Below are 72089 nucleotides of genomic sequence, written 5' to 3'. Positions count from 1 at the left end.
GCTTCTGATATTTGTAATGAGGAGTGACCGTCCAACCGCACGACGTCTGTATACGGTTTCATCTTGGTTTCGCCGCGTTCATCGAACATCTGCCAAGTCGTGCAGCTTCCAAAATGCTCGCACCCATCCTCCGGGCCATCACAATCTGTCCTCGGTCAAACTCAGATAGATCGCGCGTCTTCGCCATTCTACGCACGGACGGCACGCTCACTGAAACTACATGTATCGTGCTTGTGTCTGACTATAAGTCACTCCTCTCCAAGTGACTCTGCTATCGCCTGGGCAGGTTCACACCGATAGAACTTAGGCGTTCATAATGTTCTGGCCTATGACTGCAAATAGACGGTGTGAACAAGGGAGATGAACTGCAAGGCAATATTGTAGAAATGAAGTGGACGTAGACGAAGATGAGATGGGAGGTAAGATACTGCGAGGAGGTTTTGACATAGCTCTGAAGATCTAAGTCAAAACAAGGCCACTGGAGTAAACGATACTGAACTCCTTATACCCTTGAGAGAGCCGTCTGGTGAACAAGATGTATGAGACAGGCTAAATACCCTTAGACATCAAGAGGAATGTAATAACTCCAGTACCAAAGAAAGCAGTTACTGACAAGCGTGAAAATTACCAAAATGTTATTTAATAAATCATGGTTGCAAAGTCTATCATGAATTCTTTGCAGAAGAATGGAAAAACTATTTGGATTCCGGTTAAATTCAGGGACACGCCAGACAATACTGACCACACTGATTATCTTACAAAATATTTTTACACTTAGAGGAAGCTTTTGACGAAGTTCATTGGAATACTCTCTTAGAAATTTCAAAGGAAACAGGGGTACAACACAGGGAGCGAAAGGCTGTTTACAATTGGTACAGAGGCCACACTTCAGTTGTAAGAGGTGAGGGGCTTGAAAGGTAAGTTGTGGGGGCAATGGCTGAGGAGGATGGGGGACAGGATTGTAGCTTATCCCCTAAGTTATTCAATCTGTACATTGAACAAGCAGTAAAAGAAGAAAGTTGAAGATTAGATGGGTAGATCACGTGACTATTGAGGATGTACTGAAAAGAATTGTGGAGACAAGAAATTTCTGGTAGAACTTGACCAAAAGAAGGTACAAATTCTGAAGCATCAAGGGATCATCAGTTTAGTATTGGAGGGGAGTTTGGGGGTAAATATCACGGAGGGAGACCAAGATATCCATACAATAAGCAAATTTTGAAGGATGTGGGTTGTAGTTATTGGTGATGAAAGGAGTGGCACAGGATACTGTAGCATGGAGAGCTGCATCAAACCAGTCCTTAGACTGAAAACCGCAACAGCAACACATGTCAGGAGCCGAAAGGAAATAAATATTGAAGTTTTTCGTACAGTCAGTGAAAAATTGGACGCAGTGATCGTAAAACTGTGAAAGTATTAAAGAAGAATGTAGAATCAGTGTTGGATAGGGGTATTACCCTGCGGATAATGACGGCTGCGTTTAATATTTCGCTATCTTGGATTATTCTGGAGACAGAATGGAGAATTATGAACTTGCAGGAGCGGAAAGATCTAGTGCGTAGACTTACCGGATGCGAAAAATATATCTTGGAAGATTTGCATCAGTCTTGTATTATAATCAGTTTACCATAGCACCTTGGACGGTATACGGTATGCGAGTTTTGTAGATAGCATCTAACATTTCTCAATTTCTTTGATACTCCGGAAGTGAATCAAGCAATCAATGTCATCCTTCGGGGCATGTGTGTGTCATGGTACCTCAGGGGTATGGAATTTGTTGCCACCGGTACGATAAAATCTGTAATCATTCTTGAAAAAAGTGTTTCGTTTAAATTAGTATGCGAAAATTCATGAAAAGGACTGAGCAGTGAACTGAATGTTTAAGTCTATACTGTGACTGATTTGCTAGTAAGTATTGGCTGTACTGAGGGTACAATCCACGTAACATATATCTGAGAGGACAATGAATGCGAAATACGTGCATCTCTATCTGGAAAGAACGCCTGAAACTTTAATTAACTGCAATTAAAATTACTGTGCAGCCTTTGTGGATTAGATGTTACATGATTTGCTTAAGTCATTATCACTAATATCGTTAGTTTACGCACATGAGCAAAGTAAGTCTCCTTTTTCCCACAGCAAGAATTGTTTGGGTCCTCCAACAGTTATACGTTTCACTAGTCCGGAATAGCTGTCCATACACTTTATGTGTACCTAAACTTGATTACAATCCATTAACGGTTGTTCGCTTCTAATCACACACGGCTACTTGTGTTATCTAGCGCACACAGCGCGATTCTGCTGAGGGGACTATCGATTTTCCATAGCCTTTGCTGGATACAGCGGTTTGCATTGCATTTATTTGCCAACCATTACCGATTTTCTCTCCGCCGCACCTGACTGAAGTACATAGGGTGTTCCACTAGAAACGGTAAATATTTTGGGAAGTGGTACTCAATACGGACTTATTCGAACAAAACATTCAGTATAATAAGCGTACATTTATTGTTGCTTCCAGAGATACGGCTGATTACAGAAAAAAAGCTTTCATTTTGTATTTTGGTACTAAAGCTGCAATGGGTTTATTTCTCAATTGTAATTTTTGTTTTGCAGCTACAGACATGAAATTTTGCTTCAGTTTGCATGATTTGTTTCTTTTTATGTTGTGACTGTGAATGCGGTCTGTAGGCTAATTCTACTGTACACGGTTAAGTGTGCCGCATCTAATTCCAAATACTGAGTATACCTATACGACAATTGTGTATAAGTTTTGAAATGGAAACGCTGTTGCTGTTTTATGGGATTACTGTGGACTATTTCCTAACTTAAGAGTACTAGATTCATTATTGTTTCAGTAAACTGAGGAAACACCTTTCGTCACAGCACTAATTATCATAGTTTCTATGAAGCAGAAAACACTATTCAGCTGGCACAACGTTGTCCTTCAAGAAACACCCGCGGAATTTCTTCGCTTCTTGATACTTCACATACAAGAATATGGTGGACGTTACTGGTGCATGACCTCTGTCCTTATCATTGGAAAAATTTCTGCGATGTGGCACTGTCTTAGAAACAGCGTATAATCAGATTCTATTATGTATATTAAAGTTTGCGTCTCTTTTCATTGTAGCATGCGATGTCTCACGTTTATAAGGCATGGCAAATAGAGAGAGAACTGGTTATTTCTGGTAAAGATTTTTTATTTCCCCACATGTTATGGCTACCGTGTTGGTCAAAGATGTGATCTTGACTGAAGGTCAATAAGACGTGACGGCTGAAGTGAGCAGAAACTGTGACCAGAGGAGAGGTGGTTTATCTTAACCTGTGTCTTACTAGAAACTGGAATAAATGAAAGTTTTGCTCAGACAGAGGTCAAGAAGAGGCAACCTTAGACCTGTTATGCTGCTGCCTCCTTGCTACAGCTGAGTGGTATTGAGTGGATTAGAAATAACACCCAACCAGTTGTAAAATACAGTTTTAAAACTGTCTTCAGAGGTTAATCTACTTAGTAACAAATGTTACCACTTTGCGTTTGGAACAATGTCTATCGTCACAAGAAGCAAAATTGAAGGAAATGTTTCGCTGAAGCATACTCATGTAGAATCATATTATCTACATCCGATGTGGGAATAGTCGTTTCTGTCTAGTACGTGTGCGTGTCATCCGCTTATCGCCATTTAAAGCACGTGATTTAAAAGTATTACAACTCTACTGCAGAGCTTTGTCTTAAGACTTTTTAAAGTATTACAAGTCTGACGGTGGATCCAACAACGCGTAGACGACAGATTAGGTACGTTTATAACATCACATATAAAACGTGGCATCGAACCCTAAACAGCACAAGTATGCCACTTACATGCGCCCACTGACTGAAGAGTAGAGGTACAAGTTGTAGGTTGCTTCCGGTAGGTGACGATCGTGTCCACCCTGTTAAAGCATAGCTGTAAAGAGGTAGAAAGAAATATAAAACAACAAGAAACTAAATTTCTTGGATCTTACAATCACAAATAACAACCACCAACATGAATTCTCCATCTACAGAAAACCCACATCCACTAGCACTGTTATCCACAGATCATACAACCATCCGATAGTGCATAAATATGCCAGTTTTACACACATGCTCCACAGAATAAATAGAGCACCTCTTAAACAAGAAAACTATACACAGGAACTAAATATAATCAAACAAATTGCTGTCGAAAACGACTACAAAACAGACATCATAAACAAACTCAACAAAAAGGTAGAACAGAAACATGCAGTTCACACAGACAACACAGCAGACCACACCACATCAGAAAAAAGAGAGAGTTGGTACACAGCAACATACAATAACACAACAGTGCATAGAACAGGAAAGCATGGTATCCCAGTAACATTCAGAACAAACAATAGAGTTCAGAAAAGACTAAGACCAGTAAGAAAAACCTCAGACAAATTCAGCAACGCTGGAATATATCCAACTCACTTGCAACTCCTGTCAGGCCCAATACATAGGACAAACTAGCAGAAATTTCCGAACGAGGTACACAGAGCACATGAGAGCTCTAAAAAGTGACAGCACACATTCTACTTTTGCAGGACATCTAATGAACAACAGCCATAACCCCACTAATATCGAAAACGATCTACACATTCTGAGAAACAGCAACAGTCTATACCGACAACTAACAATAGAAGAAAATTACTACTTGAAAAAGGCTATAGTCGAAGGGAAAAAGGAATAATTGAAAACACTACACTTTGCAACAACACACTCTTTACCGCTCTGAGAGAACTGACCAAGGACACAGAACAGAAAGCACACACACGCAAAACAACTCCTTCCCCATCACACACAGAGACATAAATAATGAACAGAAGTCGTCGTAATTCTCGCTACAATTTTCATAGCCTTTCTCGCCACATGCGATACACCTCTCGCGACACACGCGACCAGGAAGATGGCGTAACATTCTGGATCCGAAACGAAGTGCGAAAGATTTGTTTTTCTGTGTATAAAAGCAGCCAGATACCATCCAACGAACGTGAGTACAAGTATAGCTAAGTAACAGCTCAGTACACACCAAATAACTGGTTTCCACAACACTACCACAACCCCAAGTATATATTGCTGACATACGAAGTTCATCTTTTAGTATTTTGTTTACTAACAACTGCTCACATGGTTGCAGATGACATGATATTCGCTAAGTAAAAAACGGCAGCAGAAAAAAAAGAGCACAGAAAACATGTCGCAAACAGCACCAATAATTGCTTGAAATATGCGTAAATAAGGTAGTATGAAAATATCCATAGAAAACTATATTTCAAAATACGAATAGTAAAAATATAATAATGTTTTACTGTGTTTGTATAACCATGCTATATTCTGCATGTTTTGGATTTAAAAACCCCACTGATGATGGTGATATTTGTCGCCGAAACTAGTTTGGAATAATAAAGAAATAAGCAAATAACAAGGTGTTTTGCATGAAAGCGGACACAGTTTCTGGTATTACTGTTGTTGGATCCATTGTCAAGCGTGAAATATTTTAAAAAGTTTCAAGAAAAGCAGCAGAGCGCAACGAATTTTAAATCAAGTATTTTAAATGGCGATTAAGTGGATGACACACGCTCGTACTAGGTAGAGTCAACGTATCCCACAACGGATACAGATAAAGCGATTCTACGCAATTACGCTTCACGAAAATTATTTGTAAGCATTTCCTTCAATTTCGTCTATTGTAACGATACCATATCTGTTCTACACGCAATTTGGTAGTATTTGTTAACAGGCACAATACTTTGGAAGAATACTGTCGAAACCACAGTCGAGGATTAATAAACCTGTATTTTGCATCTGATTGCCTGTTATTTCGAATCCACTGAAGCTCTTGCATGCACAGTTGCTGACGCGTAACCACGTCAAAAATTTTGAGTGGTATTCGCTACGCCACTACATCCTTTTCCTCCTTAGTTTGTGGTTAATGAAGCTTAATGTGGGATTTTTACGAGGGAGGGATTTTCTCTCATATTGTGTAGAGATTTATAGTTGCTTGAATCAATCTTTGTACGCTTTAATGTAATTAGCTGCGGAACGTGAAACCTTTGTGTCCCTCACATGTGTAGAATATGTCCGATCGTATGCAAATAATTTGTTTTATATCATTACTTGTATGTTACATACAATGTCTTCTGTGATGCGTTGCGCTTTTGAATATATTCTGTAAGGGAAAGCAGTCTATGTGAGTTTCGTATCAAGCATGGGATATTTCTTGTTTCCAAATGCTTTTGTCCTTGCGTGTACTATATCCAAGGTGTGTCGAACATCTATACACGAACCTAATCGTAATTTGAGTATAACTGTGGCTAATAAGAATAATACGCTAGTATTTTCCCTTTCTTTAGTCTCGTTAATCTCTATCGAAAAGAATACAGTACATCCTGCAGTTGTTCGTAAATTGCCGCCCCAATTTTGTTTAATAAAACGGAAATTTTCGGTCAATATTAAGACATTATTTAGGCGGAAAATTATACAAGAAATAGATTGATTGATCAAAATCGTAGACACCACGCGGTCAGGACCAAAATAGTCCACCGCAAAATTGTTACAGGACATACTACTGCGTTCCCTTCCTTTCAGCTGTTTTGTTCCGATGTAAAGCAAGCTACGGATTGCAGGTAGATGGCGTATTGTCCTGTAATTAACTCGAAAGAACTGATAGAATGTTTCGGTATGGCAGGGTACAGAAGAGCAGAACGAATAGTATGGTTCCACTTCTTGGAATCAGAATTATTAATCGGTGTGCGCTTTCGGTTACACAACAGTAAACTAATTTTATTGCGATTTATGATTTTGTCTTCTGTCCATTTTTAGTGGAACCTTTTCGTGGATAAAGTTGCTTTTTGTAGCCATTAATTTAACAATATTTGTCAGATGTGATATTCAGTTGTAGTTAGATGGAATATTATTAGGTGGATCTGAATGTACAGTTTAATCAATTACAGATAATGACTCAGTATCAGACGCACGCTTTGAACTTTAATTTTTTTTTGTGGTTGTAGGGCGCACAAGTACAGTGGTCATTAGCGCCCGGACTAAACTATGAATGCACTGTGAGGCACGAGGGTAAAACAGCAACTAAAATGGGCAACACCATAAAAGCACATTGACAGGCAAGGGATTAAAAGAAAACAGCATAATCAAATGTCCTTCGACAGGTTTGTCAATTGGATAAAACGAAGAACGCGCCAGCTGCTCCTGGGTCATCCACTAAAATTTCATCCAGAGTACATGGCAGGCCAAGATCAATGCGCAGAGTATTAAAATTCGGACAAGACGTTAAAATGTGTCGTACCGTCAGCTCTTGCCCACATGGGCAGAACGGCGCCATCGCAACCGCCAGCAGATGGCGGTGGCTAAACCGGCAATGTCCAATCCGTAACCGGTCAAAAATGACCTCCTCCCGTGTGAAGAGGTCGTCCAAGACGTGGGGAGAGGTTTCAAGCCCGAAGCTCAGTAATTGTAGACCAATCGGCATGCCGCAGCGATAAAATGCGCTGACAAATGACGCTGCTAAAATCAGATGAAGGCACACAAGAAGAAGCTCTCCGAGGCTGGAGGACCGCAGCCTTGGCCGCGGCATCTGCAGCTTCGTACCCAGGGATACCGACATGGCCAGAACTTGAATATTTAACCTACACGTATGTAGAGGACTGAACATTTTCGAGATGCAGATGAAGTTAGCTTATTCTCTCTTTTATTTTTATTTTTTAGATAAATATTCCAATTAACAGTGATGCAGCCACTTCCACTCACCACGGTATTATACCACTTATAACTGACATCGGTTGTCCGATGAAAATCCATGTGCGTTTGTGGAGACACATCCTCAGAAAAACTTCCTTATAAATGTGTCGTCTTGTGTGATAGACAATCAGTTGATTGGGCCTGTCGATTGGGCCTGTTGTGTTACCGAATCGTCTTGGAGGACCAGCATATCCAGACTTTCTTGAATACGAGTTTCCAGCGATATTGCAAGAGAGTTTGATTTCAAATATGGGTATATGCTTCCAGCATGACTGGGCCTCTGTACATTCTAGTCGTCAAGCGACGTATCATCTGAAGCTAAAATCCCTGAAAGGTGTATTGGCAGAAATGATCACGCTTCTTGTCCACCATGGTCCACGGACCTTGCCCTTTTATATGCCTGTGATGATGGTTGTAAGACAAAGTCGGCAAAGAAGTAATCACGAGAGACGAAATGGTTGTTCAGATTGAGAACAGTGCTTCCCTATAAAACAACGCCAAGAAGACCTCAAGGAGCTACGTGCGGTGTCGTAAAGAAAATTCGGAATTCCATTGACCTTTGAGACGGAATTTATGAAAATCGACTTCTAATTTGATTTTGCCTGACTCTTCCTGTATTTGTTTGTGTTACGTCCGAACTGCTGTATTTCTGTAAGCAATGAAAGCTGAACACCTTTTAAATGAAATTTTTGTACAAAAAATACCATCATTTGCTAATATGTCAATCATTTCTCGTGGAACAGCCTGTATACAGAATTCAGAGAACGAGCGAGTTGGACCAAAACACACCACCGTAACTCTTTACTAAATCATTCAAGTTCAGAGCCTTCTGAGAGCATGCAGATACTCTATTTATCAGATCACACAGTTCCCTGATACTTTTTTGGAAGTTATTGAGACGAAGATATATATGGTCCACACCCTCGGGTATTAAAAATAGTGTTGTACTCCTCTTAGTGTGTTGCAGTCTGCAGTCTTTTTTTGTAAAGACAACGAGCAAGTCGACAATTTCTTAAAGTCTGGCTAACCTGATGTTGGCCAATAATTCCATGTATATGTCTACAGGATGTCGATAATATTCATTTAACTTCTTACGTCTTATAAAAGGTAGTATTACACTTTTACCGCAAAATATCGTCGATATAAGTTACGTCGTGGCTTATTTCTACACTGACATTTTCTTTTCTGTTCAACACATAACTAAGAATGGCTTCATGCTTATATGACGTGAAGAGGACAATGCCTTTCGTGCATTGCATTCTCCACAGTGACGTTGATCGCATCTTCCTGTATAAGCAGTTTTCCTGGCACAGCTTTCTTGTTGCTGTTTTCGAATATTGGCTCATATTTTGTTAGATCATATCTCACCTGTCCTGCAGAGAAGTTGCTGAGGTCGGTTGCTTGCTTCCAGCTGCATTTGAGTTCTAATAGACGAAAAACGCTATGTTAACATGCAGTGGTTCTCCTCAGACAGCTCAGTGAAGGGGTTTCTTTTTCTCTTGAACATGTCGGCTTTTTTAGAATTTCGATGATATGCAATTATTTTCCGCTCTTCATTTGGCGTAAACCTTTACTAACCATAATCATTTCTCTGTTCTCCGTCTGCAGCAATATTTTTTAGGTTGTTACTGGATTAGGAATTCTTTTTTTGTACAGTGGCAAGTCTCATTTCTAGCTGCACACGGACGTATTTCGGTTGGTAATTTGATTTCCAGCAGTTCTGTACTGGTGATTGTACTCTCCACAAAGTGAGCATTTCATCTCTCCTTCTTTTCAACTCCTTCCAAATAATCCTAAATTCTGATATTTTAAATGTTTAGATATTGGTAGGTAGATTGCTTGCAAACCTAAGTACGCTCTATTACCACCAAGCAGGATTCTGTGGCACATTTCTGTAACTGCTGAAAATCGCCTTGAATGACGAAAAATAGTAGAGTGGCGTATATTCGAAGGAGCAGACATTCGAAGAGAATTATATATTAGTAATGAGTCAAAACAAAGTAACTACCACTACGTATAATCCTACATCGTGGATTTATTGCAAAAATTGCCGATCTTTGCAATATCTCACCCCAAATAATACATTATACAAGGTACATATTTGTGATGGTGTGCCCACAGTTCTGTTTTGGATGTCGGCATTTCATGTAAGCCGAGGACATTAATATCATCAGTCAGCTGCACACTGGAGATCCCTTTTCAGATCTTCCGCATTTTTAATCATGAAACGTCACGTGGGCTAGCTTTACTAGTTTCAGGATGTTCATATTCTCGCTAAAGCAAATACCTTTCCCGAGAAACGTTGGTGATTCGAGCTATTGTCTGATCCGTATGCAGATGCAGCTCGCATCTTCGTATTGGATGTATCTGAGCTGCGTATAGCTACCATCGCCCCCTCTTCCATTTCATTTATGCGGGACAGCGAATTTTATGACGGAACGGAAACGTGACGTTCCGTATCAAAGAATGCAGAATGACGGGCAGACATACGGAATCAATATGTGCTACGTGGGAGTGGTTTTCTGTCTAACATCGTCACAGAATTTTGTCACGTCTAATGATAACCAGCTAGAGAAAGGCTTTTTTATTTCATTTTATAATGGAATAACAAGATTGTTTACCACAGTATATTGCATTTAACTGGCGCAATAACTCTTTCCTGGAACCCAGCAGCAACATCGCTATCCATCACAAACATTGTCATGTCCCGAAATGATGTACGACTAATAAAATCACACATTCTATTAATGAATTATTATTCATTAATCGTTGACGTACTCAGTCGCTCGTTCATTAATATTGTACTGTAGATACAATCTTTAGGAGCAATACTTCGAGATGTGTAACGATTTAAAGTGTTTAGTACACAGATACAAAGCTATGATGAATATCAGTAGATATACATCAACCAAATTTAACACTAAGTACTCAGAGCTTACATGCACTGACAGAAAAATATCCCATCTCCAAAAAGTAACTAATGAAGAGTAATGAAATGTCTGGAGTAAATACAATATTTGTCTTGGTAATATATTTAGGTGATTAAAATTCCAAGATCACAGGTTAATGAAAGTGCGAGATACGTTCATTGAAAATGTGAAATGCTGGTGCATAAATAATAGGCGTAACCGCCAGAATGTTGAATGCAAGCATGCAAACGTGCATCCATTGTGTTACACAGTTTGTGGGATTCCATGCCTGTTGCACTTGGTCGGTCAGTACAGGGAAGGTTAATGCTGTTTATGGAAGACGATGGAGTTGCCATCCCATGATCTCCCACATGTGCTCGATTGTTGACCGAGCAGGCCAGGGCGACATGTCGATACTCTGTAGCAGATGTTGAGTTTCAACAGCGGAATGTGTACGAGCGTTATCCTGCCCTAAAACTTCCCATAGAATGCGGTTCATGAATGGCAGCACAACAGATCCAGTCACCAGACTGACGTACAGTTCTGCATCAGGGTGCGTTGGATAACCACGAGAGCCCTTGTACTCTTTTTTTCGACTCAGTACCGCATAGAGGGCTACTCTACAAGTTATACACACAAGGATTCCCCAGGAGCATAGTTAAGAAGATCAAAAGCTATTTCACCAATAGGAGTTTTTCTGTCAAAGTAGAAACCGCAACCTCCACCAAAAGGCGTATTCCACCTGGGGTGCCACAGGGATCAGTCCTGGGGCCCATTTTGTACAGTCTGTACACTGCGGACACACCAACGGCCCCCCCTGCTGCACACAGCACAGTACTCACATGACATTCTACACACGAAGTTCGTTTAAAAACCTGGTCATCCGTAGGCTACAGAGGGGTTTAGATAACACAGAATCTTGGGCCCGTCGCTGGCGCATTACCATCAATTCTGAAAAGACACAGACTATGCTGATCACGCAGGGGCTCTCAAGGCGCGGACCTCCTCAACGCCCTCCACCTCCCCCCTCCCTTCTCACTCCATCGTCACCTACACGGTACCCAACTTCCCTGGCGCAGAACCGCCAAGTACCTTGGCATAACCTTGGACTCTCGACTTACGTGGACTTACGTGGAAACCCCACATAGACGAGGTCCACAGGAAAGTCAGTGCCTGAATGTCCATACTATACCCAATCCTCAACTCAACCAGTTCCCTTCCCTGCTCTGTGGGTGTGAAGGTATATCAGGCCCTGATACGGGCAGTAATGGAGTATGCATGCCCTGTCTAGGGATATGGGGCGAAGCAGCACCTGGACTAACTCCAGAGACTGCAGAACCGCGCCCTAAGGAGGGCACGGCGTCAACCACTCGGATTCCCTATTGACGATCTGTACTCCGCAGCTGAAATCCCACTCCTAAAAGAACGCTTCCAAGATCTGGCAAGGACCTTCTACGAGGTCTCTTCAGGGTCAGCAAACGTCCTCATCCATTCCCTAGGTCGGTATGACATGTCCCGCCCAATGACGATCTTCGACGACTAAGTCGAAGATAAAATCCCTATATCCAATTCTTGATCCTCCTCCCTCTCTCATAATATCAAACATCTCGCCAACCCCAGGCAGGTAAAGACACACGCAGAACAATCATCACATCACACATCGTCATCATAAACTAAAGGCTATGCCTTGTCGATTTAGCCACGTCCCTCTCTCCATTGTCATCCTCTTCAATTCTTCATACGATTTAATCTCCATATCTTCTTTGATGTTATTAAAATACGTTGCTCTTTGCCTGCCTCTTGGTTTTTTTTTCATAAAACTTTTTCTTCGAATACATTCTTTACGAACTGGTTGTGTCTCATTATGTGCTCTATCAATTTTGATGTTCTTCTTCCTATATAATTTAGCAGCGTTCTGTTCTCATTCACTCATTCATTATTTTTTCTATCTACCCAGCTTGTTTTCGTCATTCTTCTCCATAAGGAGACACTACAGTACCATTTTCCTAGGTGAAACAGTTTTTGAAAAAGGCGGTTACTACTTTGACATTTTCCATGTCGTCCTCAGCTTCAGTTCCAATATGGTCACAGAGTGTTTGGATAGACTGCTTCGATCTGTTTACTAATTTAACTTAAGACCAAAACATCTTACGATTTTCTCACAAGTCAGTTAATAGAATGTGACCTTCAGATCCGTTGAACGCTTCACTTGTGGCTGTACCTACGCTAACGTTTATTTCATTTAGTTATTTGAGATTTTGGCTACGTTTAAATTTACAATGAAATTCTACTTACTTACGTAGCAGTTTACTAACATGGCACTTGAACCACTCTGACTCTTTTCCATCATCCATAAGGTTGCCGGACACTTACCTGACTGAACTGTATTGTATAATGCTCTTGAACATTGTCCATTGATAATTAACTTCGTTTGTGCTGGAGATGAAATTTTCCTGCAGACCACTGCCCGTTATTTGTTTCATGTCGCTCTTGCTCAGCAAAAGTATCTACCTGCCTTTCTTCTTAATCCTATTTACAGCCATATGATTCCACGATCAACGCTGACTCAAAAAGTTCGGGTCTGTTTGTCATTACCAGGTCTAAGATGTTATCTTCACGAGTAGGTGTTCTGATTAACTACTCGTGATAATTTTCGGATAAAGCACTTAGAACAATTTCTCATGATACTCTGTCCCTAATCTACGTTCTAAGCACTTACGTTTCTGAATCTATAGCTGGCAGCTTAAAATCTCCAGCTACAACTGTTACTTAACCAGGTAATAAAGGGAAAACATTCCCTAGGATTCCTCTCGACTTCCACTGCTGCTGCTGAGGTACGGTGTCTATGAAAGCATCCGATGGCCATGTCTGATTTATGTTTAACACTTGTCAGCACCAATATTATTTCACTTTCGGAATCTGTTCTAATCTCACTAGATTTTATCGTATTTTTTACGGCCGTAAAAACGCCTCCACCACCAACATTCAACCTATCTTTGCGACATACATTCTAAATTGTAATTTAAAATTTCATTGTTATTGATATCTGTCGTCAGCCAGCTTTCTATCCCTAGTACTTTGTCGCCATTGTTAGCGATCCATGACGAATGATACCCTGTCTGGACTCTACTCGTGTGGCAAGCAGTAAAGAACTTATTTAAAAATGTGTTTATTCCTAAGGGACCAAATAGCTGATGTCATCGGTCCCTAGATTTAAACTCTACTTGAACTAACTTGAACTAATTTATGCTACGAACAATACAGACACCCATGGCTGAGGGAGGACTCGAACCTCCGGCGGGAGGGGCCGCGCAATCCCTGCATAGCGCCTCGAACCACGCGGCTACTCCGCGCGGTGGACTTACTTAGTTTTAGTCTTTATTCTCTGGTGACATAAATCTGCAACTTTCATAACTTCTGGTAAATCACAGCAAAATTTATGTAATGATACCTGTTTTTCCGTCATAGCTACTTCACCTACATAAAAAGTACAATGTACCACTATTACTCACTTTTAGAGCTCCGTGCGTCAGTCTGTAAAAACGGCACCCATATAGGGTAACTTTCTCGTCCGTATGTCTGTTTGTCTGTCAGACTGTTACAGCCCTTTATCTCAGGAAGGAATAGACCCATTAAGTTCAAATTTGTCACATACTAAGGTATACAGTCTCTTGTCAGTGTAAAACGCTTAAGGATCTAAGTCGACTCTATCAAAAGAGACGACCATTTATGTCACATATTCAGATACTCGAAAACTCACTTATCAAAACCTATACGGTACTTCCCATTGACCTAGAATCATGAAATTTGGCAGGAAGTAAGGTTTCACAGAACAAGCAAAGGAAAAAAAAATCAGATAATTGTTAAATTGTAATTATGTAACGTGAAAACATCTGCCGGTAATTTTCCCGTCTGTGTGTTTGTCTGTCCGTCTGTTAAGATCATTCTTGTCTGGAACAGACTTATAAGCAAACTCAATCAAAAGATACGGCCACTTATGTCACACATTTTGATACCCGAAAATCCACTCATCAAAACCTTGGGATGCTTCTCGTTGACCTAAAATTATGAAACTTCGGAAGAAGCAAGGTATCACAGTAAAAGTACAAGGAAATACTAAATTGTTTATTTGTAATTAAAACACGCGACAAAAATATATCTTTTTTCATTTGCTCTCCGACTTCAAACTTTAAACCAAAGTTTTGTATTTGTTGTCAGATTTGACTCGAAATTAAAACATTCTCTAAAGTCTTTGAATCCCTGGGACCGATATCTTGCTAGTATCAATGTCGATTACGAGCACAAATCGTTAAAATATTCGATTCCCGGAATGAACAAACTGACTAAATACATACTTAAATTCGTACGCAATCGTCAGTGCACGCGTCCTCCTCGCACCTGGCCAATTTCGTCGAAGTGCAATGGTGGAGTAATGGAATCAGTGAAATTATACTTATAGTTGATATCGCATATAATCTGCACAAAATCAGCTGTATTTTTAAAACACAGTGTAGGTTATATTGTCAAGTTGTCGAAAGAAGAATGTTTTTACACCGCTATTATTGCTGTTTATAGCCTGAAGTGTTACACGGGGTGTTCAAAAAATCTCTCCGCAGTGCCGCATGATTATTAGCCGCGCGTGCCGTATGCCGCAGTGAATATACCGAAATGAAACTCAGCGAAGTACAAGTCATTAATTTATTGAATAGTCATTTTTAAAACAAATTTTCACATTAAATGTTGAAAGTGTCCCCGCTGTTGCTGAACACACAATTCAATTCGTCTAATCAAGTTTCCAAACACAAGCTGTAACACTTCTTCTGTAACAGAAGCAGTGAAAGTGGATATTGCTGTTTTCAATTCATAGATGGATTTTCGACGGTTTTTATAGACAGTTGCTTTCACTACACCCCATAAGAAAGTCAAGTGGTGTTAGGTCAGGCGATCGTGGAGGCAGAAGTCCCTGTGTAATTATGCGATCACCAGAAACATCAGCAAGCAGTGACACTGAAACGCGAGCTGTATGGGCGGTTGCACCATTTTGTTGAAAATAACAGTTCAGTATTTCACTTAACACAAGTTCTCCTATGAATGAGTTTAGAATATCACTGCAGTATCGTTGTGCGTTTATTGTTTCGTTGAAAAACCCAGGCAGGCGAACAATTGTACACCACACGCTGCTAACAATCATACCACATTGCGGAGAGACTTTTTGAACACCCCATAGATGTAATTAAGTTGACCGTACGAAATGTTATCAGTAGTCCTCTTGAAACAGTACATTGATCATGCTGTGTACGGGCCATTCCGTTGTTGGAGGCATTACAGAATGGTATAAAGAGCCGTCCGGTCGTGTTTGGACGATACTTTTTTTAACTAAAAGGACAGTTCAACGTGTCTACAAGGATTGGTGGACTCGCAGCCATTTAAACGGCGCAAGCAGAGTAGTCGTAAAAAGAGCCTAACCGACAGGGACCCGAGACGACTGCCACGTCTCATCATTGGTCAATGCCATTCGGCTTGTATCCTGTCAGGAACTGCCATTGTCAGTGAATAAAGTATCATCTCAACCAGTTTCGTGGTGAACATAGCGAACTGAAATATAATCAATGATCCTTTACAGTTACATACCTAGGATGACACAACAGATATTGAATTTAATTAATGAAAGGAGAAAATTTAACAATATACCAAATGCAGCAGACGATAGGGAATATAAAGGTCGAAAAAGTAATAATGACAATAATTAGGAATGGCTAGAGGGCAAATGTAAGGAATGGAAGCATATTTCATTAGGGGAAAGGTAGATACCACCTACGGGAAAAGAGAAGCAGCTGTATGAATACCAAGACCACAGATGAAAAACCAGTCCCAAGCAAAGAAGGGAAAGCTGAAAGGTAGGAGTACACAGGGGTCCATACAACGGAGGTCAACATAGAAATGGAAATGAACATAGATGATGTGATGATAGATATGATCCTCCGAGAAGAATTTTGCACAGATGTGAAAGACCTAAGTCGAAACAAGGGTACGAGGGCAGACGACATTTAGTCAGGACTACTGACAAATCAGCTCAGACTTCAAGAAAAATGTAGTAATTCCAGTCACAAGGAAAGCAGTTAATGACAGGCGTGAAAATTACAGAACTATCAGTTTTATAAGTTGTGGTTGCGAAATAAGAACGCGAATCGCTTACGGAAGAATGGAATAACAGGTACAAGTAGGCCTCGGGGAAGATCAGTTTGGATTTCGGAGAAATGTAGGAACACTTGAGGCTATACTGACGCTACTACTTGATCTAGAAGGCAGACTAAGGAAAGGCAAACCTCCGTTTGCAGTGTTAGACTGTCATTTGACATTCTTGGCCTAAAGAAATGTCTCATTTCCTCCTCAAACTAGATTATGTTAAAACCTAGAAAACATGTCTGTCGCAGTCCGACTACCTTTTTGTGAAAAACGAACTCCTCAAAATCACAAGACTGAAGTGTTAATACATACACGTTACCATGCTGAAGCCAAACAGGTAAAAAATTAAACAAGAATTGTAAATCCATTACATCGAGTCATTGTCCATCTTTTTTCTTTTCTTAATGATGAAATTTTACGGGTATTTTTAATATCGCGTAGTTTCTCTTAGTGTAGTTTCTGATGTAAAATTTGTACAGAGCTGTTTTACAATATTTGTGATTAAAATTCAAACACTTGGACATTCTATTGGAAAATAGAATTTATAGAAGTATTTTAAACTTGTGCTAACCGATTGTCGCTAGTTGGCCAGTTTCAGCCTTTCGTCATTGCATTCTTCAGTAGTATGTGGCTCTCCCTGTCCATGTTGCTACATCGCAGTAACCTGTGGACCGCAATTTTTGCTACCACACTGTGTGAAAACATGGTGTCAATGGTCATTCTGAATTTATTATAAGCTTTCAATTTTCTGTGCCTCGTTAACACCACTGTGAGTTTAGCAGAGATCGATAATTTAATCAATAGTCTCTGGTGCTTTGTCGGAAAATTTTATTTTGATGCGCTGCATTTTGTAGATCGTTGCCATTATTTCCGCCATGCTTACAGAACAACATTCTGTCACCTTCGTTTTACGAATGCTCTGTTTTGCCAGTCCATTTCCATATCGGCTTATTTGCGCTTTTATCCATGAAGAGTCTATAATACAGTTCATATTTTGGAGCATGATAATCATATTTCTTGTTTCTGCAGTTACACTGTTGTGAGTGCTTGGAACCCTCAGAGTGCTACAACCGGTCTTAAATATTGCCATTCTGTATAATCCATCTGTTTGTTTAGTTTTCCTACAGCCTTTAAATGGCAAGGCACTGTGCATGATTGTTTCAGCAGATTTCTCCCAGCTTATATTCCACCAGATAGGACAGCTTGTTGGTAATGAAAATTGATTTGGGTGATCTTACTCCTCACTGTTTCCTTCCTGTCACTGAATAGTGCCCCTTGTTATTGCAGTCGGTAAGAACGACATATCAACCGTATGAGGCCAGTATTGATAATGAACAGCAGTTTGTAACGTTTCTTTAGTAATTCAAGTTTTAGCTGCATAGTACTCATTCACATATTTCTCTGTTCTTAATAGTTACCAGTGTTAAGCAGGACAGAATACGCAATGCCTGCTACCGTTCAGCAGGCACTGGCAATCTTTACACTAATAGATCTTTGCACACATCTGTACTCATTGCAGTTTCATTGTCTTGTCAGAGCTTAAATCTGCATTCGAGACGTGAATGATACGATAGGCAATACTTCTCCTTCGTAGATGGTTCTTAACGCCTCGAAGCAAAGTTCTAGTTCCATCTGTCTGATTTTGATAACATAATAAGAGCTCATCGTCAATAATTATTGAGTCGGTCAACGTGCGGCAGTTGTTTGTTTTCAAGAAAATGCTAAGTCTTGTTGGGTCTATTAATTTGTCTTGTTATTAAGAGGGCTTACGATTTCTGTTCACTCAAATGAATTTTGTTAGTCGTGGCCAATTTGTAATGTTTTGGCATTTCAATGTTAGAAACGCTCTCATCTGCCGAGATGCTGCTTCCTTCCGTCAGTATTGCCAAACAATAAGCAAGGGCGATAGTTCGTGACTGTGTCGATCAATGTTCAGAAGTTATTTTGGTTTTTGTAAGATGGAGAATAAACATCCGATTAACATGAAGACATCACCCGAGGAAGAATTCGTCGTATTTGATTAAAAAAACCAGATTGTTTATATCAAAAATGGTTCAAATGGCTCTGAGCACTATGGCACTTAACATCTGCGGTCATCAGCCCCCTAGAACTTAGAACAACTTAAACCTAACTAATCTAAGGACATCACACACATCCATGTCCGAGGAAGGATTCGAACTTGCGACCGTAGCTGTCGCGTAGTTCCAGTGCCTGGAACCGCTCGGCCACTTCGGCCGGCTTGTTTCTACCACCAGAAAATTTCACTTCACTCAGTTTCCACACGTAACGATATCCTCTAATACATGAAGGTGGTGTGACGTATGATAGTACTGTACAGTGCTTCAGATCCACGTTATAAAGTTATGGAAGTAGAACAGGAAAATTCTATATTTTTGTTTCAGTTAGCTGCGGAAGCGGCGATATAAGCAAAACAAAACTTTTATCCATCACTTAATCAGTTGTCGCTGACACATAATATTACGAATACCACACTGCAAAACGAAGAGAAATAACATCCCATCGTATATGCCAATATGTTGGGAGAAAATGTGAAGGGCTTATTTCATTAGTGGTCCATTACCTCGACTTATCTGTCTGTAATGCTTCTGACATTAATGGTCCAAACAAACAGAAAGAAAGATTCATCTCTAGCAAGAAGCCATATGCTTGAATATTTTTAGTAACTCAACTGCAAATTTTTCAGCGCTCATTTAACTTTAGGACTCTGTATCTCAGTCGGCTGGTCCCTGTGGAGGTTCGAGTCCTCCCTCGGGCATGGGTGTGTGTGTCCGTCCTTAGGATAATTTAGGTTAAGTAGTGTGTAAGCTTAGGGACTGATGACCTTAGCAGTTAAGTCCAATAAGATTTCACACACATCTTTTTTTTAATCTCTTAATGAACAAAAATGGACTTGTACCACTAATGAAATTAGCGCTTCATGTATGGATGAAGAAGACTTAACAGTATTGTGAGTCAAGTAATAACACAAGGTTACGTCATTCTTCATGTAATTAAATTGGTATTTAGTGAGACACACTCGAATTTCGATTGCCGTGAAATCACCTAATCGTCTGAGTCAATAGACAGGCGTCAACTTTCTTCTCCATAAACCCGACACTGTTCCGTATAGACATGTATGTCAAGAAAAGTGTGCATATTGATTTTCTCGCCTATTCTGCCCTCACCTCGTACGCTTGATCAGAGGACTTTGGCACGCGTCTCATGCATATGCAATGTGTGACGAATGCTGAACTGCATCTGACCGGGCGGGAGATGGGATTTTGTTGCTCGCCATGCGTTCTGCGTGCCGCATTGCATTGTCTGACCGCATCAACACGACAGTTGAAGAGAAACAGCCCACTCATTAGGATCTCCGCAGAAGCCCACGCGTTCCATCACGGGCGTTAATGCAGCACATCCTACTTAGTACACAGAGCCAAATGCATGCGGTAACAGTTCGCTCCCGTTTATCACGGTTCAGTTCCCATGGTTCGATCTCCCCGGAGCTAAATTGCGCCGTACAGAGGCAAGCCGCACTCGGGTAACAGAGAGGATAAATGCCAATGACACGGATATTGTGTAATGTGAGCCTTAGCTCTGGAAACCACAATGAATTGATTTCCCTAAATTAGGAAACCTCAAAGAACCAATAATAGCGAGAAAAAAAGTCTAGTTGAAGTTACAGCAGTAATAGGATAAATGAATTCCACTAACATCATGCACCTTTTCCTCTTGTCAGTTGATCTCCAGCGAAAAGCGACATATCTGCTAAACTCAGATATTTGCTGCGTATTTAGTGCTGATATTGTTGTTTCCGAGACTACCACAACATTGCTTAACAGCAACTTTATGATCCAGAAGACTGAGACAGACCTCAGCCTTCTGGATTATATATTTTCTCTATCTTCGTCCATCTGCCCCAAATAACCACCTCTGTCTCCTCCTCCCCCTCTCTATCTCGTCTTCCCTCTCTCTCTCCGTCAGCTCCTCTTCCCTCTCTGTCCCTCTCCACATTCTGCTCTGTCAATCTGCTCCTTCCCCCTCAGCCCATCTCATACGCCCCCTCTAATTCGATATCTTCCTTCCCCTCTCTCTGTCGTTATCCTCCTCCTCCTCCCCCTCTCAATTGCCTCACCTTCCCTTCCTTTGGCCATCTCTTTATCTCCCCTCTCTCTTATCATCTCCTCCTCTTCTATCTGTCCATTTCCTTCTTCCCACTCTCTGTTCATATCCTTCTTCCCCCTCACTCTCCCTATGTCTGTGTCCTCCTCTTCACTTTCTCAGTCTACTCCTTTCCTTTCTCTCTATCCATTTCCCCATCCTCTCATTTTGTCCACCTTCCACCCCCCCCCCCCCCCCCCAGGAGCATACTGGTTCATATCTCCAAACTATTTCTTTCCAGATTGTACCGAATATGTGTACCAATTCTGGGTCGGCTGCTGTGGCCGAGCTGTTATAGGCGCTTCAGTCTGGAACCGCGCGACCGCTGTGGTCGCAGATTCGAGTCCTGCCTCGGGCATGGATATGAGTGATGTCCTTAGTTAGGTTTAAGTTGTTCTAAGTTCTAGGGGACTGATGACCTCAGATATTAAGTCCCACAGTGCTCAGAGACATTTGAACCAAATCTGGTTGAAAACGTTTCAACAGTTTAGCATGAGCACAAATAAAATTCATTTCACATATATTTAACGTACACTCCTGGAAATTGAAATAAGAACACCGTGAATTCATTGTCCCAGGAAGGCGAAACTTTATTGACACATTCCTGGGGCCAGATACATCACATGATCACACTGACAGAACCACAGGCACATAGACACAGGCAACAGAGCATGCACAATGTCGGCACTAGTACAGTGTATATCCACCTTTCGCAGCAATGCAGGCTGCTATTCTCCCATGGAGACGATCGTAGAAATGCTGGATGTAGTCCTGTGGAACGGCTTGCCATGCCATTTCCACCTGGCGCCTCAGTTCGACCAGCGTTCGTGCTGGACGTGCAGACCGCGTGAGACGACGCTTCATCCAGTCCCAAACATGCTCAATGGGGGACAGATCCGGAGATCTTGCTCGCCAGGGTAGTTGACTTACACCTTCTAGAGCACGTTGGGTGGCACAGGATACATGCGGACGTGCATTGTCCTGTTGGAACAGCAAGTTCCCTTGCCGATCTAAGAATGGTAGAACGATGGGTTCGATGACGGTTTGGATGTACCGTGCACTATTCAGTGTCCCCTCGACGATCGCCAGAGGTGTACGGCCAGTGTAGGAGATCGCTCCCCACACCATGATGCCGGGTGTTGGCCCTGTGTGCCTCGGTCGTATGCAGTCCTGATTGTGGCGCTCACCTGCACGGCGCCAAACACGCATACGACCATCATTGGCACCAAGGCAGAAGCGACTCTCATCGCTGAAGACGACACGTCTCCATTCGTCCCTCCATTCACGCCTGTCGCGACACCACTGGAGGCGGGCTGCACGATGTTGGGGCGTGAGCGGAAGACGGCCTAACGGTGTGCGGGACCGTAGCCCAGCTTCATGGAGACGGTTGCGAATGGTCGTCGCCGATACCCCAGGAGCAACAGTGTCCCTAATTTGCTGGGAAGTAGCGGTGCGGTCTCCTACGGCACTGCGTAGGATCCTACGGACTTGGCGTGCATCCGTGCGTCGCTGCGGTCCGGTCCCAGGTCGACGAGCACGTGCACCTTCCGCCTACCACTGGCGACAACATCCATGTACTGTGGAGACCTCACGCCCCACGTGTTGAGCAATTCGGCGGTACGTCCACCCGGCCTCCCGCATTCCCCTATACGCCCTCCCTCAAAGTCCGTCAACTACACATACGGTTCACGTCCACGCTGTCACGGCATGCTACCAGTGTTAAAGACTGCGATGGAGCTCCGTATGCCACGGCAAATTGGCTGACACTGACGGCGGCGGTGCACAAATGCTGCGCAGCTAGCGCCATTCGACGGCCAACACCGCGGTTCCTGTTGTGTCCGCTGTGCCGTGCGTGTGATCATTGCTTGTACAGCCCTCTCGCAGTGTCCGGAGCAAGTATGGTGGGTCTGACACACCGGTGTCAATGTGTTCTTTTTTACATTTCCAGGAGTGTTTGTTTAATTTCAAGTACTCTGGGCATTCTAATGGGTATGGTGGTTCCACATTAGCTATTCTCCGACTTTTAATCCAAGTTATTTAGTGTTTTAATTAAGTGAATTGGATGGTTGTCGTCTGTGTAATAAATCACTCCGAATCAAAAAGCTCAGTTGTTTTTCTCTCCAATAATTGACTGGAGTTACATAGAAATTCTGAAACGGTAGCATTGATTACAACATAAATTGATATTATTGACGTTCAGTTGTACGGTTTCTTCGAATGAATGGACGCTGAGATGGACAGAAAAGAAGGCGGTGTCGTCTGCATATTTCTTTAGGTACACGGGATGGATAATTAGGAACGTCCGCTGTGTCTAGGAGACAAAGCGGCAGTGACACATCGGTTGCTCAGAGCACGTCTGCTTGTATGCTTTAACTGTTTGTAACTGAATTTCTTGCTAACAATCAATAAACAACTTTTGAACATGAGCTTATTTATGCAGATTAGTTTTTAGGAATGTTATTTTAAATAATCTTAAACATATCTGACTGTCAGTAAATTATAATGCGTCAAAGAATGATTCAAAAGAATACTAATAAGGCTGATTATCACATAATTTACATGTTCCCTATTACATAAGTATTTAGCATATAAAGACATTTAACGTGCCAAGATTCCGAATAAAGTCATAATCTTAATTGCATTGGAATTCAAAGCTGTGCTAAATCGTAACATACAACACAAATTGTGATTTACTATTTTTTTCACCTAATATGTAAATCTTTCACTGCCTTTATATGTAAACGGCGGGACTGAGTGTTGTTCATTGTTGTATATGACGGATGGTTAGCTTGAATGTTTTTACTAGTAGAGTTACAAGCAGATGAAGCATCATACCCAGTCATGTGTATTTCAGGTGTGTAGAGATGGGAATGGTCAGCATTTACTGAGTTATTGTTAACTGAGGAGTCTCCGTGTAGAAGGTGAACATAAATGGAAAAGAGAGAAGGAAGCCACTCAGGATAATAGGGAGAGGTAGATGCTGTTCGAGTAGATTATTAATATCTTTCGAGTGGATAAGAGCGGTATCGTGGCTTCAGCACTAGGGGAAGCTGTGAATCTGTTACCAGTGCAGTAAAATATCTGAGTTCCGGAGAGCCCCGCTCATATTCTTATCAATAGCCACTACGTCCCAAAATGTTGCAAAGCGATATGGAATGGAACAAGAATGTGAGGACTGTGGTAGGGAATCCAAATGGTCAACTTCAGTTTGTTGTTGTTGTTGTTGTGGTCTTCAGTCCTGAGACTGGTTTGATGCAGCTCTCCATGCTACTCTATCCTGTGCAAGGTTCTTCATCTCCCAGTACCTACTGCAACCTACATCCTTCTGAATCTGGTTAGTGAATTCATCTCTTGGTCTCCCTCTACTATTCTTACACTCCACGCTGCCCTCCAATACTAAATTCTGCCATAAACGTCTCTTCTCCCCAATCCTATTCAATACTTCCTCATTAGTTATGTGATCTACCCATTTAATTTTCAGCATTCTTCTGTAGCAGCACATTTCGAAAGTTTCTATTTTCCTCTTGTCCAAACTATTTATCGTCCATGTTTCACTTCCATACATGGCTACACTCCATACAAATACTTTCAGAACGCCAGTTTTTTCCCTCCCGATAACGACATCCTCTTGAGTAGTCTCCACCCGGAGATCCGAATGGGGGACTATTTTACCTCCGGAATATTTTACCCAAGATGACGCCATCATCATTTAATCATACAGTAGAGCTCCACGCCCTCGGGAAAATTACGGCCGTAGTTTCCCCCTGCTTTCATCCGTTCGCAGTACCAGCACAGCAAGGCCATTTTGGTTATTGTTACAAGGCCAGATCATTCAATAATCTAGACTGTTGCCCTTGCAACTACTGAAAAGTCTGCTGCCCCGCTTCAGGAACCACACTTTTGTCTGGCCTCTCAACAGATACCCCTCCGTTGTGGTTGTGCCTACGATATGGCTATCTGTATCGCTGAGCTCACAAGCTCCCCACCAACGGCAAGGTCCATGGTTCAAGGGGGGAACTTCAGTTTATGGGTATAATTCTAGGAAGTTACTCTGCAAAAGAGACTGCATGTAGGTCGCTAGTCCGACCTATTCTTGAGTACTGGTTGGGTGTTTGGGATCCTTATCAGGTCAGATTGGAGGAATACATCAAAGCAGTTCAGAGATGGGCTACTATATTTGTTACTGGCAGGTTAGAACAACGCGAAAGTGTACAGACATTATTCAGGAACTCAAATGGGTGTCACTGGAAGGAAGGTGACGTTCTTTTTGAGGAACAATATTGAGAACATTTAGAGAAATGGTATCTGAAGCTGACTGCGGAACGTTTCTACTGTCTCCAACATACATTGTGCGTAAGGAGCGCGAAGATAAGATACGAGAAATCAGGGCTCATATGGAGGGGTACAGACAGTCCTTTCTCCCTCGCTCTTCTTGCCATTGGAAACAGGAAAGGAAATGACTGTGCCACCCCAGCCGTGCAGTGGATTGGAGAGTACGTAAGTAGATGTATATTGTTTGCCAGTTCTGTGTAACGCACACATTATAGTAATAGAAGTGGTGGTCTATTCATTGATCACTTTTACAAGGATACTGCTTTGCAATTAAATTAAAATCTCCAGCCTCTACAGTTTGTTGGCTTCCACTTATATAGCGCAAATAAAGCTGTAGTGATAAAATAAGACAAATCAGACCTCGTACAGAATTATTTGGTGTTCATTTCTCCCACTTACTATTTCATAGTGGAACAGTTGGGAAACAATGTGAAATAGGTTCTATGAACTTCCTGCCAAATACTTCACTGTGAACAGAACAGTAAAGTGAACACCATTTAGATGTAGAAGTACTAGACTACTATATATCGATAGCAAAATCTGTGAACGCTGAAATACGAGTACACATTCACAGGCAGCGAGCGGTGAAGGAAACGTTAGCTGAGGTCGCTATCAATTCAGTGGCGGCCTTATCGCGACACCTCGCGCTACCAACTGCCACCCAGCGAGTGCGCTGTGTGTCGCGGGCGAGCCTATCCGAGCGGCCCCTACCGGAGACCGTTTCCGCGTCCGCATCCGCCGGCATCGCTGCATAAATTGCGTTTATCGTTCCGCGGGGCGGTTCTGCTCCCGATAGCGGCGTGCGACGGACGCGCCGACGTGCCGGGCCAACTTGCGCCGCATATTGCCGCTAAGTCGGAGAAATATGGCGCACATTAGGAGAGCTTAAAGGCGCGCCGGCGGCCAAGTTCTAATCTCTACCTCGCGCCTGATTCACTACAGGCGCCTAAGCCCCGCCGAGATTAATATCGGAATATTAGATATCACGATTCGTCTGCGCCTTGGGTATTAGTGAGTAAATAAATGACGGAGAGAATTAGCGGAGGCAGCGGAAGAGGTATCTGTAAATCCCTTCCCAGTGGCCGTTTGAAGGAGGCTAACGCCCACAGACTGTCTACGTCTGAAATATAGGGCACTAGGCCATTTCCAGAAGCCACCTAATGTCTCCTCATTACACATCACAATTTTATATCGCAAAAAATTGTGAAAATTTTTCTTAATATTCTTCTCTGTGAAGGGGAGAGCTTAAATTTTTTCTAATTCCATATGAACAGGAATTTATGCACCAGGGAAGCAGGTAAGATCTTTATAGTGCTATTTTCTACAATTTATGTCATCGGATTCCTTATTTTAAAATATGCAATCGTGCATCCTACTTATCCATTATGTTGTATGTGGTATATACAATTTTAAATCCTGAAGGCTGTCACACAGGGACATAAATTTATCGAAATTAGTTGGTAATGAACATGATACTGACATTTGTAATATGTGTGGACCACAACCTGAAGCGATCATTAGCATCATAGGAAGAAGTTAACAGTTGAGTTAATAAACTACATGTCAGGTACCTGTTAAATGTTTGTGGGTTCCATGTTCGTGTGAGGCATGTTGTTGTGGTGAAGTTCGAGGAAAGAGGTACCATAACAAAGCTGGTACCTGACGACGGAACCACAAACACAGTCTCTGCTAGACACTGAGACGGACGAGAGACGTCGGCGTAGACTCGCCCTTCAGAGTTACATATGTTACCACTAGAGAATGGTTACTTGTGTCAGTACTGCTTACTCCACTTTGTTATCTTCGCCAAAGACGACAACATCGTCTCACTGCAGCCAACAGTGCGATATTTGTAGCAGACTCAACTGTCTAGTGAAGTTTGTATTTAATTGCACTTTGAAACAGAAAAGACCATTACCTTGTACTGAATAAAGTGCAGCGACAGTAACAAACAGACGTGGCATTCCTGTGACCGTGAACTCAAGTATTTCATCTTGTTCAAGTCATAATAAAGGGATCAACTATGCTCCTTCAGAAGTAAATCTAAGAACCCATCACAAAGATGGCGATCGTTTTTCTGTCCGACACCACAGATACAGTTATTGCTCTTTGAATATACTTAGTTGACAGAAACCAGAAAGGAAAACTGTCACTCATTGCAGTACCTTGCTCTCTCGAATATTGTATAAAGTATTGAAAAGAAAAAAGTGATTGTAATAAATTAAATATTTAATTTAAATAATATTTCACACGGAAATTGTAAATTATGTCAGAGCTATACGCTTCTGTTACGTTACTTTAAAATGTTACAGCCAATGTCCAATTAAAACATTAATTATTAGTATATGGTCTTATACAGAGTATAATGTGCTCGAAAATTATGGGAAGGCGCTGGAGAAGACATCGGTCGTGTTCCGATTAAACACACGCAGTGCCTTTGTCCCCTTGTGTCCAAAACCAAATGGGTTTCCACCTCTCCACATCGAAATCTGCGGCGATTTGACGCAGAGTCAACCGCCGATTGCTCGTGTGGCTCTGAGGAAACGACATGACACCCGTTCGTCAAATACTTGCAGTCGTAATGTACAGTGGCTTATGCGTGCAGAAACACTATCCCTGCTGTTTTCAACTTCCGTCCTAGACACTGTTGACCTCAGAAACCGAAAGTCTTACGTAATATACGTCATGATACGACTCATGCGTTTCGTGACGATCATCATCGACTCTCAAATGCGATTGACTCGAGATGTGCTACCATGCATTCTCTGAACCTCACTGTCAGGCCAGTTCAGACTTTACTCTGTAATTAAATGGCAGGTCAGGCCTTAGCAGCTGAGGAAGAAGACGAGCAGCGTGTTTCCGACTGCAGCAAGAGTGCACTTGGCTTGTTTAGTTCTTCCAGCCGACACTAACGTGATCCCGGAACCCGGTTGAATCATGGCGAATCAATACAGAAAATCAAAATTGAAATTATATTTTCGAAACTACTTTGTTACACCAAAAGCCCCACTATTTTCATCGCGTAGGAAAGACGCTGAAGGGGGAGATGCCAACAACCAAGTGGCCACTGACAGCTACATGAAATTAAGATCGATCACCTTGGCATGCTGCCTGAGAGCACTGATCGTCTCCATCGATTTAATTGGGATAGAGTGCACCACCACTTCCTTCTACAGGTGACGGGCCACATTGGATTTCCCCTGAGGCTCATTGTCACTCTGAGGCTCCTTTTGCGGCTCTTAGGTCCAGGTCAACAAACGAATGGTGGACTCAATACCCATTAAAGGTCTCTACGACAAGGTTGCCGCCTTTCTGCGTGTATCTATGCGCTAGTACTCAGCCCACTCCTTGGGAATTTAAAACCACATATTATCTGGCATCACCCTGCAGGACATCAATTTCCAGTACAGGGCACACGCCTACGACTTGCTATTTCTGGTTCCAAACAGGTCCAAAAGAATTTTCGGAACATTGTGACACAAAAGATGCCTGCTGAGTATCCTGATAATGCTGAAAAACACTGCTCAATCCTGAAAACCATCATGCTTCCGGCTTGCGAAGAAACAACTGCATTCATCAAAAGAAAAAATCGGGTCTGGTTTGACGAAAATGATTATGAGATTCAAAGCACGTTAGATAACAAGAAATACGTCTGCAACGCCTGGCAAATTAATCCAAAATCAGTCAACAGAAAACAAGCTTATCTCCAAACCAAAATTGATATTCAAAGGAAAACCAGAGTTCTCAAAGGCCATCGGTGGATTATAAAGTCAACCAAAATGAAAAATTTAGCAACAACCAACAACTCCAGAGCCTTCTTCACTGCCACAAAAGTGATCCACGGTCCCTCCAAAAAAGGCTTAAACCTCTTCAATCTGAAAGATGGTACACAACTTTTTAAAGACACGGCATCTATTGGCTCTCGGTGGAAGGAGCACTTTGAAGACGTTCTGAACAGATTTTCAAAGAAGCTCGAGGATGTACCACAAAAACCCATTCAGAACTATACGAGTGATACCTCTTCCATTCAGGTGATTGCAGAAACTATCTACCAACTGAGGAATGACAATGCCCCTGGACTGCATGAAATCCCCACTGAACTACATAAAAATGGCAACACCGAATGAATCATATCCATATTACCAAAGTATGGAACACTGAGACAATACCTGCAGATCTGCATGACACAGCTATTATTACTGTATTCAGAACACGGTATAGGACCTATTGTGGAAATTACCGAGGAATATCATTACTCTCAACAACCGGGAAGATCATTTCTAGGATTCTTTCCAGTCGATTACTTCCCCAGGCCGAAAAAACCCTACGTGAAACTGAATGCGGCTTTACACCTAATCGAGGCACGGTTGATATGACTTTCAGTGCAAGGAAAATGCAGGAAAAGTCTAAAGAACAGAACCAACCTCTTTACATGGTATTCATAGACCGTGTTAAAGTCTTTGACTCTGTTAATCTAGAAGCACTCGGAAAACTCTGGCATCAATTGGAGTCATGGAAAATACATCAGAATACTTCGGCTTCTACATGACAACATGAATGCCACTTTCCTTGCCAGCAATGGACCCGGAAATACGTTTAAGGTTAAAAAAGTTATCTTGGGAAACACAAAGAAGGGTCTAAAGGCTACCCTAAATGCCTTCAGCCTGGCATACAAATCCATTGGTGTAGAGCTTAACACAGACAAAACGAAATTCCTCCATCAGCCAGCCCTAAATTCCATTGCAGAGCTCTAGTTACCACAGTTGATGGAACATCTCTGCAGATTGTAGAGTGTTTTCCATACCTAGGAAGCCATCTTTCTACAAATTCAAACATAGTTGCAGAAATTCAACACCGACTAAAGTGTGAAAGTCCTGCATATTGTCGTCTTTTGAAAAGAGTGTTTGATATCGATGATTTAAGTGATAAAACTATGCTTACAGTTTACAATGCCGTTATCATGCCTACACTTCTTAATGGATGTGGAACGTGGACCCCTTTGAGACGTCACTTATAGTCCTTAGAAAATACCAACAACGCTGCCTAAGGAGAATAAAGAAAGTAAAGTGGAAGGGTCGTCTAACAAACAACAGCATTTTGGAAGAAACCAGCTCCACCAGCATTGAAGCAAAAATTGTCATACACCAACTTCACTGAAATTGTCGTATCATCCATATGCCAAACCACTGACTTCCTACGCAAGTCATGTTCTCCTGATTGAAAAAAAGACCAATGCAATCAGGGAAGGCAAACAAAAAAATAAAGATGTGTCCTCAAGTCACATATGAAGAAATGTCAAATAAACACCAATGATTGGGAAACTGCAGCCATAGAATGATCCAAATGGCGACAAATTGTTCACCAAAAAACATCTAATTCTGAAAAGCAGAGAGAATTCCAGGTGAATAGGAAGAGAGATCGCAGAACAGAACAAGAGCTTCTGAGATGAACAAATCTGTTACTCCATTCAGTGAACACTAACTGGGTATGCCATTATTTTGAGATAATCTGTGGCTCCAGAACAGGACTATTTAGCCACCAAAGAATCCACAGATAACGATACCAAAAGGCGTTTCATACTGGTCAACTATGATGTTTGCTGATTCGTTCCACCAGCGAAGTCCACAAATTGTATTGAGTGGTATGGACAGGCTACAGGCAGTGTTCTTAACAACAGAGAGTTGGCCGGGCTGGATACTGAGAGCGACGTGAGCCTGGGAGCTGTCGCTCCACTTCTGTCAGTTCTTGAACTGATATGTCTGGGCGTCACGTTTATGAAGGATGTGCGTGGAACAGTCGTGGTAAACTATCGACGGTTACTACAAATTGCGCACTTGATGATGCAACCAGCTGCAGTGTGTGGAACACATGAACCTCTATGTGGCGTCAAAACTCAACCTTATGGTACAGGTCGTCGTTGTACCACTCATGATAGGGCGTGGATTTCAGGTGGCCTTCGGTTATTTCCTGTGCTCAGGAAATGTATTTAAAGTGCTCTGAACGTCCCCTATGCGATGGAGGGCTGAAACTGATTAACATATGGGCGCAGGCCTTTTATATGATCAATAAGTCGAAATGATAGAGGAAGCAACATGCCTCCCTCACGGATCGTCTATTGGAGGTGCTGATGAAGGTCTCCGTCCCACTGGGGTCGGTGGCACACGTCGTGACACACCCCTCTCATGTATCTACAATCATTCTGGAATACAGTTATGTACATGTGAGATCCTTGCCAAAGCCAAAGACTTTTTACTCCCCATTTCTGTGCGCAATTCCGAATAACGTGGTAGACACCAGGTACTCAACTTTCAATTGGTCACGAATGTGGGAAACGATACATCACCACTTTCTACCGAACACCATGTGCTCGACTTATTATCAAGTCACCAAAAGCAAATATGCAACAAGACTCCAGCTCCACTCAATCGGATTAACGGACTCTCCACTTCGCCCAGACTGTGGCACCGGTCACCTATGAACATCGCTTCTTCTGCATATCGTCATCCAGCGCTTGGCGACTGACACCCAAGATCTTATCTTATTTCTCGGTGTCAAACCAGAAGCGGTTGAATCTCAGACCTTTCTGCGTCAGGAAGGTTATTATTTTTCCCTCAGGAAACATCAAGCGCTTATATGGTTCAACGTAATGATCATCGACTACATCTGCGGTGAAGGGGAGCAATTTGAGCTATATTACTGGTGGCACCTGTAGGTGCCAGGCTCAGTGTAACTTTCCGCGCGGCATCACATTCAAGGCAGACTGACCTTGATTGTAAGAAGTGAGAAAGGAAAGAGATTGGCAGATTCATTGAGCCACTACCAAAGCATCATCAATATGTTGTAGATATTTTAGACGGTATTGTTGGAGTAAGAAAACTCCAGGTGCACCAGCTCTAGGAGAAAGATTGTTTTTGCTGAAATAAAAAAAAAAAAGTGGAGGGGCATATGGTCAGCACACCGCTCTTCTGGCCGTATGTCATTTTCCGAGACCGAAGCCGATACTCCTCAGTCAAATAGCTCCTGAGTTTGCCTCACAAGGGCTGAGTGCACCCCGCTTGCCAACAGCGCTCGGCAGACCTGATGGTCACCCATCCAAGTGCTAGCCCGGCCCGACAGCGCTTAACTACGGTGATCTGACTGGAACCGGTGTTACCACTGCGGCAAGGACGGTGGCTTTTGCTGAAGTGGCATAAGTAATATACAAAGTTTCCTTAGTTCATCCTCTGAATAACAATTTTTGTACCATTCTGTTCTATAGAATTTTCATTTGTTATTAATTATACTTATGAACTAAAAGAGTAAATAAGGAGGAGGATGAGACTATTGTTTAACGACCCGTCGACAATGATGTCATTAGAGACGAAGCACAAGCTCGGATTAGGGAAGGTTTGGGAAGGGAATCGGCAGTGCCCTTTCAATGGATCCATCCCGGAATTTGCTTGAAACGATTTAGGGAAATCACGGAAAACCCAAAGCAGTATAGTCGGAGATGGGTTTGAACCGACGTCCTCCCGAATGCCAGTCTAGTGTGCAAACCACTGTGCCTTCCCGCTCGGTAAGAATAAATAAATACATAAAAGTTAAATCATCGTGGAGCACATCGTCTTGGCAACGCCAAAAGAGCAGCAGTATTTTCTTTTATAGTGGGGTAAAAGTGGTGATACACGTAGGGGTACATTTGATCTTCGTTTCATGTTTCGGGTGAGATAACTTACAGAAAGAGAGAGGCGTTAACGTAACAAATAAATTAAACAGGAGATACAGGGCTCGAGCAGTTAAGAAAGTAAAAAAGGATAAAAGATAAAAAAATTAGTGTCCGTGGCTTGATGAGGGAAGGCTTGGATTCGATTCCCGCTATCTTCTCATATGCTTCTAAGATGTGGAGGTCTGATAAAAGGTCCACTCAGCTGTTGTGGAGCCAAACGAGGTGCTGCTTCAATAAGACTACCATCAGAATTCATCTACTGAAACAGCGGCCGATGACTAATTACAATGCTTGTAAACTTGTAAAGAACGCAACGTACCAGACTTTTTTCTCAATAATTATTTCTCAGCAGGAAACTAATCTGCAACACCATTGCAGGCTCTTTATTCAGTTTCTGACTAGCCCATATAGTCGAGCCTCGCTCTTCCTCTACAAATTTCTACCTCCCAAATTACCTATACCTTGGTACCCCAAAAAAATCCTAGTAACGCATCCCTTGTTTTACCCGATCGAGAATTGTTTTTCTCCACGATTGAAATCATTAAACATTCATGTGTTATCCACTCTACCCATCTAATCTTCAGCACGCTTCTGTAGAACCACATTTCAAAAGAGTCCATGTCCTTTGTTTGCACTGTTTTTCGCCCAAGTTTCATTTACACATAAGCCTACACCCCACAGAAATATTCTCAGAAAGGATTTCCTAAAACTAAAATTTAAACTACATGATAACGTGATTCCCTGTTACAGAAGTGCTGTTCATGTTATTGCCTGTCTCCATTTTATGTCCCATTTAATTAGGTTACGTTCTGTAATTTTTGTGCTCAAATAACAAAATACAATTACTACTTTAGTATCTCATTGCATATTCCGATTTCTACATCATCACTTGTGCAATAGGGTAGGGGGTGCACGCGCCAGTCAGTCTGGAGGACAGAGTATGCAAACCTAAAGATTACGTAACACGAGCATCACGGCGGTCGTGGAATCAAAAGAGCTCACATGACACACACTTTCTTCATCAATAGGACACCAGTACAGTAGTAGATAGCGAAGACTAGATCGTACGCGTTGATCTTTCTGCAGCAGTTTCTATCTCATCATAGAACAATTTAGTATCTTTGGGTGCAGCAGAGCGTGGACGCCGGCGATTAATGCCGGCTTGATGATGCAGAAGCGTCAGTGAGTGGACATGTGGACGCGAGACGGACGCCAAGCTGTGAGACGAGGCGAGTGTGGGCTAGACAGCCTGGCAGTGAATCAGGTTAGTAGGGCGCTTGCATCCAGGCCCCAAACCCAAGACCATTTGGAGACACCCAGAAATCAGATGGACTCACACTGGTGGTAGACGCCTCTTGGTAGCTCCAGCTGAAGCCCCAGTACCATCAGGCCTAGTAGCGGCTCCTGAAACGTAGATGATGCATGTGCTGGCTTGGTGCACCTCGATGTCAGCAGCAGTTAAAGACAAGATACTACTACCGTCTAAGTGCAAAGTATTCATAGTGGCTCTGCCCTTCTTTGTTGTTAGTGGACTGCAGTTTGATCACGTTGACGACCAAGGTGGCAGCACACACTTGGGACCAAGAATGAGGCCATTTTGCTCGCAACTGTGTTGGACTGGGCTCTTACACTATGCCGCCTCAGCAACGTTTAGGTTCCAGCAGGAAGATTTCACAGGTAGCTAGCACGTCTTCCTCGTCATGGGCTCTGATGTGCATGGCGGTGTGTTGCCACACCACATGCTTCAGTTCGACTACATTCCATCATTTTACATTCATATTTGTTATTACACTTTACAAGACGCTATCTATTCCCTTAAAGGGATCTTCCACCTCCTAAGACATCTGTGCGAGAGACACAGTCATTGACATACTTTGAAGTTTTCGTTCCTTCTTTGTGAACTTCTGAAAATGGTACCAAACATAAACGAGAAAATGGTATTTTATTAGTTTTAGTATTAAGGTAAATTAACCTTCTCAAGTAAATGAGTCTTCACATACACATCAATTTCTCTGACCTTTCCTCTTAATTGCTAAGAGCCGAGGCCGCCATTGCGATATTCTGCGACCATATACACTCCTGGAAATTGAAATAAGAACACCGTGAATTCATTGTCCCAGGAAGGGGAAACTTTATTGACACATTCCTGGGGTCAGATACATCACATGATCACACTGACAGAACCACAGGCACATAGACACAGGCAACAGAGCATGCACAATGTCGGCACTAGTACAGTGTTTATCCACCTTTCGCAGCAATGCAGGCTGCTATTCTCCCATGGAGACGATCGTAGAGATGCTGGATGTAGTCTTGTGGAACGGCTTGCCACGCCATTTCCACCTGGCGCCACAGTTGGACCAGCGTTCGTGCTGGACGTGCAGACCGCGTGAGACGACGCTTCATCCAGTCCCAAACATGCTCAATGGGGGACAGATCCGGAGATCTTGCTGGCCAGAGTAGTTGACTTACACCTTCTAGAGCACGTTGGATGGCACGGGATACATGCGGACGTGCATTGTCCTGTTGGAACAGCTAGTTCCCTTGCCGGTCTAGGAATGGTAGAACGACGGGTTCGATAACGGTTTGGATGTACCGTGCACTATTCAGTGTCCCCTCGACGATCACCAGAGGTGTACGGCCAGTGTAGGAGATCGCTCCCCACACCATGATGCCGGGTGTTGGCCCTGTGTGCCTCGGTTGTATGCAGTCCTGATTGTGGGGCTCACCTGCACGGCGCCAAACACGCATACGACCATAATTGGCACCAAGGCAGAAGCGACTCTAATCGCTGAAGACGACACGTCACCATTCGTCCCTCCATTCACGCCTGTCGCGACACCACTGGAGGCAGGCTGCACGATGTTGGGGCGTGAGTGGAAGACGGCCTAACGGTGTGCGAGAGCGTAGCCCATCTTCATGGAGACGGTTGCGAATGGTCCTCGCCGATACCCCAGGAGCAACAGTGTCCCTAATTTGCTGGGAAGTGGCGGTGCGGTCCCCTACGGCACTGTGTAGGATCCTACGGTCTTGCCGTGCATCCGTGCGTCCCTGTGGTCCGGTCCCAGGTCGACGGGCACGTGCACCTTCCGCCGACCACTGGCGACAACATCGATGTACTGTGGAGACCTCACGCCCCACGTGTTGAGCAATTCGGCGGTACGTCGACCCGGCCTCCCGCATGCCCACTATACGCCCTCGCTCAAAGTCCGTCAACTGCACATACGGTTCACGTCCACGCTGTCGCGGCATACTACCAGTGTTAAAGACTGCGATGGAGCTCCGTATGCCACGGCAAACTGGCTGACACTGACGGCGGCGGTGCACAAATGCTGCGCAGCTAGCGCCAATCGACGGCCAACACCGCGGTTCCTGGTGTGTCTGCTGTGCCGTGCGTGTGATCATTGCTTGTACAGCCCTCTCGCAGTGTCCGGAGCAAGTATGGTGGGTCTGACACACCGGTGTCAATGTGTTCTTTTTTCCATTTCCAGGAGTGTATTATACAAGAAGTCCAGAGCAGCATCAACATGCAATGAGCTAGCTTGTGGAGTTTGATGTAGTGGCGCTGTAGAGGGGCTTCCGCTGAAGCGTGGTTTTCTACAACAGAAAACAACATATATGAAACACACAAAGATTTGTTTGACAAATTAGACGATCAGAAAATTAGCACAAGAAAACTGAAGTATTTTGTACAGCTAAAATTGTGGAGGTACTTGACCTCAGCAGTTTGGTCCCATAGGAACTTACCACGAAATTATTGAGGAACTGGACACCAGATTAACACAAATTAAAATTTCTTCCATCACAATCGAAAAACAAATATTAAAAAGAGCGCCAAGTGACACCAAAAGGGGAAAGAGCAAGAACGGTTTATGAATCCCAATACTCGGCGTCTTATCCCAAAAAATCACATTTAAGTACAGAGTCAGAATTACCTTACAATCAGAACAAAACAATAAAGGCAGTAAAACCAACTTCCAGCCCACAGATTATGAGAGAGGGCATCGGTTACCAATCTTTTTACATGTGCAGACCACCTGTTTTGGAGAAGAAACCTTACACAGCCAGTAACTACACGATGTGCATCCGGACACCCACAAAAACATATGTTTTTCATATAAAGTGCATTGCGCTGCCACCTACTGCCAGGAACTCCATATCAGCAATCTCAGTAGTCGAATCAAAAATGTTCAAATGGCTCTGAGCACTAGGAGACATAACATCTATGGTCATCAGTCCCCTAGAACTTAGAACTACTTAAACCTAACTAACCTAAGGATATCACACATCACCCAGTCATCAATAGGCAGAGAAAATCCCTGACCCCGCCGGAAATCGAACCCGGGAACCTGGGCGTGGGAAGCGAGAACGCAGCGGACACGTAGTCATTAGACATCGTGAGAGAGCTGAGTGGAGCGCTCGGCGAAACTCACGGACTCCGAACGTGGTCAGCTGATTGGGTGCACTTGTGTCAAACGTCTGTACGCGAGATTTTCACACTCCTAAACATGCCTAGGTCCACTGTTTCCGATGTGATAGTGAAGTGGAAACGTGAAGGGACACGTAAAGTACAAAATCTCACAGGCCAACGTCGTCTGTTGACTAACAAAGACCGCCGACAGTAGAAGTGGATCGTAAAGTAAAATAGGCAGATATCTGTCCAGACCATCACACAGGAACTGCATTGATATCCATTACAAGTACTATGACAGTTAGGCAGGAGGTGAGAATACTTGGATTTCATGGTCGAGCGGCTGCTCATAAGCCACACACCACGCCAGTAAATGTTAAACGACGCCTCGCTTGGTATAAGGAGCGTAAACAATGGACGACTGACCAGTGGAAAAACGTTGTAGGGAGCGACAAATCACGGTACACAAAGTGATGATCCAATGGCAGGGTGTGGGTATGGCGAATGCCAGGTGAACGCCATCTTCCAGCGTGTGCAGTACAAACAGTAAAATTCGGAGGCGGTGGTGTTATGGTGTAGTCGTGTTTTTCATGGATCGAGCCTGCACCCCTTGTCGTTTTGCGTGTCACTATCACAGCACAAGCCTACACTGATGTTTTAAGCTCCTTCTTGCTTTCAAATGTTGAAGAGCAATTCGGGGAATGCGATTGCATTTTTAAACACTATCGAGCACCTGTTCACAATGCACGGCCTGTGGTGGAGTGGTTGCACGACAATATTATCGCTGTAACGGACTGGCCTGCACAATTTTGACCTTGATCCTGTAGAACTCCTTTTGTATGTTTTGGAACGCCTACTTCGTGCCCGGCCCCATCGTCCGACATCTATACCTCCCCTGAGTGCATACCTCGGTGATGAATAGGCTGCCATTACCCAAGAAACCTTGCAGCATCTGACTGAAAGTATTCCTGCGTGAGTGGAAGCTGTCATCGGGGCTGAGGATAGGCCAGCACCATAGTGAAATCCAGCATTACCGTTGTAGGGCGCCACGAGCTTGTAAGTCATTTTGAACCAGGTGTCCGCACACTTTTGGTCACATATTGTAAGCACGTAAATAAAAAATGTAAACTCTCACAAATACAGGCATATCTACACTGCAGTTTGGAAACAGCAAGACTGAGCCATGTGATCACAATGAAATTTATTCCACTGATTACGGCATGACATTGCAGAATGATTATCATTACAGACTGGTGCAAGAACTGTAACTGTGACTGTAAATTCAGTAACGCCACCACGTACAGCAATCAGAGACGGTATTCGTCGTTGCACGGAATCAAAGACCGCACGAATTTGCTGATGGGGAATATTCTGCTACGTAGTTTGTAGGTGCGTCCACAAAGCATCATCTGTGGCTGAGGAGGGACGTGGACAAACAAGATACCGACTGACCATACCTCAGACATGCTCGTTGGGCGACATGTCAGGCGAACGAGCAGGCCAGGGAAGCAGTGGTATTTATCGTTCTTCGATGAGGGCTTGCACATTCTTCCCCATATGCTGTCGCGTGTTTTCCTGCTGAAATATGGCAAGTGGAACTTCCTGCAGGAGGGGGTAGTGTCTCCCCCATTTAGCGGTAACTGTTCAGATGGCCTCGAGACATAGGAAGCGAGATCGTTTGTTACAGGAAATGACGTACCAAGGCATCACACTTGGGGTGTGAACGCTATATCGCTCAACCATCTGCCCCATTGCATTCACCACAGCGGTGTTACACGCATATACAGCCATCACTGAAGCACAAGTTGAAACGGGACTCGTCTGAAAATACTGCGTATTGCAACTGAGCATGCCAGTGTCGATGTCCACGTGTCCATTGAAGTCTGTAGCGTTGGTGGGTTCTTTTGAATCAGATTCGGCAACGACATGCGTATCATCAGTCTAGCCTGCAGAAGACGGCGTCGAATAATCACAACAGAAATGTCAACACACGTTGAAGGCTCCAGCGTCAAGACAAGACTGTGTACGAAGCTATTCTGTCCGCCACAGCCAAGCGAACAATATGACGACCATTTCGCACTGTGGTTACATCCAGTCAACCAGTATCCTATCGGAGCTGTGTACGACCTTCTCCTCTTCCCTGGTTCTACATAGGCCTCACTGTCGAAGCAGCGTACCCTGTACGAACCGCAGTGTCACGGAAGGACGGACACACACCTCCCAAAGACTAATCACCCTGCCACGTCCGAATGCACTCACATGCCGATATTCCACCCAGTGACGTCGGTGAGGCATAGTGGCACTTGGTTACACGTTTCCACTTCTTATGACGGCTGCGCGCTAACTGATCGTTGCGAACGCTGACCTGTCCGGTCGCACAAAAGAGGGAGCTGTTAGGCCTACGTCCATATCACCTCTCAGTCATTTAAATCAGTGAGTATGTTTACGCTGTCCTACAAGTCCTCTTATCGTAGCGTCTTGCAGACTGATGCTTCTGAGTGTTCTACTTTCTACAAACCATTGTGTGTATATGTAAAAAGTGCACAAAATTCAGTAGGCATAACTAGTAAAATCTACTGCACAAGAATTATTGAAAAAACTTACTTTACATATGTATATTCTGCGTTCACTTAGCTGTCACAACTACCTAACAGATCAAAACGAAAATTTCTCTTCCGACACTGACAATGTTGAGTGTTTGTGGAAAAAGTTTAAGGCAATTGTAAAATGCGTTTTAGACAGGTACGTGCCGAGTAAAAGTGTGAGGGACGAGCAAAACCCACCGTGGTTCAACAACAAAGTTAGGAAACTACTGCGGAAGCAAAGAGAGCTTTACTCCAAGTTTAAACGCAGCCAAAACCTCTCAGACAAACAGAACCTAAACGAAGTCAAAGTTAGCGTAAGGAGGGCTATGCGTGAAGCGTTCAGTGAATTCGAAAGTATAATTCTATGTACCGACTTGACAGAAAATCCTAGGAAGTTCTGGTCCTACCTTAAATCAGTAAGTGGCTCGAAACAGGCATATCCAGACACTCCGGGATGATGATGGCTTTGAAACAGAGGATGACACGAGTGAAACTCAAATACTAAACACCTTTTTCCAAATCTGTTTCACAGAGGAAGACCGCACTGCAGTTCCTTCTCTAAATCCTCGCGCAAATGAAGAAAATGGCTGACATTGAAATAAGTGTCCAAGGAATAGAAAAGCAACTGAAATCACTCAACAGAGGAAAGTCCACTGGACCTGACGGAATACCAATTCGATTCTACACAGAGTACGCGAAAGAACTTGCCCCCCTTCTAACAGCCGTGTACCGCAAGTCTCTAGAGGAACAGAAGATTCCAAATGATTGGAAAAGAGCACACGTAGTCCCAGTCTTCAAAAAGGGTCGTCGAGCAGATTTGAAAAACTATAGACCTATATCTCTGACGTCGATCTGTTGTAGAATTTTAGAACATGTTTTTTGCTCGAGTATCATGTCGTTTTTGGAAACCCAGAATCTACTCTCTAGGAATCAACATGGATTCCGGAAACAGCGATCGTGTGAGACCCAACTCGCTTTATTTGTTCATGAGACCCAGAAGTTATTAGATACAGGCTCCCAGGTAGATGCTAATTTCCTAGACTTCCGGAAGGCGTTCGATACCGTTCCGCACTGTCGCCTGATAAACAAAGTAAGAGCCTACTGAATATCAGACCAGCTGTGTAGCTGGATTGAATAGTTTTTAGCAAACAGAACACAGCATGTTGTTATCAATTGAGAGACGTCTACAGACGTTAAAGTAACCTCTGGCGTGCCACAGGGGAGTGTTATGGGACCATTGCTTTTCACAATATATATAAATGACCTAGTAGATAGTGTCGGAAGTTCCATGCGGCTTTTCGCGGATGATGCTGTAGTATACAGAGAAGTTGTAACATTAGAAAATTGTAGCGAAATGCAGGAAGATCTGCAGCGGATAGGCACTTGGTGTAGGGAGTGGCAACTGACCCTTAACATATACAAATGTAATGTATTGCGAATATATAGAAAGAAGGATCCTTTATTGTGTGATTATATGATAGCGGAACAAACACTGGTAGCAGTTATTTCTGTTAAATATCTGGGAGTATGTGTGAGGAACGATTTGAAATGGAATGATCATATAAAATTAATTGTTGGTAAGGCGGGTACCAGGTTGAGATCCATTGGGAGAGTCCTTAGAAAATGTAGTCCAAAACAAAGGAGGTGGCTTACAAGACACTCGTTCGACCTATACTTGAGTATTGCTCATCAGTGTGGGATCCGTACGAGATCGGGTTGACGGAGGAGATAGAGAAGATCCAAAGAAGAGCGGCGCGTTTCGTCACAGAGTTATTTGGTAACCGTGATATCGTTACGGTGATGTTTAGCAAACTCAAGTGGCAGACTCTGCAAGAGAGGCGCTCTGCATCGCGGTGTAGCTTGCTCGCCAGGTTTCGAGAGGGTGCGTTTCTGGATGAGGTATCGAATATACTGCTTCCCCCTACTTATACCTCCCGTGGAGATCACGAATGTGAAATTAGAAAGATTCGAGAGCGCACGGAGGCTTTCAGACAGTCGTTCTTCCCGCGAACCATACGCGACTGGAACAGAAAAGGGAGGTAATGACAGTGGCACGTAAAGTGCCCTCCGCCACATACCGTTGGGTGGCTTGCGGAGTATGAATGTAGATGTAGATGTAGATGTACATGTACATGAAGTCTCAAAATCGAATGGTCAGTATTAAAACGAGCACAATGGGATTTTTCACTTTCATTGTCCCACACGAGAGGACCAAATGTCTGGACTAAGATTGGAAGGAGTCATTTCAATCTTTAAAAAGTAACCTTCTTCAAAAGGATTTCTGATCGCTTAGATTTACTCCTCAATTTTAAGAGACTGATCCAAAAAGAAAATTGTAGGAAGTCTAATTAGTTGGTTTGTCATTCACACGAATGAAGCAAAAAATTTGTACTCACAGTTTCAGAGAAGTAACTAAAATGAATTGTTATTAGTTTTAAGAGTCATAGCACTGGAAAAATTTACCGTTTCACATGAAGTTACTGTAAGTAAAACTGGTGTAAACAATTAACCTATTATAATAATTTGATAAAATTTAGGAAAACATGTAATTTTAAATTATTTGGCGCTAGAGATCAGAGACCTGAGGTGATCTTTTATGATTGTACCCGATGTTTTATCAATTTTGAGTTCCCTGGTTTCCAGAGATCCATGTAAGACTGGAAATATGTCGAAGGAATATTATTCCACCCATCATTAAATATTAATTACCATTGCTTCTACTTTGTCAAGCACTAAAATTTATGGACGTCCTCGCTCAGCAGAATTAAGAACGTAGAGGGCACTGAAAATATCCACCGAATATACTAACTTTGTCAAAACGTTTTGATCAGCCACACACTCAAAGTTTTTTTAAAAATTTAATTTCAGTTTAATTAATTGCCTCGAATATTTGACTGGATATCTGGAAGCTTTAAATGGGTCTTACATTTCAATAATCATGGTGACATGCAATGATTTATATTTGTGTATAGTTATAAATTGTGTTAACAGCAACCAGTTTTGATATTAATGTAAAAATGAAACATAAATTGAAAATAAGAATAATTTTTAAATAATATAAAATAAAAGGAATAATTATAATTCCAAGTGAATAATTTTGAGCTTGTATTACTAGATATGTTTCAGAACAGCCTCGTAATAGCTCGAATTTTGCCAGGTAACTACAGCTATACCTATTTATAAATCTATGGTTGCTACACTATTATGCATTGCACACACTGTTATGTGCGTTCCTCGGCAGCCCTCGAGTCTATACATAATTGTTTGTGTGATCGTAGCATTCTTTCTTTCTTCTCTTTTTAAAAATGTTACTTTATATATATAAGTGTAAAAAACCTGTGGCCTACAATTAATATGATTGTTCTTAGGTACTTAGAATATCTAACAGACAGTGGACACTCAGAATGTCAACATATCACAAGGTGAGTTTTCTCTCTCTCTCTCTCTCTCTCTCTCTCTCTCTCTATATATATATATATATATATATATATATATATATATATATATATATATATATATATATATATAAGCTTCTCTTAACTAAGTTTGTATGTGCCTGTCATTACTGCGGTAGAGGAAACTCATCTTGTGATATGTTGACATTCTGAGTGTCCACTGCCTGTTAGTTACTCTAAGTACAATCATATTTATTGTAGTCCAAAAGTTATTTGCACATAAATTTCTTTGCATATCATAGGCAAATTTTCTGCAGTCTCTTTCTAATTGAGAAAGGGGATATCTGAGAAGAACATGAGCGGAGCCTATGCACCACATTCACAAATTAGTGTGGAGCTACAGTCCACTCGATGCAAATACACTCCTGGAAATGGAAAAAAGAACACATTGACACCGGTGTGTCAGACCCACCATACTTGCTCCGGACACTGCGAGAGGGCTGTACAAGCAATGATCACACGCACGGCACAGCGGACACACCAGGAACCGCGGTGTTGGCCGTCGAATGGCGCTAGCTGCGCAGCATTTGTGCACCGCCACCGTCAGTGTCAGCCAGTTTGCCGTGGCATACGGAGCTCCATCGCAGTCTTTAACACTGGTAGCATGCCGCGACAGCGTGGACGTGAACCGTATGTGCAGTTGACGGACTTTGAGCGAGGGCGTATAGTGGGCATGCGGGAGGCCGGGTGGACGTATCGCAGAATTGCTCAACACGTGGGGCGTGAGGTCTCCACAGTACATCGATGTTGTCGCCAGTGATCGGCGGAAGGTGCACGTGCCCATCGACCTGGGACCGGACCGCAGAAACGCACGGATGCACGCCAAGACCGTAGGATCCTATGCAGTGCTGTAGGGGACCGCACCGCCACTTCCCAGCAAATTAGGGACACTGTTGCTCCAGAGGTATCGGCGAGGACCATTCGCAACCGTCTCCATGAAGCTGGGCTACGGTCCCGCACACCGTTAGGCCGTCTTCCGCTCACGCCCCAACATCGTGCAGCCCGCCTCCAGTGGTGTCGCGACAGGCGTGAATGGAGGGACGAATGGAGCCGTGTCGTCTTCAGCGATGAGAGTCGCTTCTGCCTTGGTGCCAATGATGGTCGTATGCGTGTTTGGTGCCGTGCAGGTGAGCGCCACAATCAGGACTGCATACGACCGAGGCACACAGGGCCAACACCCGACATCATGGTGTGGGGAGCGATGTCCTACACTGGCCGTACACCTCTCGTCGAGGGGACACTGAATAGTGCACGGTACATCTAAACCGTCATCGAACCCATCGTTCTACCATTCCTAGACCGGCAAGGGAACTTGCTGTTCCAACAGGACAATGCACGTCCGCATGTATCCCGTGCCACCCAACGTGCTCTAGAAGGTGTAAGTCAACTACCCTGGCCTGAGCATGTTTGGGACTGGATGAAGCGTCGTCTCACGCGGTCTGCACGTCCAGCACGAACGCTGGTCCAACTGAGGCGCTAGGTGGAAATGGCATGGCAAGCCGTTCCACAGGACTACATCCAGCATCTCTACGATCGTCTCCATGGGAGAATAGCAGCCTGCACTGCTGCGAAAGGTGGATATACACTGTACTAGTGCCGACATTGTGCATGCTCTGTTGCCTGTGTCTATGTGCCTGTGTTTCTGTCAGTGTGATCATGTGATGTATCTGACCCCAGGAATGTGTCAATAAAGTTTCCCCTTCCTGGGACAATGAATTCACGGTGTTCTTGTTTCAATTTACAGGAGTGTATTTGGGATAGGGACCGTGACATGTTAATAGGTGCACCATGCCTGAAGTAGGGGCGATGTCGCACAGTTTGCGTCTGTTCCTGACGTTTGGGAATGTTTTGTAAATCCGCCTTTCAGTGCTTCTAATGTCCCAGTCAGACTGCCATTCGTCTAACTTCAAGACTCGTAAATGTCCTTTATCAGTAATGTGGGTTCCTGTGATATCGTACACACAATCATCTTATCCACACCTCAACCAATGCATCGCTGCCCTGTAACGTACCACGATATATATCGGACATATTCCGAGAATCACCAGTAATCCTTCGACAGGTATAGTGCGAAAGGCGCCAGGGCGCTGGTGTGCCTCAGAAGTGCGCTCCGCTGAATTCGTCGCAATGTTGTGCTGTAGCCCCCTAGTCGAAGCCGAAACGCCCAGACGACGGCTGCGAAGCCCACTACGACAGCTCCATATGCAACGGTAATTTATAGTTAGCAGTGGCAGCACGGGCAACCTTATGCATAATTTAAGCCGCTTTCTGAGTACAAACTTTACATGTTCTAGAAAGTTTCTTTTCTCGTATAGAGGAATGCCTAAATATCTATACAAAGAAATGCTGCGTTTTAGACGAATTCCATGAAACCTCAAGGAGGGATTTCGATCAATAGAAAGACTTCCCTTCAGAAGTATGTATGTTGTTTTATGAATAGCTATAGTCAGTTTTTTGTCCTTTCACAATGCTGCATCTGAGCAAACACATCTTTTTTCTTTTCCCAAAGTGTCTCATCTAATAGAGGCTTAAGAACAGCACTTGGTAACTTTTTTTGATTTCCTTCCTATGCCCGGCCATCCAGTAGACGCTACACCTGCTACATTAACCTACAAAGTTGTTATACAGATTTAGGTACACCGAAATTTCGGAGCTGTGCAAACACCACAGGGCATCAAATATTCTGGAATAAGCCTGCGATTTCGATGATGAGAGCGATTACATACTTCGGTGTTGAATTTTCTACAACATGATAAGCTTTTGTAACGGTATTCCCTCTACAATTCCTTCTCTGGTTTAGATCGAGGAGCTCCCTATGTAACGCAACCGATCACAGAGCAGATGCACCTGAGCTTTCGCCAAAATGTTTTTCAAACAAATAGGTCTATAGCTTTTCGCTATTTCCTCGTCTTTATCCTTTCCCTTTTTAATCACAACTGCTCTAGTTGTTTTCCATATCGCAGGAATCCTACCTATTGCCAACGCCTCGTTTCGTAATACTGAAAAATATTGCACTGTCAGTGGACCTATCAGTCGAACGACCTCAGGATAAACGCTTTTACAGTGTCGAGCTTGGAAATTGCGATCGGAACTTCTTCTTCAGAAAAAGGTATCACCAACATCTGATTCTATTCATTATCTAGTTCATTTGTAAAGTGTGCGTTTATTTCAGTATCTGTAGCGTTATCATCATAAAGTAGGGTGACTAGCAGATATTCTGCTGACACCCTCCATCCAGCCGTCACTGAGCCTTACTGTTTACGAATTGTAGACAGGACAGCAGGTTCCTCAATCCTTCAAAAAAATGTTTCAAATGGCTCTGAGCACTATGGGACTTAACATCTGTGGTCATCAGTCCCCTAGAACCTAGAACTACTTAAACCTAACTAACCTAAGGACAGCACCCAACACCCAGTCATCACGAGGCAGAGAAAATCCTGACCCCGCCGGGAATCGAACCCGGGAACCCGACTACGAGCTGCGGACTCTCAATCCTTCAGTCAATATCTTATATAGTCCTCCGCATATGTCAAATTACTGTTGCCTACGTAGAAACATCTCCCAGTGTGTTCTTTTAGTAATGTACCGTAATTGCCCTGTGTTCATGGAGACTAGCAGTGTGCTCTGATTCTTCCAAAGTACGTTGATAAGCTCTTCTTCTTGATCTTACCCTTCTCCTCTGCGTGGGAAGTTCTGAGCTCCAATCGATTGTATCCTGCCTTTTTACGATTTTCTTAGGGATATAAATATTCTTCGCTCTTTGAAAGAGTTCAGTTAGTAGATGCGTACCCAAGTCTACATGTACCAGAAGCGACTCCGTTGGAAATCCTGCAATGTAGGCAACTAAGCCATCCCAGGCCGTTTTCGTGATGTCTAAGCCAACCATGCTTTCTTCCACTTGTGTCTCTCAATTTTTGGTACTTCCCCCTTCGATGATAATTGCATTAAGGACAGTGGATGTTAGGTACTGTAGTTGCCAACTATTTATATTAGCTGCTGACATGCGGTTTGCTAAAGCGATATGTTTGTTAGTGGCTAGACTTGTGCGTTCCTCGAATGCACTGCGATGGCCTTCTAGATTTAAAACAATGAGGTCCAGTTCCAGAATTGTATCCTCTAGTATTTTGTATCCTCTAGTATTCTGCGAGCACGCAGAAGCGCCCCAAAGCTACGTGGCATGAACTCGGCTAATGTTTGAAGCAGTGTTTGAGGGATGTGGCGCCACGAGTCCTGCAGGGCTATCCTTAAATCCGTAAGTGAACGAGGTGTTGGAGATTTCTTCTGAACAGAACATTGCACGGCATCTCAGATATGCTCAATGATGTTCATATCTGAATAGTCTGGTGGCCAGCGGAAGAGTTTAAACTCAGAAGAGTGTTCCTGGAGCCACTCTGTAGCAATTCTGCAAGATTAGAATTTCGCATTGTCTTGTTGGAATTGCCAAGGTCCGTCGGAATGCACAATGGACATGAATAGACGCAGCTGATCAAACAGGATGCTTACGTAAGTATCATCTGTCAGATTTGTATCTGGAAGTATAAGGGGCCACAATTCACTCCAACTGCACACGCCACACACCATTACGGAGCCTCCACCAGCTTCAACAGTTCCCTACTGACATGCAGGTTCCATGAATTCATGAGGTGGTCCCCGTACCTGTACACGTCCATCCGCTCGATACAATCTGAAACGAAACTCGTCCGACCAGACAACATGTTTCCAGTCATCAACAGTCCAATGTTGGTGTTGACGGACCCAGGCGAGGGATAAAGCCTTGTGTCGTACAGCCGTCAGGGGTACACGAGCCCATAGCTGTGCTGTTTCGTTGAATGGTTCGCACGGTGACATTTCTTGATGGCCCAACATTGAAATCTGTAGTAATTTGCAGAAGAATTGCACTTCTGTCAAGCTGAACGATTCTCTTCAGTCGTCGTTGATTCCCTTGTTGCAGGATCTATTTCCACCCGCAGCGGTGTCGGAGATTTGATGTTTTACCGGATTCCTGACATTCACGGTACACTCGTGAAGTAGTCGTACGGGAAAATCCCCATTTCACCACTACCTCTGAGATGATGTGACCCATCGCTAGTGCGCTGACTATAACACCATGTTCAAACTAAATTAAATCTTGAAAACTGCCATTGTAGCAGCAGTAACCGATCTAACAACTCCGCCAGACACTTGTTGTTTTATACAGCAGTTGCCGACTGCAGCGCCGGATTCTGTCTATTTACATAACGGTGCATTTGAATACGTATGCCTATACTGGTTTCTTTGGTGCTTCAATGTATACGCTTACTACAGGCCACTTTGTCTGCGCGTCCTTCACTTCTGCTGTGACCATGTGGTTGTCACACAGCTGGGCCACCTTAGTCACAGCGGCTGCGCATTCTCAGGCGTACTCCAAACTTTCCCAACCCCCCCCCCCCCCCCACCCTAAAAAAATACCTTAGTTTCTGCCGTGTGTAAGAAGAGCATATCCTTTTATGTTATTAATATGATGTCGATGTCACCCTTTCTATTCAATGATCTGAAACTATATTCTCATATAATTAAACCAAGATATTCAACGAGCTATAAAATAAAACTAGAAAACATTGACGAAAAATGTTCACTCGCATTTTCACAACGTTAGGCTGAAACGGAAGTAGACACAGAGTTAGGACCATTGAGAAAATCCTGTAGGTCATCAACAAAAATAACCAAGAAAAGATATTCTTCGAAGTGGAGAAACAGGAAGTAATCTTTAAAACCAAGACGTATTAAACTTTGATGCCCATTATTTTCATACCGTCCGTCTTTTTCCGCTTAAGGGAATTAGTGACGGATGACGGACACGTATGCTGCTGCCATGGTTTTGTTGTGCTGTGAATCTGTGCGTCGTAGTGTTGGACGCGTTCGATTGAAGTTTCTCATAATGAGAAATGAGAAAGAACAAGTTTTACGAATTTTAATGTATTTTTTTATGTATCTAAGATCGTGTACAAACTGTTTTTATTGATCGGTTTCCGCAAGTGAGGTAGTCACCTTCAGATCTTTAAAAACTATTTTTGGTTCTACGTCATGTCATTACGCATGTCATGTTGACATTTTAGTAGAGAGTATATAGCACGTTCAATACAGACTTGCCAGAAATAACATTACGAACAGGTTTGTCACAAGTTATTGAACGGCTTGCAGCTCGGTAACAGAGTTAGGAGAAAGAACCAGACAAACGATTGAGGGCACTATTCCCGCACTTTCCTTTAAAAGTTTACTTTCATGTCCACGTCGACTGCAGAACAGTGCCATAACTGTCATCGCACAAATATTACGCGTAATTTCCAGTGTACAGATTTAAAAAAAGCCTACGATATATACTGATTTCGTGATACGAATATTCGGTGATGTTAAAATTTGCATTGTTATTTTTATTGTATTTTATGGTTTTGTATTGTATTGAATGATAACCGGGGCCTAGAAACGACGGAGAGGCACCGTCCCCGCCGCAGCCGCAGTGGTCCACAACCCCACGACGACTACCGCAGTCCACTTCACCCCTCCGCCGCCACACACCGAACCCAGGATTATTGTGCGGTTCGCCCCCCAGTGGACCCCCCAGGGAACGTCTCACACCAGACGAGTGTAACTCCTATGTTTGCGTGGTAGAGTAATGGTGGTGTACTCGTACGTGGGGAACTAGTCTGCGCAGCAATCGCCGACATTGTGTAGCTGAGGCGGAATAAGGGGAACCAGCCGGCATTCGCCGAGGCAGATGGAAAACCGACTAAAAACCACCTACAGACTGGCCGACTCACCGGACCTCGACACAAGTCCGCTGAGCGGATTCGTGCAGGGGACCAGGCGCTCTTTCCCAATCCGGAATGCCTTGCGTTAGACAGCACAGCTAACCGGGCGGTATATTTTATGGTATTATACATAATATGATCATGTATTCTTGTTATTCAAATGATGTACTGAAATGTCCATTAAAACTAAGCTCGCCTTGTATGTGTTTTGTCGTGTGGTAATACGTTAGTAAACGTCTGTGGCAGACTTCTTCTTGTGTGCTCTTGAATCCATTTGAACGCCGCCGTGTTTGTTTGCACGTTCGTTCGACATTCTCCACGCGTGTCTCCAAATCGACGTCGAAGTAGTTTAGCTGAAACATTCTACAGTAATTATAATAAGCAGAAAGAGTAATATTCACGGTTGAGTCTCACTTAAACATCTTTCAGAGACGAGCACTCATTTATTTTTTCCTTTAGTACACCTTTTACTCTTACTATCGAGTTGTAATATGTTATATTCACAACCATAAGTTACTTTCGTCTTTAGCAGAGAAAGAACAAAAATGGTGTCTTTAACATTACATTCAGGAATCAGGGTTAGTAAAAGTCAGAGAGAATCCAATGATAATGTTCGCTTTTCGTATTCAGGGAGTAACGTCTTTGGTTCCTAAACACAGCACAGTATTTGACACAGTCATTTCCGTAATAGACTATGATATTACAGTCTGTAATCAGTTGAGTCGCAGACGATCTTCGTTAGACGATAGTGATAATTTAGAAGTGAATAAAAAGTCAGTACAAGAGATTTCATTAGGAGACAAGTGCTCGCTGTGGTCCTTCTCTCCTACCCCCGCTACCAGATGATTATGGACCCACAAAATGTAGGAATTTTCATAGTTCTTTTCACTGACGAGAAATTGTAACTAAAGTGTTACAAAAATTTATGTCGATGACATACGAAAATCTCCTAGTGATAATCAGCATGAGAAAACATCTTTCAAGCTGACAATAGGCATACTCTTCAAAGCGCTTCATCTCTATCCTGTAACTATCGTGGACGTAGATAAGGTCAACTGTTTTAAAGACAAAGGCGTTCTTGCCGATATCAGTTTTGTACCTGAGGTGTGTGTGTGTTGTTGTTGTGGTCTTCAGTCCAAAGACTGGTTTGATGCAGCTCTCCAGCCTACTGTGTCCTGTGCAAATCTCTTCATCTCCGAGTAACTACTGCAACCTACATGCTTATGAATCTACTTACTGTGTTCATCTCTTCGTCTCCCTCTACAATTTTAAGCAGCCGCGCTTCCTGCCAGTACTAAATTGGTGAGGTATGGAAACTAAAAAAATATAATGTGCTGCATGAAAAATAATGTTCATTTCAAGGAAAGATTCAACATATCTTCTGAGTCTGCAAATAAAATGTTATACGAATTTTGTGTTTGTTTCTCTGCATAATAATTCGGTGTAGTTGAAAATGTTCACAGGAGCATAACTCTCAAACGCTTTGTGGAGATGAGAACAGTAGTTCGACATCCTTTGTTCGTCAGCTACAAAGCTTACTGGAGTCAGACGCCGACGGAATGCGGAACATTGCATGAAAAATTATATTTTTCCCGTTGCAGCTTCTCGTTTCACCACGGGAAGGTAACTCACATTTTTCCAAAAAGGAATTCGTAATTAAATACATTAAATCGCGCAAAAAAATAAGCCTCATAAAAGTTGCAGGCAATTACACGCAAAATAACAAGGTTCTTTTAAAAAATAATAACTGTGTAATTTCTCTGTCGAGTGGCGAGCAACAAGAAGTGCAGCTGGGAGGGTCGATAACGTAGCGGGAAACAGCGGAGCAGCGACGGAGATGCTGCTTTGTTTTGCAGCGCGGCTACTTAGCTGTTCCGCGATAATCCGCCAGGAAGCGCGGTCAGCTTTTATAACGGGTTCCGGAAGGACAGCGGCGCAGCTCCACCATTTAAACCTCCCAACAAAAACTTTTAATTGGCAGAAAAGCTAGTAAGAGAGCGCGCTCTGTCGGCATATTTGCATTAAGACGGCGCGAAAATTTCCAATGAAAATCTCCCAATATAACCACTCATACGGTTGTCGCGGAATGGTTTCCGGCCAGCTTGTGAGACTTCTTCGTGCTACTCTAAACGGCACAAATTAGTCTACTATCTATGACATTTTACCTACGAATAAACTGTGAAATAAAACTTACTGCTCTGTGAATAGCTGCAAATGTGACACTTGGCCAAAATGAAAGCACAAATAAGGATTTTTTCTGGAAAAAGTATGTGTCACACAAAAATCACCCTAACAGTTATGCTTATGCTTATAAGCAGAATTGAAAGAGCTTATCACAAGCCATTAATACAATGCTAATGGTAGGGCAGTCCCTATTGACTAGAATTCCAATGCTAAGTGAAGCCGGCCGCGGTGGTCTCGCGGTTCTAGGCTCGCAGTCCGGAACCGTGCTACTGCTACGGTCGCAGGTTCGAATCCTGCCTCGGGTATGGATTTGTGTGACGTCTTTAGGTTAGTTAGGTTTAAGTAGTTCTAAGTTCTAGGGGACTGATGACCACAGCAGTTGAGTCCCATAGTGCTCAGAGCCATTTGAACCATTTTTGTTAAATGAAGTGAATAGGTAACAGGACAGAGACTCGAGAGTTTCTCTGATGAACTGGCAATATGTCTACAAAACGATAGCACTTTTGCAAGCCGTTTGTCTATAGTAAGGCATTCGATCTACTCCATTATTGATTTCCATCTGCTGGCTGTTTGAAGCGGTACTGAAGTGGAGTGGTCATGATGTCGCATACTTGAAAAATCAGTTGTTCCGTTATAGTCTGTAATCTGGGCTAACGTGCTTCATCATTACTTCAAACGTGATGCAAGCCGAAACGCCGGCCGGAGTAGCCGAGCGGTTCTAGGCGCTACAGTCTGGAACTGCGCCACCGTTACTGTCGCAGGTTCCAATCCTGCCTCGGGTATGGATGTGTGTGATGTCCTAAGGTTAGTTAGGTTTAAATAGTTCTAAGTTCTAGGTGACTGACGACCTCAGAAGTTAAGTCCCTAGTGCGCAGAGCCATTTGAACCATTTGCAAGCCGAAACAGATAATGAACTGAACTGAATATCATACTACAGACAATCGCCAGGCGAAAATTTAGTCTTTTTATTAATATAATGCTACTGTGGAGATACGATATTGGAAATACGGGCAATGAGGGTTCATTTTGGATAGCACCCCTGCATCGTTTATTACGCAACAGTGACAAATAGTAAAAATTTTTGATGGTCTTCTATAAAAGGATTACTGATTCAGTATTATTGCTGGCAGAATACATACATCCTTCAGTAGAGTAACTGGCGCTCGTGGAATTTACTTCTCAGCCCCTTATCACTGCCCAGCCTACAGTTCCTGGCTATTTTTTTCTTTTCTTTTTTCTTTTTAATCTTCGTCGCTGCTTACGTGTTTTCTCGTTACTAATGGTCAACACGACTTTATAATGTAACGAACACATTTCTAAAGTTTTTTTCGGTTAAAAGGATATGTATCATCTTGGAGACTGATTGACAACGTTACGATTTGAAAAACGCGATTCTAGCCAAGAGTTAACCACTGCCTGATCGAAACCGGTTACAAAATTATGTAGTGCTCATGTGCTTGTTTAATAAAAAAAACAAAATCTAAACAACAACGAAATAGAAATATAAAAGTTTTTTTCTATGATAAAAATCAAAACGTGGAACAGCAGGCAGTCTAAAATCGTTGACAACAATTATGCCATCGCTTTTCCATAGCGGCACTATTGATCACTGCAAAGAGATAACAAATGAAGCAACAAAGCAGAGTGTACTCTTCACATCTGAGTCGTCTTACTTGGCATGAGTGGCCAAAAAAAGGAACCAAATGCCTCCGTAGTTAGGAGAAGCACTTCGTTTTGAACTGTTGCCCAGCATGGTGCAGAATGAATTTCCTCATGATTTCCTTTCATGCATCTCCACATCTTCCCATTCCGTCAGTGACCACTAATCCTTTCCCCTCTTCTTTCCCACCTACTTCTTTCCCTTCTTCTTCCCTCTCCTCCTTCGCCCACCATCTTCCCCTATCCTTATGCTGTATTTTCTACTTTCCACCTACCACAAATGTAATATTATTTTCCTCTGGGAAGCATCACCACCGCATTAAATTCGAAGAAGAGCATCACTCAAAAAAGCTGTGTTGTGCTTTATTCACAAACAAAATATTTTAAACACAGCCTGCCGGAATAATGTCCTTCTTGAAACAAATTAGTAAGTGTCGCAATGGCTATACCTGAGAGGGATGTCGATGAATCAGAAAGCAACTCACGTATTATTGTTTATGATTCAATTTTTTCGATACTGCCAGTGATGTCTGGCGAGAGAGTCAAGAGCACCGCTAGGCCTCTCCGTCAGGTTGTTTTCATAGTGGCGGCCACGTCAGCGGTACAGGCTACCCAGGAACGCCACTGAACAGTCAGGTCTCTGGTGACATCTCGAGTAAGCGGTCCAAGAGCCAGCTGGCCGCAGCGTACACGGCTGCTACAGAGAAAATAAACGGGCATGTTCTGTCTAGCTCTGTCATGTCACAGTGGCATAGGGCTACGGGGACTTCATTGCGGTCCCTAGAAATGCGAAGATGGCACGATACTGGTGATGGAGACTCGAGGTGCCGACAGAGTGTAGGGCTTCCAAGTACCTGTTTGGTCAGTAGTGGTTGTGAGTTCATGGTGTGGCTAAGGTGATGGCAGCCACATCTTACTAACGGCATTGTCTGACAAAGAGTGAGTGTCATGTCATACTGCCGCCGACTAGATGACAACTGATTGCCCCTACGGAGGTTTAGATATTGGTCGAAAGACTGATCTTACGGAAAAAGTGTCTCTCTCCCATTGTTTTGTATAGTCGTACTTTATTGCTAGTAAGAAAACTTGCTAAAGGATAGGCAGTAGCCGGAGGCGTGGTCATTGCCCTGAAGAAGTAGACTGAAACATAGAAGGAGACATGTTGCGGATTGTGCTTGTGTCAGCATGGGTCATTGGCTCGTGATGGTCACTACCGGGATCACAGCGCTCTGCTACCGGAATTACTTGGTTCATTCCACTCTTCTCTCCTCGAACCCATTTAGTCCCTGAACTGCTGTTTAGAAACGGCTGTAACACACAAATGCACTTGAATTCCGTGATCACTTCTGGAGGTAAACCTCAGTTTTCTTTACACTACTTAAACTTTCTTTGCCGTTTCAGTGGCTCTTCGCATGCAGAGTTTTTGGGTCTTGATTTGTACTATCCTAAACATTTTTTGCAGCTAGCATCCGATCTAGAGAGGCAAGCAGAAATGTGTCTGAAGTAGTTGTCAGGTAGGTCAGGTTTTCAGTGTGTAGGATCTCAAAGGGTAGGTTGGCTAGGTAAATTAATATATGGGCAATAACTAGGGTGGTGGCAGCTAGCCAGAAGGTTGGTCTCTAAATATCGCGTTGGACGCCATCGATCAATAACCATTGCCCATCTAAAAATGGCTCTGAGCAATATGGGACTTAACTGCTGAGGTCATCAGTCCCCTAGAACTTAGAACTACTTAAACCTAACGAAGCTAAGGACATCACACACATCCATGCCCGAGGCAGGATTCGAACCTGCGACGCAGAGGTCTCGCGGTTCCAGACTGTAGCACCTAGAACCGTTCGGCCACCCCGGCGGGCCTTGTCCCTCTAGCTGTATTCTGTGTGCGGCACTATAAGGTCTTTCTTCACGACACGTGCAACATGAATGATGACCAATAGGTTTGCCAAGCAGAACGATCTATGTAGTCTTACCCTTTGGAATATTTGGGCTTTGTTTTTGATCACCTTCTCAGTTGTCGTCGATTATGAAGAGAACACAGTGAACTCACATGACTTGGAGATGGTGTTTATTCGTTTTCTGGGGCAGATTGTGACTGGAATGGTTCGGCACTGCATTAATTCCTATGTGGATAGCACGGCATGGGACTGTCTGACAGGTGTCATTATTAATATTTAGTGTGCTTGCATTTTTCAGGCGTCCCCAGGCTACTGCGTAAGTATGTAGGATGTAACAATCAAATATGCAATCCCCGCAAGTTAAGGGTACCTTTATTTCAGAGCCCTCTTTTATACTAGTAACGGTGGCTTTGTGATACTAGAGCGACAGTAATTCTTCCCACACTGCAGTTAGTCATGCCATCGACGTTGGAAATTCTTCTTGAGTCCTGCACAACCCTTCTAAGAAATGATATGGGTGTAGGAGTAGTAGTGTGAAACGATAACACAGAGCATGTAACAGTAATTCCTGTAGTTTGGTAGCTCCTACAGTGCGTCGGTATACTATCCGCGAGGATACGAAAGAGCTTCGCAATCCTTAGCTGGGTTTAAACATTATACAAATGGTCCCTAAGTATGACTAAGTTGTCGTTGGTGGTATATCCTGACGCACGAATGAGCAACATCAGTGTGGCAGCGAAGGATTGTAACTCTGTAACACTATTTACTACGACCTATTCAAGACTAGTGGCCACGTGGAGTATATGTCAATGGTTCCCTAGCTGTATTCTACAGCCACTTATTCTTGCTATAATTCGTTATTAATTTTTCTCAAGTCCCCAACGTCGGCTGTAGCGAAAACTGTTTCATGTATTCTATAATCTGTGTGTAGTTAGCCCCCTTTTCGTAAGTTTGGGGAATAACTCCATTGTTTTGGGTAATTGCCCGTGTAAAACCGTATGAGCTAATTGCAGTAAATGGTATTTCCCTTGTATGTAGTAGAACATTGTTTGATTTCTTATCACAAGTTGTAATTTGCAGAGATACTCAAAACTGCTCATTTTCGTTTTCGTTGCCTGTATATCACAACTCATCAGTAGGGTCCGCTGACAATTTGACATTACTATGTCCGGGTGTTGCATCAAAAATAAGCCACTGCTCAGAGAATGCATTTTGATGGTTTCTGCCATTCTACAAAAACGTGACGAGGCTTCCAGTGTTCTTTTTCCTTTTGTCCTGGTGCTGTGCTACTGCTTTGTCTTGTTGTATGTTGGAACCGAACTACATCCTAAAGGAAGAGTTGGTTTATCATCCGCATTCGTGACATAGCCCCATACTCATGGGTCGGAATAACTATAGGTGTTTCCTGTTTCACATACCTGATCTTGCTAATTTTTTTTCTTTTCTTTCCTTTATTTTCAGATAGGCAGCGCCTCTTGGATCCCTTTAAATGGATAAAACTGGAATAATATGACGTATCAGCACCACTGCGATGAATATTGGGAGTAAAAGGTGATGTCATTTCTTCTGCCCAGCAGGGTCCTCAGTTTCGTGAAACATACTTCTTGGTTCTCTACTTCAGCATTTACGGGTTGATTAGTATTACCCAGTGCCCTACATGTTGCTTCCGTAATGTTGCTTTTTAATTATGGATACTTTGAAGTCGCTAGAAGGCCTTTGTGTTCATCTTTTTAACTTGCCGCCAAATACCCTTCAACCTTTAGGAAAGTTTCGAACTAATTGCATTTGTTTATCTGAAGGAGTTTGCATTGCGCAAGAGGAGAAAGCGTCTTTTGAACGAAACAACGGCTCATCCGGGGACAAGTCTTTACTCTCATTGACTTTGGAGTTATGTGGTACTTTTACGTAAGGTCGTAGAGTTTCCGAGTCGTTATGGTGGCTACTGGCACAGTAATTCACCTTTCTTCCTACTGTCCTGTGGACAGTCTAATTTCGTCCATTTCCCTAAAAGTGTAGCACTGTAGTCCTGAGTTTCTCAGTGCATGATATTCGAACACAAGTGCTTTACTACAACTAAAATAAAATGTGTGCTTTGCTCTGTTATCACTCTCTCAGGTGTTTAAAATTGCAGTGCTGACTGATAAACCATTGCTTGTGCCAGCTTTTCTGCCTATTGGTAACTGCGTAACAGTTCCAAGCTGGTATTTCAGGAGATGGTCTGAGTATCTCCTTACCAAGTATCTGAAATTGTAATATCTCTACTGTAATCTTTCGACAGCAGCGCTACACTCTTTGTGTGCATGGGATAAAATTTGTACATAACGTTCCACATCTTGATTACGCTTCTTCGATCAGTAGTTTTGAGTTACTTATCATTCTGTGGCTCAAGAGCCACTGTGTACAGCTAAAATTGAATCATGGGCCTGCCTTAACATATTCTTTCGTAATTTTTCTGACACCTCTACGTGCAAACCAAATCTTGTTTTCGGATAAGCATACAGTCTGCACAGCTGAATTATGGTTACTTTGCAAAGTGCTGACAGTTTGAGTCCGCAGCGTGAACCTTCTACCATGCCTATGTTTTGCAACGAGGTACAAATGAATTTTGTGGTCGGTGTGCAACTTGAAAATCAGATTCACATAGTCTTAATTCTCATGTAATTAAATAACTTTTCAGATCTTAGTCTCATTTGGCATTTCAATACCACATAATAAATTATTAACTCGGAGCATCGTCTGTATGAATAGCAGTTGCAATAAGTGACTACATAGATTAATTCCATCATTTTCTTCCCTGTAGTCAATTAATTTTTTTCGTCTCAGAGCCCTTGGTATTCGATGTTCCTTTCATCTTCTTCCTGCTTGCACACAACCTCATGCGTGATGGTATAAAGAGCATTTGGCAATGTGGTAAAGTGAGAACTGGTCCAGTGATCAGTGTGTTTCCTACTGTAGACACATTGCAATTTTTCTCCAATCTTTGATAACGTTGTGAGGGATTTTGCAACTTCAGTAAATTTCAGATGTTTTTTCTACAGAAATTAGCGACATGGAGATATATCTATAATTTTTTTCCTTTAGTCGGATTTGGGAATTTTCTCAAGGAGTAAACCATCTGTACTTAAGCCATCGTGGCTAATAATGTGACGCAACTAACGGACTTCCTATACACAAAATTAGACTTTTTTTCAGACTGGGCGTTAGTCGTGCAGCGTGTGTAACAAATGTAATAGATGGGATGGCTTGCCATGGATCACTGTTTTTCTACTGAATATGGATGTGGACGCAGCAGAAGAAGGCAGCTCATGGATATAAATGGCCTTTATTGTTTATTATTTACATTCATTTATATTTTAGGCTACTACTCTTGAGTCCTGGCGAGTGCGACAGATACACTAGTCTTTTCTCGTCATGTAAATCTCGCAGCGGTGGCTCCCTATGCACCACTACCGCTGCAGCATCTGATCCCTGGTGATATTTCCAGTAACTATCCGAGGAGCAGGCAGGTCGAGAGATCTGCGAACTGCCATGGAAAATATGGCTGCGCAGACTGTCTCAGGCCCCAGTGGCACCATGTTGGCTGACCACAGTGCGAGACCCGGAACATGTTGAAGAGACTGCTTGCTGGCGATACACACCCAGGGTGGCAGCAGAGTGCAGGGCTGCCAAGTGCATGAGTGGTCAGGCTATGACCATGGTTCAAGGCCCAGTGGCAGTGGTGACAGCTGCGCCATTGGGACGACGTTGTCTGGCACAGAGTGTTCAACGTACTGCCCCCCCCCCTCCCCACTCACTCCAGCTGGTCGATGGCGACTGGCTCGCCCCTGGAGGGGGTGGGGGGCGTACGAGTACTGATTGGGATACTGGTCATGTGCATTCCTCCTTGTAGTCTAATTCTCCTGAAGATACAAACTGGTCTGTAGGTGACGGCATGGTCCTTTCCTTTTACGAGTAGGCTGATACACGAAAGTGGCTGTACAGAGGAGGGTACCTGTGTACTCGTTGCTGTGCTAAGGACTCTGCTTGGTTCACTACTCAGAACTGGGCTGTTGTGGAGTCCATGCCCTGCACACACGCCCCGTCTGCTGTATCGAATATTCGCAAGACATTTGCCCATTTCAGAAAATATTGTTGTTGGTTTCTGGCCTGTGGTCGCAACCGGAGATGATGCGCTGAGACCGCATCCGAGTGGCACCACGGGCGCAGATTTGATTGTTCACCGCCAGCCACAAGCGCGGCCCAATCAGCAACCTCTGCGCCACCGCCAATCGGATGGACTTCCGCGTTGAGATAAGCGGCGGCAACAGGCAGTGACGCTGGCATATGGCAGTTCTAGCGCAAATTTCCAGGACTGCTGTTCGTAGTTACAGTTCGTAATGGCGATCGGCCTGCGATATTTAGTCTACGAGTCGTCTATAGTCTTTGCACAGGAACATGCATTTACTACAGTGATTGACAGTGTATCGCCCAGGACACACAGAGTCGTCTTGACACTGTTTTCAGTGACACACGCCTTGAAAGGCCATTACTTAGTTGTTTCTGTCTACAAACACATCCAACGAGATGTTGTACAACTTTAGTTAAGTATAGAATCGCAATAAAGTACATGTTTATGTGTCACTAGTTTGTTTCCAGTGTCACAGTTCATCTGTCCACCTCGGAGCAGCTATACCTAATACAACGTGATTGAGCAGTTCTATGTAGATGACCCGTACTCGTCAATGATTGATTTAGATATGTAAGTCGAGATGTGTGTGACGCAATCCCTGAAAACTATTTCGAGCATTCGCTGAAAGTTATTTCTAGGAGTAACTTCTTGACCCACTCGAATAGTAATCGGTTACAAAAACACACTTCACCTCTTAGCAACAAATAATCCTGAGCTAATAACGAGCATCAAAACGCATACAGGGATTAGTGAACACAGGGTTGTCGTAGTGAGACTGAATATTTTAATTCTCAAATGGTCCAAAAATAAATGAAAAATATACTTATTCAAAAAATCAGATAAAAATTCACTTCACGGCTTCCTGAGAGACGATCTCCACTCCTTCCAACTTAAAGAAGAACCGGTAAGTGTAGACAAGATGTGGTTCGAATTCAAAGAAATAGTATCGAGATTTATACGACATCAGTTCACAAACGACGGAGCTGTTACCCCTTGGTACAAAAAGCAGTTTGCAGAAAGAACTAAAAATGCACGGCAAATTTAAACGAACACAGAATCTCCATGATTTGCGATCTTTTCCAGAAGCTTGGAATTTAGAGCGTGCTTCAATGCGAGATGCTTGTAATAGTTTCCGTAACGAAACTTTATCTCAAAACCTGGCTGAAAATCCACAGAGATTCTGCTCGCATATAAACTATGCTAGCAGTAAGACACCATCAATGCATTCTCTGCGAGATAGCAACGGAAATACTATAGATGACAGTGCTGCTAAAGCAAAGTTACTAAATTCAGCTTTCCGAAAGTCCTTCACCAAAGAAGACGAAGTAAATATTCCAGAATTACAATGAAGAACAAGTGCCACTATGAGTAACATAGAAATAGATAACCTCGTAGTAGTGATGTAACTTAAATCACTTAATAAATGCGAGACTTCCAATCCAGACTGTATACCAATTAAGTTCCTTTCGAAGTACGCTGAAGCATTAGCCCTGTACTTAACAATCATACACAACCTCTCGGTCAACAAAACCGTTCCCATAGACTGGAAAATTGCACAGGTCACACCAATATTCAAGAAACACAGAAGGAGTAATCCACTAAGTTAAATGCCCGTATCGTTAATGTCGATTAGCAACAGGATTTTGGAGCATATATTGTTTTCTAACATTATGAATTACGTCTAATAGAACGGTTTATCGACATACAATCACACTGATTTAGGAAACATCGTTCTTGTGAAACACAACTAGCTCTTCACTCACACGAGTGCTATTGACAAGGGATTTCAAACTGATTCCATATTTATAGATTTCCAGATGGCTTTCGACACTGTACCTCACAAGCGGCTTGTTGTCACATTGCATGCTTATGGAATATCGCCTCAGTTACGTGACAGGATTCGTGCTTTCCTGTCAGAGAGATCACGGTTCATAATAATTGACGGAAAGTCATCCAGTAAAACGGAAGTGATTTCAGGCATTCCCCAAGGTAGAGTTATAGGCTCTCTGCTGTTCCTTAGCTATATAAACGATTTAAAAGACAATATCAGCAGCCGTGTAACATTGTTTACAGATGATGCTGTCCTTTATTGTCTAGTAAAGTTATCAGAAGGTGAACTAAATGGTGTCCCTTGTGAGTGATGTAGCATCTATCTAGGTCAGACAATTCGCACAGTTTCAGGCCATTGTACTGTGCACAAAAGACATATTAAACAGGGGGAGCTCGGTAAGTCGGCCATAGCTGGCTGAGAATTGTCTGGAAAACGGGCACAAAATACAGTTTGAGAACACGAAAATCTTTGCTCACTCATTGGTACACTGGGATTCCGTTATAAAAGTGGCGGCTGAGATTTGAATGATCAGCAACAGTTTTAACAGAGACCAGGGGTACACACTGAGTTGGGCGTAGGGCCCGGCTTTGGATGCCGAAATGAAGGAACAATGGGTGCTTAACGCTTTTAGGGAGGCGGGAGCGGTGGTTCAAACGTGGCGCCGGCCCCTCGCGTCATCTGACGTCACTCGGTCCCATGGTGGGCAGAAGCTGCTACGAGCAGCCCAACTCACCTTCTGGGCACACACAGTTTCGACCCTTTATGACTGGTGCCCCCTGCCGTAATCGTGGCTATATAAGTGGAAAACCGTTCCAACCCCAGAGCACCGAGACCTCTGTCCAGCCACTTGCCCGTAGTTTCTAGTACCTGGATCATTTAACCCTTCAGATTCAAATACACCGATTATAGTACACGATATCAAACATACTCCACTCCAAGTGCAATTCCGCCTCTGGTCACGACTGTGTCAGCTACTGCAGCCTCCAGGAATCCCCACTGTCCTTCCTGGCTATCCTTATTTCCTCTTATAGCGTCATCCTCTCCATGGGCTTTTACGCCGACCTGTGGAAGACTTCCTGCGTTCTGCTGACCTAAACCCAACAAACCCCGTTCTGATAACTCTTCCTACCGTTCCATCTGCCTCACCTCCATGTTCAATAGGATCTTCGAGTCCACACTCTCCCGACGTATTCATCATCACCTCAACTAACACCACCTCCTTCCCCTTACCCAGTGTGGCTTCCAGCCCTCTTTCTCCACCGACGACCAGCTTCTTAACCTTACCCATCTTCTTTACTTCCAACTTAACTTCTGTCATTCTGCTACCTTTGTTTTCCTCGACCTCCAGAATGTGTATGACTGTGTCTGGCATCCTGGATTCCACTTTTAGCTCCAGGCCTATATCCTTCCTATCAATCTCGTCCATCTCGTTGCTTCCTTTCTCTCCTGTCGTCCCTCTTAAGTCACTATCCACAATCCGAACTCCTGTACATTTAACCCACTAAGGGCATGCCCCAAGGCTCTGTCCCTTTCCCTCTCCTCTATCTCCTGTATACTGCAGATACGCCTTAGAACTCTCCCTCCTATTCACCTCCTCCAATATGGTGATGACACCTCCTTCCTTACCCTCTATCCTACCCTTCAACGTTCCCAATGTACGCTTCAAGCTCACCTAGACCAGTTCACAGCTTGGTGCAAAAAGGGGCTTCTTTACATCCACCCTTCCAAGACCCAGGCATTCATCATAGGTCAACCACCCATTCCTTCTGGCTCTATGATTTTTACCTCACAATTTATGGTCGTCCTATCTACCTCACTCCCACCCCAAAATACACTGACCTCACCCTCAACCGTCACATCACCTGGACTCCCCATCTCCTTAAAATCCAACACACCCCACAATAGACTCCACCTCCTGAAACTCCTGTCCTGCCAAACATGGGGACTGCACACTTCCACCATCCTTGACACCTACAAATCCTTGATCCATCCCATCTACTGCTGTTCCAGTGTTACCTGGATTTCCACCCCACCCAGAATCTAAGACTCCCTCCAAATCCTCGCACGCTATGCACTCCACCTCACTTTCCATAACTGCGTCCCTTCCCCCACATGTATCCTATATGACCTCATCCCCTTCCCCCATCTTCTCCTTTTCCTCAAATACACCCTGTTCCTCATTCATAGAATCGATCCCTCCCACCCCTTCATGTCTTCTAACCTCTCTACCCCCACCCATCGCCACACCTTTGTGTCCTGCCCTCTCTCTATCTCCACACCTTCCACACCTTTACAAATGTGCATTCCGGTCCCAACCATTGCCACACCTATGTGTCTTGCCCTCTCTCTATCTCCACACCCTCCACACCTTTACCAATGTACATTCCGGTGCCTACCCCTCCCAGACAGTGAGCTTCGCCCTGATATCTACCCATCCTACCAACTCTAACCCCATCTTCCCCCTCTTTATGGCTCCCTCTCCCCTCCTTTTCCCTCCCCTGCCCTGGTTTTTCCTTCCTCCTACGCCACATCCTTATCGCACACACCTCTTCCACTTCTCTGCACTCCCACCTGGTTTTGCTTTCCCTCTCCCTCTCACTCTCTCACCTCACCCACCATCTGCCTCACGGTTTGCCTCCAGACACCTTTGCTTCCCTCCCACCCTCTCCAGCCTTCCTCCCCCACTGCTCCTTCCTCTTCCCTCTCTTCCTGCCTCTCAGGCCTCACCTCCCTCAGCAGGTCCCTCCCAGCATTTTTTACTCTTTGTTTATGTGCTCCATCTCGTGCAGTGGTTTTAATAGTGTCATTGTTCATGTGTGGATTTTTAATGCTGTGGATAACTTTTAATTGTGCTTGTGACTTCAGTGTATTTTATGTGCTATGCACAACACAAACTGTGTTTTAACTTCATGTGGACTTTTTTAACTGTGTCCCCCAGTAAAAGTCTCCGTGCAAGGTTATATTTTAACCCTAGTTGTCTCCCCTCTTATTACGTGTGTTACCCTTTTTATGGTCTTTTACATACGTACCATTTTGTTTTTTTAATGCCCTCGGCTGAGGAGTGGCGGACTGTGCCCTTAGGGGCAGGGGAATGAAATAACAATAAAGGAAGAAAAACACCTCCAACGGCCAGGAGTTTTATGCCTGACGACAAGGGCGGAGATAGCCCTTGAAAGCTCGAGAATTTCATTCGAGTTGATGCGGCGTAAAGACGGAAAAGATTTTATTATGCAACAGATCTGCTAAAGAGACTGTCTACACTGTGTCCTCTATTGGAATGCAGCTGCGCTGTCTGGGATCCTTACTAGGTAGGTTTAATGGGGTACATCAAAAGAAGTTCAAAGAAGAGCAGCACTGTTTGTATTATAGAGAAAGAGGGCAGAGAGTGTCACTGACATGATACAAGATTTAGGGTGGACATAATTAAAGTTGTAGCAAAATCTTCTCACAAAATTTCAGTCACCAGCTTCAAATGTGAAAGTATTTTGTTGGCGCTGACCTACATAGGGAGAAACGATCATCATAATAAAATAAGGCAAAGCAGAGCTCTCACGGAATCATATAAGTGTTCGTTTTTTCCGCGAGCTGTTCGAGATTGGAATAATAGAGAATTATTGTGGAGGTGGTTCAATGAACCCTCTGGCTAGCACTTAAGTCTGATTTGCAGAGTATCCATACAGATATAGATGTAGAAGAGAGAATACAAATTGGCGATTTGTAATAGATCTGCCACGAACTTGAAGAACGTCTTCCTCACAGAGGAAAGTCATTTGAACCTCATATCACCAGATGCCCATTTCTTCTTCCTGACCGATCCATTGTATGTATTATGGTGAATGACGGTAGGCAAAATTGGACAACTTGGGAATTCATGAGGTTACGCAACCCATAACTCTTAAGAAGTTGACCACCCGCATTGTTATTAGGAATTCCTGTAGGGCTCTTTAGTATCTCGACAACCTTTCAGGGTATGGTTAACTTGCAGATGGTATCAAATTTTTTTCATAGTACAAAAACCGATAACCTGCTTGCAAATTTCTATGTAAATGAATTGTAAATACCCTTTCATAACAAATCAATGACAGCCATAGTTACAGATGCCTCTTCAGGCCAGGCTAACCATCTAGAATTGTCATATTAATCAAGGCGTCATGTGGCCTTTATTGATACGAGTGTCTTTCAGTCGGCGTCACCAACTGCAAACGCCACATCCCAGCGATGTTTTGAACTGATTACAGAAGCATGACATCGCACCCAAACTACCTCTACTAATTAACCATCTCGGATAATGTAAAGTCACATCATAAGTGAAACTTCCACTCGCTCTAGCTTTATTGTGTGACGCTAATTAGATGAACAATTTGACAATACTTAAGTATTCTTCACACATTCCATCCGAGCAACTTGAGATTATTCTGAGCAAGGAGCTCTTACAGATCAGTGAGCTTGCATCTGGCTGTGAGAAATTGGAGAAAGTTTACAGTTCGACATCTGTTCAAATGGTAATCTCATTAGAAAGACAGTGCAAGGTAGGACTGGGTAAGGACGGGAAAGAATTTCCTCCTATTCCACTTAATCCATGAATGCATATGGGTGGCTTGACAGGGATTTAAACAATATTCCTCTCGACTGCAATTATTGTGGCTTATCAACTGTCCCACATAGCTCAGAGCATTTTACTGAGAAATAACATCACAACTCTGGGTCTGAGCGACTAGCATGTAGCTTTCACTGCCAAATGTAGATGTTGACTTGCGGTGGAGGAATGTTGGACGTGGATGTAAACTTTCAGGATGCGCTGTATTAAAACTCGGCCCTGATCTTCAAGCATTTTCTTGTTCCCAGCTACAGCGCCGCGTTCCTCTCTGTCTAAGTCACATGGCCCTGCGTTGCCGAGAACGCCACTTTGTTGTCAGCAAAGCAGCTTGGAGTGGAAGGGCTACCTCAATGACCCGTGCAACGTACTGTGACGTGCCAACTGTGTACAGCCGCGAAGTTTTGATTACATCAGGAGGTGCCTGCAGCCAACTCAGCGAACTTGCCTCAGCGCCGCTTGCTAGGAGCTGCAAGGTGGCCCACTGCGTGATTCGTCTTGGTTAATATCGCGGGTGACTACCAGAGCAAGCGATCCATCGCCTCGTGATACCTCCAGGTTGTGTTGGGAGCCAAAAAGACTACCCACAGTAGCGAGCCGTCGTGTGGCCCACCACTGACTGGCTACGGACCCCGCGTTGTCCACAGAGGGTCGAACCATCGACCCGCCATGGACTGGAACGCTGGCGCCCCATCTCCTGCTGCATGTAGCTGGTGGTGTGACAGGCCCCACCGTCCAGGAGAGCTGCCACACTTGAATCTCCCTCGTTAGAATACCGGCACCTGTTTATACATGGCCGTGTGCCTCTGTTTTGTTAATGCGCCTCTCCGAGTCACGTACTCATAACACCTAGGTAGGGCAAGTAGGCACCTTCTGCCTGCAACTTGTGCCATACAAACTGCTGTCTTTGCTCTTTTCAGCAGTTCGACAGGCCTGTGGCCTCCATTCTACTTCGCAACCGCTGATAAGAGTAACTTACTGTAAACAGTCCCGCGCCTGGCTGTAACTTCTGCACTCAGAAATATTGCACTGCATCTTTAAGTGGTGCCGCTACATTATTGCCCCCTTCGAAAAGACCACGTCCCTGGGTCGACCTCTAAATACTCTTAACTTGTTTGGGTCAGTACGTACTTATGACAATATTTATCACTAATATTAGATAACTTAGATGTGGTCTAGTCCTCTTAAACACATGACTTGAGACAAAGCGAAGAAATTCTTTACTGGATGACCACTTTATGCACGATCAACCCTGTCTTACGCCTTTGGTATACAATCCACTGGGATTTGGACTACCATCGATTACCTCTCCACCTGATAGAATGAAAACAACACCCAACAAAGTTAAAGCTGCGATGGCACTTGGCACATAGGTGCTAGAAACAATTGTTACTTGTTGTCGCCTTTCCCTATATTGAGCGACATGCTGCACAAGCTGTTTGGCTGATATGCGTCCCTCTTGCTCTGAAATGAAATGGTTTATGGCTCTAAACAGACCTGACTCCAGAGTTTGGTTTAACAAGGTCAGGTTCTGCCTTGGCAAAAACTCTAAAGTTGCTTCAGGCGAGTACAGCTGTGGCTGTGCAACATTCAATTGTGTGACTCCAGAATTTGACGCTGGCACATAGAAAGTTGGTCCTATTATGTTACACACAGTTCCACTGATTAAAATTCCGCTACTCTCGAGCTCTATGTGCTCCGCTCCTACAAATACCCCCTGCTCAAAACAATTTGCTACCACTATCAAATTTTCGTAGGTGGAGAAGGTCCAATGCATCCCGAGCCGTTGAAAGCTCAAGTTTGGCTCCACGATGTCCCTTGGACAGTCTATTTTTTCCTCCTGGCTAAAAATAACTGCACCATGCACTTGTCCGGATTGGTGCTTATCACCTTGGGTGGATATACCGTTACCTTCCCTCTATCGAAGCTCCTTAATTCCTCCCTTGTCATCTCAGAGTACCAGCTGTTAACTGTCGAGATCAGTAACACATCCTCAGTTTTTACTTCTACGCTTCAACGCTCCCCTTTTCAGTGACCTGAGGACAGGCATCACAAACACTCTTCGTCCCTCTTCCAAAAGACTGCTGTCACCAGCAGGTTCAGAATAACTGAAAACACACACAACATATGAAATACAATGCCTAATTAATCTATGCAAACCCAAGGATACGTAACAAGAAAACAAGAAACTACAAATACTCTACTACTTTCTGGATCACAAAGCATACGGTACATCATGCTGTACTCTATCTTCCTGGTTTTCCCTGTGCTTAACACCTCTCACAACTCTCTCCTTCTTTCTCTTCCCTTCCTGTGACATGCCTGGAACCACATCTGGACAACACAATGGCCGCGCCAGCCGCGGTGGTCTCGCGGATCTAGGCATTCAGTCCGGAACCGTGCGACTGCTACGGTCGCAGGTTTGAATACTGCCTCGGGCATGGATTTGTGTGATGTCCTTAGGTTAGTTAGGTTTAAGTAGTTCTAAGTTCTAGGGGACTAATGACCACAACAGTTGAGTCCCATAATGCTCAGAGCCATTTGAACCATTTTTGAACAATGGCCGCAACTGCCCAATGTGTAGTATTGTTGTTCTAGTTGACAGCTGCTGCTTAACATTAATGGGGGATGTGGTTTTAAGTACTTGATGAACTACTTCGTTTTCTCTCTTGGCGTATAGGTGCTAGGTAGCATTACCCATTGCCCTACTCTATCCTGCAGTACACTTCGTTTCCGCTTCACTGCGTCTTCCTGCCTTTCCAAAGCCTCCATATTCGCCTTTTGTACCTAATTCCAAACATCCCAAATTCTTCTCATGAATGGACGTACAGATTCACTGGTCCTTTCTTTCTGTAGCTTCACTAAATCAAAACGGTAACGGTATTTTTCGCCTGTACACTACCTGAAATGGAGACAAACCGGTATTCGTATGGATTTTTGTAGTTTATGCGGATCCAATGTACTTCAAACACTCGTCCCACAGACGGTGGTGAGATACCACGTAAAAGCCCAGAATCTTCTCGATTGTTCCGTGTACTCCTTCTGTCCTTTCGTTCGCCTGTGAATGCAACACGCTCGTCATCAGCTTCTTTACGTTCAACAATATACAAAGTTGCTTCATTAGATACTACATGAAGTTGGTCCCTTGGTCAGTAATTGCTGTCTCCGGTACGCCAAACTTCAAAATTGTTTATTAACGCTTGTGTGACCATTGCTGCCTGTTGATTTTTCATAGCCACCATCTCTACATACCTAGAAAATGGTCTATTGTTCTCAGAACGAATCTGTTCCCCGATGATGTTTGACTGAAAGGTTCTAAGACATCAATTCCCAACATAGAAAATGGACATGTCACTTTCGGCAATCGTTGTAGCTGTATCCGTTTCTGACTCAAATATGCTCTCTGCACACATGGTATACAATTCTTGACTTACTGATACACATCTACTTTCCTACCTCTCCGCCACTCTCCTATTCGTTGCTCCACCCCCACCATGACCAGATAACATGTGATCTTGTGCTTTGTTTAAAACCTCATCTCTCAGCTTCGCTGGCCCTAACTTCGTTTCCCTGCATAGAAGACTGTCGTACATATTAAATTGTGGCTGTGTCTGATAAATTTACAATCCCTGTCAGTGTGCTGTAATTCTTGCCACACTGCTAAGTCATAATCTGTGACTTCTATTTTTGCCACCTTTCTACTCAGTGCATCTGTATTACCATGCTTCTTCCCAGGCTTGTGCACCACCTCGTAGTCGAATTCACTAAGCCTCACAGCCCATCTAGCAAGTCTAGTGGCTAAAATGGCTCTGAGCACTATGGGACTCAACTGCTGTGGTCATTAGTCCCCTAGAACTTAGAACTACTTAAACCTAACTAACCTAAGGACATCACACACATCCATGCCCGAGGCAGGATTCGAACCTGCGACCGTAGCAGTCGCACGGTTCCGGACTGCGCGCACAGAACCGCGAGACCACCGCGACCGGCGCAAGTCTAGTGGACGGATCATTCAACCCCAAAAACCACTTCAACGCAGCATGATCTGTCACTACCCGAAATCTTCTTCCGTATAAATAACATTTAAAATATGTGATCCTATAGATTACACTAAGCATCTCCCTCTCTATTGTTGAGAAATTCCTTTATGTTGCATTCAACTGCCTAGACGCATAGGCTACACGATGTTCCTTCCCATCAATTTCCTGACTAAGAACACACCTAATGCTTGATTTGATGCATCGCTTGCTAGAATAAATTACTTTTCAAAATGTGGAAACACAAGAACCGGACTTGATGTTAACACATCTTTCAGTTTGTCAAACGCTTTCTGACACTCTTCTGTCCACTCAAATTTCACACCCTTCCGCAACAGTCGCGTCAATGGCTGTGCTAAATCTGCAAAACCCTCCACGAACTTTCGATAGAAATTACGAATTCCGACAAATGATTGCACTTCCTTAACTATTACCAGCTACTGAAAATTCTTTACAGCCTGTAGCAACCTCGTATCTGTTCGCACTCGGTCTTTATTGATGAAAATACCTAAATATTTCACTTCTTCCAATGCAAAATAACACTTCTCCAGGCTCAACGTCAAACAAGCTGCTCATAATCTCATAAAGACTTCCCTTAACCGCTGTCTATGCTGCTCCATACTACTTGAAAACATCCAAATAGACAAGACACTGCAGTGGTTTCGAACCCCTCAACACCTCTGAAACATTGCCGGAGCATAATCCAAACTGGATGGCATTCTGATGTACTGTTAATAGCCTCCAGGAGTAGAGAAAGCAGTTTTTGGACGATTCTCTGGAGCCACATCTAACTGATAATAACAACTTGTCAAATCCATCGTAGAAAAGTACTGGCACTGTCCTAAGTGATCCAAGGTCTCCGATATATTTGGATTGGGGTATGCGTCCGTCACTGTCTCATTATTGAGGTATCGGTAGTCACAACAGATCCTGTATTTCTTAGTTCCATCGATAGACTTTTTTTAGGCACAATGACAATGCCCGCTCCCCACCACCTATTACTATACTCTATAATTACGTCCGGAAGCTGTTGATCAGTGAAATGCTCTACAATCGGCTGCAAATACCTCGATATTCTGTATGGTTTATGGTAAACTGGTGCTTGGTAAACTGGTGCTTCGTTCCCTGTTGGTATCCTGTGTTGAACTAATGGAGTTGCTGGTAACTGGCCGCGCGGAAAAAAAATAAATCCTTAAATTCCCACAGCAGTCCTTCCATATGCTCTCTTTCTCTTCCTTTCAAATGCTTAATTATGTTACGCAATGCAGTTCTATTGGCAGTTAGTGGTTGATCGCCACGCCTACCTCTCGAACACCAGTCTTCGAGATCTGGTACATCCAAATTCGCTACTAAAACTCCTTTTCCCAAATTCGCGGCTACAGCGCTAAACTTAC

The sequence above is a fragment of the Schistocerca gregaria genome, chromosome 6, assembly GCF_023897955.1.
Source record: "Schistocerca gregaria isolate iqSchGreg1 chromosome 6, iqSchGreg1.2, whole genome shotgun sequence".
In the NCBI taxonomy this organism is placed as follows: Eukaryota; Metazoa; Arthropoda; class Insecta; order Orthoptera; family Acrididae; genus Schistocerca; species Schistocerca gregaria.
The sequence above is the reverse complement of the archived record's forward strand: the minus strand, read 5'-3'. Positions refer to the sequence as shown.